Source organism: Onychomys torridus, chromosome 9 (genome assembly GCF_903995425.1).
Source record: "Onychomys torridus chromosome 9, mOncTor1.1, whole genome shotgun sequence".
In the NCBI taxonomy this organism is placed as follows: domain Eukaryota; kingdom Metazoa; phylum Chordata; class Mammalia; order Rodentia; family Cricetidae; genus Onychomys; species Onychomys torridus.
Window position 1 is genome coordinate 76,226,580 of NC_050451.1, and position 72,089 is coordinate 76,298,668.

The 72,089-nt window shown below is 35.2% G+C and overlaps 1 protein-coding gene and 1 pseudogene across 1 annotated transcript; both read right to left on the bottom strand.

The window, feature by feature from the left end:
* Positions 1–22,269: 22,269 nt before the first annotated feature.
* LOC118590779 (actin-like) lies at positions 22,270–23,856 on the bottom strand. Its single transcript, XM_036198532.1, is given in 4 exon segments — positions 22,270–22,430; positions 22,752–22,829; positions 22,832–23,080; positions 23,844–23,856. Coding segments are annotated over 4 exon segments (501 nt in total).
* Positions 23,857–29,024: 5,168 nt separating this feature from the next.
* LOC118590854 lies at positions 29,025–29,357 on the bottom strand (annotated as a pseudogene).
* Positions 29,358–72,089: the final 42,732 nt, after the last annotated feature.

The following is a 72,089-nucleotide window of genomic DNA, read 5'->3' on the forward strand; positions in this document are numbered from 1 at the left end:
AATCAGTGAATTCATGATTGGGTCTCCTGTATTCACTACTGCAGAGCAAACTCTCAGGAAATAGTTGAAAGACAAAGTAAAAGAAGATTTCTTTAATATAACTTGTGCTACATATAAATATAAGCCACAACACAGAAGACATTTTTATACTTTAAATTTAAAATAAATATGGGATTCATTATACTTTAATTTGTTTCAGTGGTGATGTTCACAAAAAATATGAACTCTAACAATATTTTAGATATACATATCCTGTTCTTGTATGCTAATTATACAATTAATTTTGAAATCAATTGAATTTGAATTTTTATTATACTTTTTATGTACACTTGGTAATAATGTAGGTGTCACTTTGTACTTTTCATTGTGTTTGAATTGAAAGGTAAACTTAGTTCATACTCTGGTGCATTTGAAGTTGAATTTTGCAGTCATGAAACAAGTCATTGTGGAGAAGATTGTTGTTTCCCTTCTTTCCCTACTGTTGCTAGAATTTTCCCTTGGCTGCATTCTTTCTGAACTGACACTTTTGTTCTTGTTCAGAAATCAGAAATAACATGGGACCATTACATCATACATAAATTTTCCATCAAAACAATCTGAAATCACTTGGATTCATTTACTGAATTTTATTTCTCCATATCCTTCAGAGTCAACAGTGACTATTCTTATGCTGACTGTCAAAGGACATGCACTATGTTCTTATTTAAAAATCTATTCCTGGTACATTTCAATATTCAGTAGATGCTTCTTGAACATGGAGCATCAGTCTATTGAAAATATATTTCCTACAAGTAGGCTATTGGGTATAAATAATTGTTAAGCTAGTATAAAGAAGACTGATGATATGATTGCACACTATTTACGAGCTTCCTCGTCTGATTCTCTTCTAATAATTGCCATAGCCCACCTGCTTAATTCTTGTACTTTTTTATTGTGCATTCTTTTCTTAAGATTCTGTGTGATCAATGTTTTTAATGAAGGTTGCTAATTTGTATTGAAACTACTGGCATTGTTTTTCATCTTTTCAAAGCAATTTGTTTAGATACTGTCTGAAAAAAATAAAATCCCTAAATTCCTGAAATTAGAAGTTTCAATGTGCTGGTTTCTGAAACTAGTGTCTGGGTGTTTTGATTATTATTGTTCATAAAGTTTTGTTGTAACTAGTGGGAATTGTCTTACCAAAACTTCAGAAAAAGGAAGCATCTTGTCTAAAATAAAATAGTACTAATACAGAGAAACGATTTTGAAGAAAATTGAATTTTAACCATTATTTTAAAGTCATACATGGACAAATACTTGAATATTTAAAGATCTTCAAAAAGAGTATATTAAAATATTTTTGGTAGAAGACAAGGATGGAGGATTATAAGAACTGAAATAATCTATGTAACAGAAAAAGTGATTGGAAAAGCCTTTGTAGACCTGTCTTGGAAATCTGGCACCTACTTTGCATAGAATAAAATAATATTATGTGATATAGAACAGAGGAAAACTTCATTTGTTTTATGTGTATCAGGGTCTTTTGGATGCTTTCATTGGCAGAGTTCTAAAGATGTTCCTTAAGATACCTTTCCCATTGTTATTCAGTTGTTCAGGAATATAGGTATATCTGTGCAAGTAATTTGCAAAGATAATTAAGGTCATGGGTATTGGGAAAGTAAGATCATCATGAATTATCTGGCAGAACCATATAATGATTTGAGTCCTTAAAAGCAGACAAATACTTCCATTATGTTCATATGGATAAAACTGAATAGAGATAAAGCAGAGAGAAATTGACAAAATGATACCTTACACCATTTCTCTATATAAAAGAGCAAATAAGGAGAATGTGAAGGATAGCTATAAATAGAGAACCATATACTCAACTAAAGGACAGCACGAACCCTTGGAATTGCTCACATATACTGCTATGTTTGAATGGCGTTGGTGATCACACAAGACTAATTTTCCTTTGAATCTTCAGAAAAGCACTAAGGTCTGTTGGCCTCTACTTTTTCACTTAAACAGAGAGTCAACTAAGCCACATTGTGGTTGAACATTTAACTTTTGGAACTATAGGATAGTAAATGCTTGTTTTGAGTCACTAATTTTAGCTGAAATAATACATGAGTAAAGTTACTGTTTGGAGGGAGAAGTATAGGGAATTATGGTGCTTGATTATAATGGTCAGTTTTAGCAGATGGAGAACTCTTTAGAGAATAGAGGAGAGTACCAAGGCATGTATCTGTGAGGGTTTCTCCAGTGAGGGTTCATATGGAGCAAAATGCATCAGGGGAAAATATTTGTGATGTGTGTGGGTAATAACATCTGATAAGCTGGTAAAGCAAGGATAGAGTAAATGAAACAGTGGACACAGGTAGGGAATACAATTCCCTCTTAATCCAGTGTATCTATTGCTACTGGTGGCACCTAAGATATAAAACTACATCTTTTTTTTTTAAGTTTTTCAAGGTACACTCACTGTAACTCCACAGACATTCCAGGCCTTGGAGTGGGGTGCATTGCTGGCTTCCCTTGTTCTGAAGCCTCCAGTCCTTTGGACTGAGCAGATACAGAATTGTCTGCAGATTGCCACTGCTGGCCTGCCCATGTTCAATTCCTATAAACCAATTGAATCATTCTCCAAGCAAACATATCACCTTGGTTCTGTTCATTTAGAGAATCCCAGTCAGAAACAGAAAGCAAAAAACAAAACAAAACAAAACAAAACAAAAAACAAACAAACAAAAACAAAAAACAATAAACAACAAAAACAAACAAACAAAAAACACCAAAACCCAAAACAAACAAACAAATAAACAAAAAAAAAACTCCAGCTGGTAGAGACATCAAGAAACACTTTGAAAGCTATTCATTAACTCAGACAATAGAAAATAGAGGTCTCAAAGAAGGTAGCCAATTAGTAATGTTTGTGCTGTGGACATGTTAGGGAGGTATGGACAACAGAATGCTAATGGATTAGATGGGAGATATAAAGGAAATAGAACTTAAGATAAGACTAAATGTTCCAGAGCAATGGCAGGGTGGGGTTACCATGACCTACACTAGATAGAGCTGATCATCCTTTGAAGGAAAGATTGGAGTGTTCTTTTTGTACATATTAAGTTTATGATTTGGTTAACCATTTAGTTGGTGATATTTTGTACGTAACTAAAATCAGGAATGGAAGGGACATCTAAGGTTTTGGCCAGTAACTAAGTGATGTTACAACTTATGGCAGTAGCTAGAAGATGGCTCAGGCAGTAAAGTGCTTCCAACATAAGCCTGGAGTCTTGAATTTGAATCCCAAACATCCATGTAAAAAGGTACATTTGGTGGTATACATCTGTAGTATCCATGCTTCTTCTGTTAGTAAAGTGCTGGCTATGCAATCATGAGGAGCCACAGTCATACCCTCAGTATCCACAGAAAAAGCTGGGCACAGCCAGAAATCCTTTTATATACAATGATGCACTGCCTGCAAGACACACTAAGGCAATTGTGGCATGAAGCTTATGGAAGTAACCAACCAATAACTTATTTGACTTAAATCCTACACCATGACATTGAAGTCATTCTTAACACTGACTGGGTGACCAAGAACGTGAGACCTAGGTAAAAACCAAATAATACTGGTCTGAAAAAGAAAAAAAATGTAGTAATAAAATGACTTCTAATGATATTCTGCTATACTAATAGTACCTAGTTCAGCTATTATTGGAGAAGCTTCCTCCTGCAGCAGATGGTAAGAAATACAGAGACCCACTGCCAAGCACTATGCAGAGAAAAATCTTGTGGCATTCAACTCTAAATGGGATGTCTCCATCAAATCCCTCCACTCAGAGCTCAGGAAACACCTCAGAAAGGGAGTCTGAGAGCCAGGTTGGATGGAGGACACCAGGAGAAAAAGTCTCTAAATCAGCATGATAAAAGCTCATATGAACTCAAAGAGACTGAAGCAGCATGCACAGGGCCTGCACAGGTCTGCACCATGTTCTCTGTGTATATATTATTGCTTCCAGTTTATTGTTTTTAAGGGTCACCTGAGTTTGTAAATGAGTGGGTCTTTGATTCTTATGTCTTTTCTCGGGCTCTATTCCTTCTATTGGCTTGAGTTTTTGCTTTAACTTACTATATTTTGTTTTATTTTAGTACAATGAATGAATGACTGAAACAGCCACTAGGGTAAAGGTTAACTGTTGTATTTTAAAAAATGAATGAATGAATGAATGAATGAATGACTGCAAATCTAGCCACTAAAGTAAAGGCTAACAACTGAACTGTCATTTTTACTTGCTGGGAGAGGGAAAATCAGATTTGCCAATAGAGTGACTCTTGATATGTCAACCACTCCAGGATAGGCCGCATGTTCCAGAGGTGACCAATATAGACTCCATATTTTTGTGTGTAATTTTACTTGTTTATAGTTTCCTGGGATTTTTTTTTGTGTGGGGGGGGCATCGTTTTCTTTTCTTTTCTTATTTTTTTTCAGGTCATGTTCTTGTATTGGCTTTTTGATTTTTTAAGAAAGAACAACGTTGGGGGAGTAGGAATGGGAGAGGGTCTGGAATGCCTTGGGGAGGGAAAGAATAAAATAAAAACATACATAAATTTAAAATCGTTTAAGTAGTGAACAAATAATAAGAGAGAACAAAAAAGAAAGGAACGGGAAAGATGAATCAACTTTAGTTCTGTTTCACTGTGGTTCTTTTTTCTTTTATTATTTTACTTAAAGAACTTTCTTTTCATTTATTTTATATACTGACCACAGTTTGCCCTCCCTCTTTTCTTCCCAGTTGTCACCGTCTCTCCAGGCCCCTTCTACTTCTCCTATGTCTCCATTCAGAGAAGCGAAGACCTGTCATGGGCTTGAGCAAAGCATGGCACATCAAGTTGAGGCAGGACCAAGCTCCTCTCCTTTTGTCAAGGCTGAACAGCATGGGGGAAAGCTAGGTAAGCTCCAGGGACAGGTCCTGATCTCACTGCTAGGAGCCTTACGAAGAGACCAAGCCACACAACTATCACACACATGTACCGGGCCTAGGTCAGTTCCATGGAGGCTCCCCAACTGTCGGTCCAGAGTCCATGAGCTCCCATGAGCCTAGGTCAACTGCCCCTGTGGGTTTCCCTGTTATAACCCACTGACTTGTACAATCTCTTCTCCCTTTCCTCAGCAAAACTCCCAGAACTCAGCCCAGTATTTGGCTGTGGATCTCTGTATCCTTTCATTCTTTCTTAACTAGTCTGTAAATCAGTGTTTCTCAACCCTGGGTCATGATACTTTGGCAAACATTTATCCCCCAAATATTTGCATTACAATTCATAACAGTTGCAAAAGTACAGTTAGGAAGTAGTAACAAAAGTAATTTTATTGTTGGGAGTCACCACAATATGAGGAACTGTATTAAAGAGAGGTATCATCAGAAAAGTTGAGAACCGCTGTTCTAAACCAATATGTTTACAGCAATAAATAAAGGACAACTAAAATAATTTTGCATAATCTTTCTATTACTCTTGTAAGAATGAAATGCATGTATGAGATAAAAATAAAAAAGCTGAGCATGGTAGTATGCATATGTAATCTCTATATAGGGAAGACAGAGTCAGACTTATGTTGGGAGCTTGCTAATTAACCAGTCTATCTGATTGATGAGCTCCATGTACAGTGAGAAACTAAACAACAACAAAAATAAGGTTGTTAAGAATTGAGGAAGACACTTTGGCCGTGCTCATATGAAAACACCTATACAAATAAAGGCATCCACATAGCCACCCATATGCACACTCCATATATGCACACACAACCTACACTTACCTGATAAGTAAATAAATAACTGTGGGATAACTAAGCAACCAATAATTTTTAATACAGTGCAGCAGGTGGTGCTAGCAAATGGTAGATTAAGCAGGTGGTAAGGTGGTATAATTTGTATAAATACAGAGGAAGAAAGGTCTAAGTCTTTGTGTTTGAAATTCTCTGTAACTTAGAGATCAGGGTGATGTAGTGGGATTCAAAGACATCACCTATGTTGACAAGAAACAAAATATAGCTCCTAAAGGCAGATTTTCATCATTACAAAAATTCTACAATTTATTCTTATTTCTTATATAGAGTTTCAAAGCAATAAATTAAATAATAGCCACCGGAGTCATCTATACTTACAAGCAATTTATCATAAGTTTTAAAACTTGAGAAAAATATTCATGTAATCATTCACAGTCATTTGAACCTATGAACATTTGAAGTAATGTTTCAATCACTAAAATAAAACAAACAAAACCAAGAGTTTCAAAGTCTAATAATCTCTCAAAGCAATCATCTAATTCATTTCATTTTCTCTAAAATAACCCAGTATGCTAACTCCCATTTGTCTCTGTTAGTGGGAATCCTATAATCCTGTCAGATTAGAACAAAGGTGTAAGAGGCTAGCAAGGGAAGCGGTCAGATTTAAGGCAAATGCCAAGGTTCTCTCTTTTCCTTATCAGTTTTCTGTATGTTATTTTTACCATGTCAAACACGACTCATTTAATTTATGTATATTTGTCTTTGTTGATATAGGCCATGTGGATATATGCTTTGTACGTACATGAGTGTGTGAGAAGCAGAAGAGGGCATTGGGAGTTACAGATGGTTGTTAGATGCCCAATGTGGGTTCTTGGAACACCACCCTGGTTCTCTGTACGTGTTCTTGGTAAGTGCTCCTCTTAAGCCCTGAGCCACCTTCCCAGTCCCAACAATTGTTTCATTGATGAGACAATATTTCATCTACAAATTGTATAGGACCCTGAAGAGGAAGCATTTAACAATGCACCAGCTGACCCTTTGTATTGTCACTGCCCTTAAGACCCTGACGTTGGAATTCTTAGCTCTGTCTTCCAGGGAGATTATCAAATGACAGGTATCAATAATAAAGGTGAAAACATGGTTCATCATAACTGCCTCATTGTCTCTTGAGTGTATAAACACAAAATTCCCTAATTGTCTAACAATTTGACAATAGTGTTGTTATAACACATTTATCCTGAAATTTTATATGTCTAACTTGTAATATATTCAGTTATTATAAACAAAAATGTTCAATATAATATGCTTTATCTCCACACACTCTTCTAGTCAGTAGTATGCATTCCTAGACTGGGGAAATGGCTCATCAAATAAAGGCACTACTTGTAAGTCTGGCAATCTGAATTTAATTAATTAAATTAACCCCCAGAGACCACATAAACAATTAGATGTGTTGGTGTTCATCTGCAACCCACCACTCCTTTGGAGAGACAAGAGGTAGAGAAAGGAAAACTACTTGTAAACTCCAGCCTAGGTAGCATGAAGTTTTTGACAATGATGTTTTCTCTTAGGACAATTTGCAAAAGAAGCCTTTGAATCACAACCATACCCTTTGAGGCTAGCAGTTCATAAGACTGATCTATTGAAAACACAGTTCTGTATTTAATGGCTGATGCTCAGTCACACTGAAAATAGCAGCAATAATATGTCCACGGGCATGTACTTTAGGTTGCCTAGAAAAACAAACAAACAAGTAGACACAAAGCTGATAAACCAGGGCCTAGTTTATCCACAGGATACTAGTTACAGTCACGGTCCAGTGGTCATTGTTTTCACCCATTCTTATATTGGAAGAACCTGACAAACAAGAATGTGCACACACACACACACACACACACACACACACACACACACACACACACACACCACACCACACACACACACACACACACACACACACACACACACACACACGAGTGAGGGGGTAGGCAGAGGAAGACAGAAAGAGAAGAGAGAGAAACTTATGCCAACACATGCGTATTCCATTTGTTCATTCCCACAGGAATCTCTTTTTCCTCATAGGACATGTCCTGCTTCATTCCCACATTATACTGGCCAAATTTTAAAAAGGGGGAAAAATAAAAAAAAATTCCAAGAAGACTTTGCCTCTACCTATAAGGGTAAGTGTGAGGAGCATTTTTTTTTTTTTCTTTTCTTGAGTTGAGTCAAACTACATCCCTAGCTAAGGGGATTGCCATGGTCACCCTTTCCACAAATCTTCTTTTTCCCAGCCCATGTGACTCAGCATCTCCTGAGTCCTCAACAAAGTCTATTTATGACTTTTAGTTTTGGCGTTTGTAGAATTAATTTGTGAGTGTTGGGAGACATGGATTATTGTCAGTCTAATGTTACCAAATACATGTTCATTCAAGTGGTCAAATTAACCAAATATAGAACCACCTTTTGCTTAGACTAATATAATATCTAACGGTCAAAGATCCATTCATTTTCTCTCAATTCATGCCCCACACCTATATTCAACACATCTGGTGATTCCTGATCTACATAATTAGATTTTAAAGGTTGTTTATGTAAATATTTCAAGATTTTTAGAAGTCTTGGGAAATAAGAGAAATATATTACCTCATAGAAATTTTATGAAAACAATTTGCAATAAGAAATCTTCCTTTTGGCTGTTAGATAGCTGAGTGCTCCTTTGTAAATCAAGCTAGGATAAAGCCTATTTAATTTTGGAATGATTGGAAGTTAACAATATTAATTTATAAATGTCACTCATCCTTTTGTTAATACATGTTGCTGACAGGCTTTGAAAAGAAGGTAGAGACATTTCATCACTGGGTCACCTGTCAGCCATACTCAGAACTTAATTGGAAGGATGGATCTCCATGAAGAGGTACTAAAGGAGAGAAGTATCTTTCCTTTCATGATATTCTCAACTGATTTATCGTAGCTATGCCATTCCAGGAAGTCATGATTTGTCTTTTAGTTACACTAAGTTGCCATTCAGTATAGAAAGTGATAGCAATCAAGATATTTACTGCAATCAAAGTAAAGGACAGCTCCATTTTGGGATAGGCATCCTTATTTGGTGAAAAGGAATGGAGGTAATTACTGTGTTAAGACACAAGACAGGAGAGAAATTACTATTCATAGAAAAGCCCATTGCAAAAGTTGTGGATGGCTTAACTTGTCTGAGGCCTGGATAATTTTAGAGTCTACACACAAACCTTTGATAAAATTTATTGGTGGATATAGAATTGATTCGACTACTGACTTTTCTAATCATGATTCATTTTGCTGGTTTATTTGGTTGACAATGAAGTGTGCCAGGAAAGAATCTATATAGGTCATAGTGTGTTTGCAAAATATTCATTGCATTAATCAAAATAACTACATATCTCTTAGGCATTTATAAAAAGAATTATAGAAGTACTTAAAGCTTCAACGTAGATGGCTTGATTTAATTACTCATTTGAAAATATTTATTTTTATTTTATGTATATTTTTCTTGCATATGTTTGCTGTGGATATCCTCTGTATAAATAAAATGCTGTTTGGCCAGTGGCCAGGCAGGAAGTATAGGTGGGACAAGAGAGAAGAGAATTCTGGGAAGTAAAGGCTGGGGCAGAGAGATAGTGCCAGCCAGCTGCCATGACAAGGAGGATGTAAGGTACTGGTAAGCCACAAGCCACATGGCAAAGTATAGATTAATAGAAATGGGTTAATTTAAGATTAAAAGAAGTAGATAACAAGAAGCCTGCCATGGCCATACAGTTTCTAAACAATGTAAGTTTCTGTGGGTTTACATGGTTGGTTCTGAGTGTCTATGGGCCTGGCAGGTGAGAGAGATTTGTCCTGACTGTGGGCCAGGCAGGACAACTCTAACTACATATATGTATGTGTTTGGTGCCTACAGATCCAGAGAAAGGCATCAAATACTATGGAACTACTGTTACAAATTGTTGTGAACCACTATGTGGTGCTGAAACTTGAACTATTCCTCTAACTCCTCAAAGATATGTATCAAATACCTACTCTGTGCTGTTGTTCTAGGGAAAAGGGCTATATTAGTCACAAACCCGTTACCTCCTAAAGCATATCTCCATTCCATCCTGTAATGAAAGAGAAGCAATTAGAAGGAATAAGGAAATGAGTAGATTGTGTGGTAGATACAAATACTATGGAGAAAAAAAAATAAAGAGGGAGTGGAGATTCTTGGAGGATATATTTTTAACAAAACAGTTGGGGATTGTTTCACTGAGAAAAAAAAAACACTGTAAAGAACACAGTGACCAAAGTACAGAACCTCCATCTGACTCGTCATCATGGTCTGAGCAACCCTGGGAATTCTGAGCAGAGTGGGCAGAAACTGTGTAGGACACAAATTTGGAAGTGTACAAACAATCAAACAAACAAACAAAAAACCTGATTCCATGTGAAAGGATTGCCAGGTTTCACACAAGGTAAAGAAGGGAGCTATTTCACAGCCTTTAAGGAACACAAGAGTTATGACAGTTCTCATAACTCAGTAGAGATTCAAGGTGCGATATTCACAACAAATGCAAATTTGCCTGAATAAATGCAGGGGGTGCTGCCCAGCTCCTGTCTGTTCATTCACTTCTTCCCACAACTGATGCTTATCCTACATTGTACCAAAGTATATGGATGAGCAGGATTTCTGTGGAGAGAAAGGTGTCTTCTCCAGCTCATAGGATAGAGTGTTACTTGGATTTCATGAGCAAGCCAAGTCTCAGAAATGATGTCCTTATTGCAGCAGATTCAGGAATCTCTTTCTATATTTCCTGTTACATTCAGGTCTGGAGAGTTGGGTTGATTGTATTTATTGGTGAGAAAATGAAAGCAAACAACAACAACAAAAAGCAAACAAGCACCCAAACAAAAGCAGTTTGTAGAGTGGTTATTGTCTTTGAAAAGGAACATTACTGAAATTATTTATTGTATACCACATTTTTGATGTCATTACATTGATGTTTATTTTTGTTTTTGTTTTGGAGTAATGTCTTTCAGCATATAACCTAGGGTGACCTCAAATTTAAACCTTCCTGCCTCTGCCTCTTGTGTGTGGTATCACAGACATGTGTCCACCCTCTCTCTTATTTTATGTAATAAATACATATCTGATGGAAATATTAGTAATTTTTTCTTTAGAATTTTGAAAGTATGAGTCGTGATACTTAGTACCTGATCCCAAAAGATAGGTGGTGTTTGGGCTCGGAGTGCTCAGCGTGAATATTCTGCATATGTTGCCAGAACACACTCCAATGATACTCAGACAACTTACAAAACCTGTTATTAATCTTAACACTTAATCTACTTTCTGAAGCATAAAGGAATATATTTGTTTGGATTTATTTGTCTTTGAAAGATTTTAGGATTGCTTATGCTGTGTTCAAAGACTCTGTTTTCATTCTCTAGTAAAATGAACCTTTGATTTGTGGAAAGAAACTAACATGAAACATTACTTACTTCAGTTAATTAAAAGATGATAATTGTTATGTGTGACTTTTGTTAAAAAATGGGAGTCTCTGAATTTTTAACAATTATTCAACTCAATTTTAGCAGGCAACACCACCCTACATCTAAATGCTGTTGTATGAAGTCATAAACAGTGCCCAGTACACCACTAAGAACAATATGTCAAAATCCCAAAGGTATAATGGGCTTTGTAAACAGATATTTTCCACAAACATAATTTATTATGATTATATCATGATTGGTTCTATTTTTAATCCAAGTCATTTAGATATTTGCTTATGGAATACTTGACTTATGTTAAAATTAATGAAGCAAAAATGAACAGTAATTAGATAGCATAGTGATAAGGAGAGGAAATTTTAACTTTGTTGATTGAGAAAGTGAATTCTTGATTTCTGATACTTGCACAGTTCACACAAAGCACTGTTGATAAATGATATAAATTATCTGCATTTCTAAAACATTTTCAAAATATGTGAACTCTCCCTATCTCTTGCCCAGTGGCTAATTTTCACTCTCGTCTTTCACAGCCCAGGAAATGACACCATCTTTATTTTATGGCTGAAATAACTAAGGTAGAAATCACCACCTTTAATTATATTTTCTTCCCTCAAATGAATCCTTTAGGAAAGTATTCTATTTACTACCACAAACCTAGGCAATTTCATTGTTCCATTGTCGAGTCTTTCTTTAAGGAACTTTGTTCTCTTTTCTGGAATACATAATGAAAATGTGAGCTGCCACTCTCTCCAGTTGATCTTCGTTATTCCTCTGATCACTGCGGACAGAACAGAGGGAAACAAAACACACCAAAATCAAAACTAAACTAAATACACCCAAACAAACAAATGTGCCCTCACCCTCAACAGCAAATAAATTAATGCCCAAATAATTGTACTCTGCTCTTTAAATTTGCTGTATTTTCATTTGAGTTTTTCAACCTTTATCTTTATAGCTTCTTCCCAATTCTGTAAATATATAAGTTTCTGGGGTCCTCAGTCTTGGATATACAATAAATTCTAATTACAGTTTAGAGTAACAACTTAAACTTAAGGTCCAAACAAAGAAAAACAAACATCAGAAAACATAAAATCCAAAGCTTTGTTCAGTGTGGGTTTAGATGAGAGAAAACTCAAAGAATGTATTGGTATCTATCAAGAAAAAAAATTCATTTCAATATCCAGAAATATAACTATTGCTTTAGTTCTGAGTAATAGTTTATAGTTTACATGACTTTCATGCTGTTGCTTTGGTACAATATTTAACTCTAAAGGCACATTACAAAATTAATTTCTTCAAAAATGTCAGTGTGGGGATGTTGGTTCAAGAAACCCCATTGAGGAAGGAATGCATGCTGAGCAAGAGTTGTTGGGCCTTCCCAGATACACTTTAGAGGGAGTCCTGTGCACTTGGGAGACATAAGTCACTGGGCATGTTTGAGAGCTTAAATTTGCTCAGCAGAGGGAGGAACTGAATGTTACTGAGTTGTAAAGGGAGGCCTTTCTTGCCATAGTTCAGGGTTGAGATTTTATACTGAAGGCTGTCAGGAGGCCCTGGAGGACTTTATTATGTCTACTGTTGATTTTCAAAGTCTGATGGGTTCAATTTTTCGTTGGAGCTTGAAAACATGACTCTCAAAAGACACACTTAAAAATACAAATCAAATCCAGAACCTTTAACTCAGTAGATGAAACCTGCCTTCATACTTGCTAGAACTAAATGAGGAAGTTTGGTCTGAATAACATTTCCTCAAATTGCTTCTCCCACACCTTCAAAGTAATCATGGAATTTCTGGCTGTGGTGAATATGGAGTGAAAATGTTTAGTGATTTTTCAATCCAAAGTTTAGAAAGAAAGATATTCTCAGAAGTAGGAAACTGCACTGTCACTCAAAATCCCTTACCAGCAATACCCTGATTTTAAAATGCAGTATGATGTGAAAAATAAATTTTTTAGCAAACACCTATAAAGACAGTTTGTAAACACTGGCATTAAAGACTTAAATTTTATTTATTTTAAATGTAGGCATTATCTTAAATGTGCAAGAAGTAAAGCCATTTCTTTATTTATTACATTATGTGCATATCTCAAGGGCATCAAGATATAATGAAATAATTCCAAAAATATGCTTAATGAAAAAAGTAAATGTACTTAAAATTTGGACAATAAAAATGAAACATACTCTCCCTTCAAAAGGAAACTACAAGCTTTTTCCTTAAAATGTAAGAAAATTTGGGGGGTTGGGGATTTAGCTCAGTGGTAGAACACTTGCATAGCAAGCTCAAGGCCCTGGGTTCGATCCTCAGCTCCAAAACAAAAGCAAAAACAAAACAAAAAAATGTAAGAAAATTGAAAAAAAAATGTGTACATCATCTAAAAATGCTCTGAAGTCATCATTTGCAAAATGCTCCTGAATCTTTTACCACCTTGAAAAACTTTATTACAGAAAAAAGAAAAAAATTGGCTTGAACATTTGAAATGATTCTATTAAACTTTGGAGTCATTTAAGACTAGGTGAGGTTTAATTTTTTTCTTAATCCCTTTGCATCATCACCTTTCTCCAGATGGCATATACTCTAGCCTAGATCTCCTCTGATTTGCTTGTGTGTGTGTCAGTTTCACCTAGAAAAGAGATTGCATAGCTAATAGTCAAATGCAAGAGAAAACACAGCTGCAAAATGCATTCTCATGGATGTGGAGCCAAGATGAAGTCTGGGGTGTATACATACATACACAGACACACACACACACACACACACACACACACACACACACACACGGTGGGGGGGAGAGAGAGAGAAAGAGACAGAAACAGAGACAGACAGAGAGAGAAAGCCACACACAAGAGGGAGAGAAGAAGGAAGAAGAAGGAGGAGGAGGAGAAGGAGAAGAAGGAGGAGGAGGAGGAGGAGGAGGAGGAGGAGGAGGAGCAGAGACTGTATTTTAACTACCAAAAAAACCCTGCTGAACAGTTTCCAGATACACACTTGTGGTAAATGTGGGAAAACGAGAGCAGCACTCTGTTCTAAAGACCAATATAATGTAACGTCAAGAGAAGCTTATTTGATGTGATACACAACAGGCCAAGATACAGAAAAAAAGGACTGCAGAACACTCAGCCTTAAATGGAAGATATGCATGACAATTTTTCTTCCCAGTCTTCAGAGACCATTGCAGAATAGGGGGGGAAATGTTTGTAAAACATAGGTACAGGGTGACTACAATTTCCTCTGGACACAGCATGGCAGCTAGCTACACACATGAAGTTACAGCAGTGTGACAGCATGTAGAAGATGTGTGCAAGCCCACGCCATACCAATCTCAGCATGGAGATGGAGTGTTTGTCATAAAGGCCCAACCCTTGGCCATGAAGTTATTAGCAATTATTAGCTACTGGGAAAGGACCAGTTTTTTCTAAGACTGTAGCCCCCTGGTGAGTGGACCAGACTATAGCAGAGGGCCTATATCCAGAACTATTTGAATAAAATTAATTTGTTTTGATGGACAAAAATCCAGATACAGTGTTGGTTAGAAGAGAAAGGGGATGTCAACCTGGGAAGAACAGAGGAGAGAATGCTAAAAATACATTATACTAAACTCAATGGTTTTTTTTAAAGGAAAAGTATATTTTAAAATTTATTATAAATAAAAATAAGTCAATTATTGAGCACTTTGGATTCATAATTAATATCTGGGAAGATTTTCATAACTTTGGAACTTTGCAAACCTAGTCAATATAGTATACTGAAAGAAAAGAGACAGATCTTGATTTAAATCATTATTTAACTCTCTAGTTTTATGTTTGATAGTTGCTTAATTTTGTGTTTGTTGCTTCCTATGTGTATTTGTAAACTTGGGTATTAATGCTTCTCTTGTGGTTGTAATGATTAAGCAACATTACATGTTTTAATGACAACATTGTGGCAATAAACTAAAATTTACGTTTTTATACTTACATTGTCTTTGTAAGAGTATATGAATTTGAAGCTTAGTATTTATGTATATAGCCAATTCCACCACTTAACAACATTAAAATACTGAATTTTTCATGTTATTAGAACATCTTGGAAACAGTTTGGTAGATCAGGGGAATGTGTAACATTCCAATTAACAGTTTTTCATTAAATTTATAAATTCATTTTAACCAAAGAAATACTGATCTAAGTTATTCTTAAGGGCACAAGTTTCCTAAAAATTGAGTGGAATAAAGAAAACAACAATGATATGCATTAAATGATAATTTTAGTTAATGTTCAGAAAACTAAGTTTTCAATGATCCATCATTTGATTGTATCTTAATAATTTTATACAGTTTACCTGAACCTGGGAGTTTGTGTGTCTACACTATGGGAATGACTGAGATAAGGGATGTTCACTATGTATTTAGGCCATATATATTATTCACCTTTCTATAACTGATTTCTATTAAATCTGCAATTGGAGTTGAAAACCCTTGATTTAGAGTATGTAATTCTATTGTTAAAGTAATTTGGCTTTCAGAATTAATATCTGCCCAAATTTCTGTACCTATTTGGAATTAAACAAAGCAAATGTTAAAAGTATAAGAAATTCTTATAAAGCCAGTTAAAAAGCCTTGCCTATAATATAGATACAAATACATTAACATCAAGTTAAATATTGTAACATTTAGTTATATGGCATATTTTAAAGAGTTAGTAAAAATATTACCTCTCCTAGAAACACTTTTAGCCTATAGGTCATGAATGCCAATTTATGCTCATTTACGATCTCAAGGAATGTGGATGAAGTGCTCTATTCCAGAACTAGAGAAACTAAGTTATTAAGGTTGTATAATTTCTTTAGAAAAAATTGATCCATAGAACCTTCATCCTGTGACTGAGGGAAACAGATGCAGAGATCTATGGTCAGGTCCCTGACAGAACTCCTGGAGTCCAATTGATGAGATAGAGGAGGGATTCTATGAGCAAGGGTTATGGAGACCATGACTGGAAAAATACAGAGACAACTAGCCAAACTAGTGGACCAATTGCTGAGGAGTCCCCATGGTACTGGACTAGGCCCTCTGGATAAACAAGACAGTTGCTTAGCTTGAACTGTATAGTGGGCTCCCAGGCAGTGGAATTGGGACCTGTCCCTAGTGCATGGGCTGGCATTTTGGAACCTAGTGCCTATGGTGAGACACTTTATGCAGCCTTGGTGCAGGAAGGAGGGGCTTGGACCTGCCTCAACTGAATGTACCAGGCTCTGCTGACTCCCCATGGGAAACATTGCCTTGAAGGAGGGGGGGATGGGAGGTACATTGGGAGGGGAAGCTGGGGGACGGGAGGAGGGAGGGCAGGGGAATCTGCGGTTGGTATGTAAAATGAATAGAAAAATCTCTTAATAAAAAATTATTTAAGAAAAAGGAACAAAAATGATCATGACCCTAGGCTTCAGCTGAATGGCCCATGTGAACAATTGATGTGCAGGCTATTCATATAATTAAGTTTTTAAATGTTGGGTTTTAGATTTATCTGTTTATTATTTAATATGTATGCTTGTATGAATGTGTATCATGTGTGTGTGTGGTGCCTGAGGAGGTCAGAAGATGGTGTCAGAGTCCCTGGAACTATCCTACCAGAGGGTTGTGAGCCACAATGTGGGTGATGCAATCTGAACCTGTATCCTTTGCAAGAACAAAAAGAGCTCTGAATCATCTCTCCAGCCCTATCCTGTTACTCCGATTGGTTAAAAAATAAAGTGCTGATTGGCCAGTAGCCAGGCAGGAAGTGTAGGCAGGACAAAGAGGGAGGATAATTCTGGGAAGTGGAAGGCTGAGGCAGCCGCTGTGATGAGGAACAGGATGTAAAGTACCGGTAAACCACAAGCCATGTGGCCAGAAACAGATTAATAGAAATGGGTTAATTTAAGATATAAGAACTAGATAGCAAGAATCCTGAGCCATTATGCCAAATAGTTTAAATAATATAAGGGTCTGTGTGTTTGAGTCTGAGTGGCTGCCGGTCCTGGTGGGACTGGAGATAACTCCAGCTATACTATCCCTATAATATAAAGAAGCTTAAGTTAAATCACGTGAATGAGTTTAAAGAATATAAATAATAGGCATTTTATTTTTTTATAAAATTTGGGCTACAGAGAAAAATAAATTTATCAGTAGATACAAATCTCTTGACAAGTTATTCTGTTTCCCATTTCCAGTTGTGACATTCATTATGTCCATCAGAGAGGTAGAGTTAACAATGTGTGGTCTGCTGATGTGCACGTGAAAGGAAGTAATATATTTAAAAGTAACTGCCATGATGTCTGGTCCTTGAGAGTTAAGTGATGATTAATAAGTGATGATATTTTACTCTACTATATGTCAAAATACTTATAGCATAATTAGTTCTGATATGTCTCATGACAGGAAGTACAAATACTGTATTTATTTTCAATTAGATTTTTGATGACAAAATATATAATAAATTATTCAAAAGATATAATTAAAAGAAAAAGAAACAGCCATGTAGGGAAAAAAGTCATTTTTAAATATAAAAAAAAAAACTGGAATAGCCAATAAATATGGATAATGATCTTCATTTTCTCAACTGAATGAATGAAAAAATAAATTAAAATAAATATTTTATAATAATTATATTAAAATTTATAATTTGGGAAAATAAGCTACTCAAAATTGAGAGAAAATATGTGTTCTAATGTTCACTCATTAACGTATTTATCCATTCATTCAAGGATGCTTTTGATTAAATTGAGGTTGTCCTCCATGCTAAACAATTGTTCTATAACTAACCCAGTATCTGCTGCCTCATACTCCTTAGAATTATTTTGAATCAGATGTTTTACTGTCTTCTTGTCCAGTAGACTTGGTGTACACTCTAGTTCAGAAATTCCACTAGTGGCAACATACATAGAGGTTCTAAAATAAGTATCTAAATTAAAGCTCATATTGTGAAGTAAAAAAGATATTCTGAGGAGACTCCCATTCTATACAGTAAATGGATGGCTAAATTAGCTTTAAACTGTTTTATACATTTTTTATTGAAAATTAATAAAAGCATTTAGCTCTACATAAAATGCTTTAGAAGTATCATGTTATGTTTAAAGGCTAATTTACAAAACTCTATATGAAGTTTGATATTTTTGGTTATCAAAGCAACTCCATGTATTTAAATTGATTGCAATCATATGGTAAAAAACAATTTAAACTAATCTGAAAATCATGTTACTTCTGTGAATGGAAGGCAGAGAAACAATATGGTGTAGTTTACACACACACACACACACACACACACACACACACACAAAACAAACCACAAACACATTTTTACATATACAATATAATGCTCAACTCTCAATCTATTGTGCAGTATTACCATAATTAGTATTATTTCTAACTCTTAAAAATCACAGAAATCTCTGAACAAATATTTTGACTTCTTTGGCTTTGAATTCCAGGCTATATCAGTTGTTATTATTCTTTATCATCATCATTTATTATTATTATTATTATTATTATTATTATTAATGAGTAAACAAGTTCATGAAGGTACACATTGTGGATGTTCTAAATTTGAGAAGCACTAGTTTATGATTACAAGATTCAGACAGATTTTTAGTCATATTTTTCATATGTGCTTCTTAGAGTATTTACATGAATAAAATTTCTCTTCTGATTAGTCATCTCCATCTGAATGTGTCAGCATTTTCAGTAGGAATATTAGCTATTAGTTACACGCTGTAGAACACTCTTGGGTTAATACTCCATAATTTGAGTTATATTTCATAAAATTTGGAACACTTTCCAATTTTCCATTATGAATTTGGCTTGACAATAATGCTAACACCATAAGATTCTGTAAAGGGCAATGACATGAAAAGGCATAACTAACTGTATTACTGTAGCAACTTCATCAGCACTGCCATAAACAATTTAGAAGTAGTTACTTTCTGGTTATTAGACTTTAATCCAGTACTTCTCATCATGGCTTTGAAGTGTACACTGATGACACTGTACATTATGCATGTTGGGCTGATCTCACCACACTGTATCTTGTAAAGTTGCTAGTCCCTTCTTTGACCCCACCCCCACTCCTGAGCTTTCTTTCTCTGTGTCTTCTTTGCATTTGTCTATTCTAATCCTACGCACCTATGCACCTTGTCAAACTAGACTTGGATTTCTGAAGTTTTCCTGAATAGAGTTAAAGCCTTACAACATGTATTTGTAGTGTCACTTCAGACAATTGAATGGCTGGTTATTTCTGATCTTGCATTCTTCATTTGAGTTTCGTATTCACATCTTCACCACAAAATAAACTCATTGGAGCTCAGTACTTCCTCTGATTTCATTCACCATTCAAACTGAGTTTTGCAGAAGCACATGTGCACAGCAGACACTTGATACATTTTAATTGTAATAAAGATAATCCACTGTATTTTCCTAAAATCCAAATGCTGTCCTCAATTATCCATTCAAGTGAAGCCTGTTACAAGTCACGGCTTGAGGGAAATTTTATTTTACTAAATTAAACTCATCTTGAATTTGGTTTGCCTTTTGTTCTAAGCAGACTATCTCAATGATACTGTTAAGAATCTGACGTGTCATTACACTCATATTTTAGATTTTGCTTAATAATTTTGGTGACATAATTCTATGTGCTCAAGTAGAATAATATAACCATGGTGATTTTTAGGCTGTGGAAATGTGGGAGAAACAGCAAAATAGAGCTGTTTTTATGGGCCTTTTTTTTTCTCCTAGTTTGGGTGAGTCTTTATTTCCCTGAGGCATACCTAAGACTCTGATAAGAAAAAAAAAAAAAAAAGAAAACCAGAAAGTGTCCCAGACAATAGCAGCCGAGTCCCAAATCAAAAGAAAGGGCTCTTCCCATTGTAGTGCTGAAATTACAAAGAATTATTGGTGAACTCAGCAGCCTGCAAGGCAATCTCAGGAGCACTACAGATTTTTCTGGTCAAGGCTCCCAACATTTGTAGGATGAGAATTTTAGAGTAAAAAATTCCCATCAGATTATAATTTATAACTCTCTTAAAATATGAATTCTAACAGCTATTTTAAGTTTAAAACATGTTTTAATAATGACCCTTCTGAATTCGAGGAGGTATTGAGCAACACTAAAACTTTTGTTCTCTTTTAGGTTTTAGAGAATCATAGTTGAGTTATAAAAAATTAAATATTCTCTTTATCAATGCCCGGTCATGAAACGATAATTCTAAAAATACATTTAATTTATAATAGATATATTTTAGACATTTCTCATCTTTTTTAAACATGCAAATATTTTTAGCCTTTCCTATGCTTCATCAGCAATTTCTACAAACTTTTTTAGGAAGGTGATTTAGAACAACCATAGTATTTTGTTTCATAACTCTACCTGACCATAAACTGAGTTTTAAATTTAAATAGTATTTATGTTTAAAAATAATAGATTATAGAATAGAGGCAAATGACAAGAAAACCTATTAAGATATTTGTAATATGCTGTGCCCCAAATCCAGTTAATAGGAATCCATCTTTTAATTAATAATCATACCAATTAATAATTTTTATTTTATAAATTCCTTTGAGGCATAACTTTTAAGATCAAGGTTTTGATAATAACACAATAACAGGGATAAGAAGAGAAAAGAGCAATGGAAGACGTAGTTAGGATTACTGTTATGCCAGGCATCGTGGCACATACATTTAATTTTAGCATTTAGATGTAGAGACAGGCCGATCTCTGAGTTTGAGGCCATGCTGGCATACAAAATGAGTTCCAAAATAGCGAGGGTTACACAGAGAAACCCTGTCTTGAAAAACTTAATCTTCTGGAATGGAAAATTTTAAATCCTGGCTATTTCTATGGTGGTTTCTTCCTTGTCCTTGGAATTGTAACTAAACACTAGAAGCCTACCCATGAAGACCTAAAAGTCAACGTGTGTTGGTGCTGGAAGAGATCTGTTGGCTGACTGTATTCACTGTAATATGTGAACTGCCCATGGTTCCCAACTGTAGGACAAAGGCATTGGCCAGCCATTACTTCTGTAATGTTGTTCACTTCCTGGGCACCTGTCAGAGCAGTCTAAATTGAGACACATTAGTTCTCACACATGATATCTCTAATATGTCTATATATTTCCAACCAGTAATCAAGATTCAGGTGGCTTCACAGTCTGTTGAATTCTCTATTTTCATCATTTTAAATTTGTATTCATCATGGTTTTTCTTCTGGAATAAATCCTCTTTCCCAATGATTTCCTTTCCTTTTTATTTATTTATTTATTTATTTATTTATTTACTTTTATTTTTCTTTACACAATGACGTGTTGCTGGGGCCTAATGTTCTCACTGAGGAGTAGAAAGCCAAAATTAGTAATTTATTGACGAATTGAGTACAAAAAACCTTACATAATTTAAAAGGGATGAATACAGTTACAGGTGTCAATGCAAACGTTCAAGGCAAGTAACAACCCAGGGCAGCCAGGAGTGAAAATACCAGAACGCAAACTGGGTCCTAAGGCCCAGACTTTCCCACCATTAGATTAGCAAGACAGAAGTGGTAACTGGTTCAGGAACTCTTGCCAGTCTGGAGAAATCCCTGAAGTCAGCTGTTGGTTTTAAAATTCTGCACACTGCTTCACACAGATCCATCAGGCTGGGGATTTCTCTTCCACAGCTATGCTCTCCCCAGCCACCAAGTGACCGAGCCATATGACTAAGGACTAAATCAAGATATGCACAGAGTATTAAACATGTACCAAGGGAACAGTTAACTTGAATACAAGGTCAAAAATCAGAAACAATTTCTACAATCCAATGCTGATATTCGATACAAGCTTCAAGGACAAATTTCTTTTCAAAGGCTTATTCCAGTTTCATGAGGCTAGCATGAGATGTGTACGTTTGCCAGGGCAAATTGATACTTCAGAATTAGCTCATGCAGCATATGCCTGGCACCTGCTCAGTCCATCTAGAAGCATTTACGGTGGACGATGGAGGTGCACGACTCATCATACTCCAGATTCCGTGACAATGCCAGTGGTGCGCCCAGATGTATACAAGGACAGCACCGTCTGAATGGCCATGTACATGACAGGGGTATTGAAGGTTTCAAACATTATCTGCGTCATCTTCTCTCTGTTTGCTTTGGGGTTCAGGGGGGTATTGGTGAAATTATTAAGGCCACTCCACGCAGTTAAAAGGGAGGTTTGTTTTGTGGGGTAACTTACAAATGAAGGGATAGGTTGTAGGGTCTGGCAAAGGTATGGCGCAGTCTGGTGGTGTTCTCTGGAGAACTCTGCTTGGTCTACCTCCAGCGTCCAGGGTCCCAGAACCAAGAGAGATCTCTCTCCTCTGGATCCTGGGTCTTCAGTTTCCTCCTTCAGCCCCGCCTTGTGGGCGTGGCCATTACAAAAGCCTCAGTGGGGGTTGGAACTTCCCTTACTGTACTTGTTGCATTCCCAACTAATGGGGGGAGGGGGAGGCATGGTCAGAAGCACCGGGTGCTCCTCTGGGGCCACTCGCAGTTCATTGTAGAAAGTGTGATGCCAGATCTCCATGTCATCCCAGCACCCACATACGAGTCTTCGGGCCCGTGTCCACCATGACGCCCGAGGATTGAAGGAAACACAGGAAACACGGCCCTGGGAACGGCTTCGCCAGCAAAGCCAGCTTTGCACATGTCGGAGCCATTGCCAATGACAAGTGCCGCAATTCTTCTTCCATTGCGATGAGCGAAGGACAGGAAAATGGAGCAGCGAAAAGACACCCAGTGCAAATCAGCGGCGGAGTGTGAGCCCCAATAATTTTCATTCCTTCTTTCTTTTTACTTAAAAAAAATTAGACAGGTATCAGTACTTTTGTGTTTGTAAGTTTTTATGCTCATTGCTGCATGGATATCTTGTGTGATTCTGGATTAGTTTAGGTGCTGTAATGCTAAAATGTAACTTTTGTTATTGATGCTACTTGAAAATAAGGCCACATGTAGGTGAATCAAAGTCAACTTACAAGGATGATGGGGCTATTTACCTTAGCTCTTGTAGACGAATCTTGTCTCTGCCTACTAGTTTTATGTAAAAGTTTCTTAGGGTACTTAACATCTTAATTCTTGCATATTTGGAAAAAAATGATATAATTCATGGAAAAGACTTACTCAACATCTGGCAACTAGGAAAGGGATGGAAAAATTCAAAATTCAGAAGGTCAACTCTCCACACGTTTTACAAATAAGTATAGTAAACTTTCGAATGCAATAACCCTTTGGTTTTGTTCCTTATAATTGGTTGCCATTTTATTTTCCTTTTAAGTTTCATATAATGTATGATGCTGATTAGAGATACCAAAGATAGGGCCTAAATGATGGTTGTTTGTTTTCCTTCAAAACTATTTTTACACATCTCTATTCCTATTCTCTACACAAATTTCTGCTTGGCTTATTTCCATTCTAATATCACTTGAGGTAGATAAATTTAGAATAATAAGCACTGCACAAGCAGAAATCTTTATATGTTAATTATATTCAATTACATTCACATATACTTCTGAAAAGCAACAGCATAGATGATCTACAGCACACAAAACGTACTTCTCTGTGCCATAATTCTGTAACAGAAATATATTTGAAGTCATTTGTATCAGAGAAATATGCACAGACATAATATGATAAAGTCATATCTATCTCTTGGTCATTAAAATCTAAGACACGGTTATTGTCTTGTATCAATGGAATTCACAATAAGGATGTATTGCGTTTTTCTTCTCGTTGACCATCTGTGATTTCAGATGGCCCAGAGAAAGCCTGTGCAGCTTGTCTTATTCAACCTTCACAATAATCTTATGAGGTATCTGTCTATTCCATGAACGGCCTGGAAAATATCTGGAGGACAGTGACTTGGTAAAGGTTAAAGGGCATCTCTCAATCAGACTCAGAATCCAGGAATAAGAATTTGGCCTGTTGCATTCCCCAGATCAAATTTCTAGTTAACCTTATAGTATTTCCCCTACTTTTCAATGTTGATCTCATTTTATATATACATAAGTGGAAACGCAGGTAAGAATGATGGTACTGCTTGGCATCACTGTAGCAACTGGAATCTCCATGCAAACCTTTGTTCTGTGTGGATTTCAGATCAGTGACTGCCTAGAAAATTCCACAGCCTGTAGTGAATAAATTAGTAATATACTTAATAAATGCACCTTTATATAGAGCTTTCAAAGGCTAGGGTAACAGAGGATTTAAGAGACTATTCATATGAATTGTGCCTTTGGAAGACAGGGATAGGCAACGCAGTATCAATGGGGTTCAAGTGAACTGGAGTAGAGAAACAAGACCATGTAATTACTTCAATTAACTGCATCACTATTTTAGTCAATAAGATCACCATGGGTGTCTAACTTTGGAATTAAACAAAACAGTGAAATAGTCTCTAACTTTCAGTATATTCTAAATTAAAGGTTTGCTTTTTTGTTTGTTTGCTTTCTTTGGAAAAGCTTTCATATATCCCATTCAGGCCTTGAAATAGCCACAAAGCTGAGCATGATGTTGAATTCTTTTATCTTCCTGTTTCTCTTCATAGATTGCTGGGATTATAGACATGCACTGCCATGGGAATCAAACAAAGGAGTTCTTGTATGCCAGGAAAGTATTCCACCCACTGAGCTATGTCTACAGTCATTAGCTTTGATATCTTTTAAATCATTCTTTCCATCAATGTGCAGAGGAGACATGAATCCATTGCCCTTTGGATTACATTTCATTCATCTTTGCCAATAACTCGGTGACTACTAAACTTTCTTCTTTTAATGATTGTCTAACCCAACAAGGATTGAAGATAATTCAGTTAGAAAAATTAATTCATAAACTGATATCATGGTTTTTTTTTACTTCTCAAATAAAAAAGATGTTCTTCAAGTGGTTTATGTACTTAGAAATGGGATTATCTATGCTAAATTGTACAAAAAAAAGAAGAGAAAAATTTTAAAAGAAGCAAACAAATAAAACAAAACAAAAACAAAAAACCAAACAAGCAAAAAATAAACATGGCAGCATTAAATTTTATACATTAAGTTGTGTTACCCATGCATTTTCTATGAATCTGAATGATTTTCAAATGTGATAGCTACTTTGTGTTCTCTACTCCTTCTCAGAAAATAAATAATAGAATATGCTTTTTCCTCTATTTCTTAATACTTCCATACAAGAGCCACTTCAGAATACTCTTCAATCATTTCATGTCTTTAATTGGAATGTATTATTTTTTTCATTTCTTCAGAATCACAATTTTCTTTAAAATATACAAAATGACTGAGTTTGTTCAGTACTAAACTTTTTAGTCAGAGAACAAGACCCAGTTTATTAGTAAGATCACACTTGAGAAATATTTTGCATTTATGTTGTTGATATAAATGTCCTTATAGAATCTTCAAAAATCAGCTGAAGTCTAGGTGTGTTAATCACCCCTAAAACAATATTGTGTAGGGGGTTGTTTGAATTTGCTGCCTGTAAAATAGTTAGGTTGTTGAAGTATAAAAATGGAAATGATCTTATGTTCTTTCATAGGATGCTAGGCTTCAGTGAAAATGTATCAGACAGATAGACCATGAAAAGGAGACTGAGCTTTTGTGTTAGATGTGAATCTTCAGGTAAAAATTATTTTGGCCTATATGTCATAAAGTGCAGGCACCAACTCAAAGTGGGAAATCTAGGTCATTTTAGTCACCTACGCGAGGGAGAGGATTATGTAGGCGAGATGGTTACTAAGAGGATTGCTGGGACACTTTGATCTCAACTGAAAATATCCTTTAATATGACAGGATATATTGACGTCAGCTTTGAAGAAGCAAAAACTTTAGAACAGGGCAATTGTCTACCTATTCCATTAGATTTTGTGTCATCTTGCACAACATTACAATTCTCAGGGACATGCTTTTGAAACTGTGAATCAAAATAAAGAAGTGTGTGAAGGTTTAAGAGATGAATATGATTCTATTTATATAAAAAGAATACCTTACAATACACTTTGACATCTACAAAATTATATGCAAATATAAACACATTAGTAATAGTTTGTGTCTTATGAGAACAACTTTTCTTCCTTGATGATTTCTTTGGATATGTGCTTATAGTGTGAAAAAACTTATATGAAACTACATATTAAGCGTTTGGTTAATCCATACATATTTGGTACATGAGCTAGCTTTGAGATTTCTGAAAATAAAACTCGCTATATATATATATATTTTTTTTTACCATCTTTTCCTTTATGTTTTAACTCCCAAGTGATGATATTTGAGTTGGGGCCTTTGCAAAGTAATTAAATGGTTTCTGAGATTTCGAACATGTGCCTTCTTGATCAAGTTGGTGTCTTAAGGAAGGGTGAGGGGCCCAAGCTCACTCTATCATGTGAGAACACACATAAGGACAACATTTGCAACCTTCTGAAGGGCCCGGCTTGTTGTCACCTGTACTAAGGCTCACATCTCTAGAATTGCAATGCAATTCTTTCCTGTCATGTAAGTCATCTGTCTCTGGTGTTTTGTAACAGTTGCTCCACTTGAATAGCACGCTTATGTAGTTTGATTAGCAGGGGTGGCTGAATTTTAGTGTGTAAGATGAATTGCTAAACGGTCTTCATAATAATAATAATAATAATAATAATAATAATAATAATAATAATAATAATAAACCCTGGAGCCAGATGTTGGGGTGAAAAACTGAGAGATCAGAGGAATAGGATAAGCCGCAGCCAACCTCACCTCACTAGTTCTTCAGCTTTCAAAGAGACCTACTTCCCTTATACCCACGCCTACATGCCTTTCTGTCCCTGCCAGCTCAGTTCCTCTCTGCTCCCAGCTCTATCACTTCCTCTTTCTGCCCAGCTCTGTCACTTCTTGTCTGTCTGTACAGACCTCCAGACCTTTATAGTTAACTAGTATTGCAATTAAAGTCATGTGCCACCATGCCTGGCTCAGTTCTCAGTGTGGCCTTGAACCCAAAAAGATCTGGATGGATCTCTGCCTCCCAAATGCTAGGATTAAAGGCATGTGCTACCATTGCCTTTACTTCTATGTTTACTGTAGTGGCTGGCTTTTTCCTCTGATCTTCAGATACACTTTATAGGGGTACACAGACAAAATATCACTACATTAGTGCTCTCAAAATGTAGAAATAAATGTATGGCTATATTAATCACAAGACAATATATTTGAAATTCAAACATAATAAAAGAGGTAAACCTTACAGAATGTCAAATATACTTTCAAGCATGATATTTTATCACTTTTGCTACAGAATATAAAATTCCCATATGTAATTTTGAGATAGGATTTTTTTCTGTCAAGTGATACATTTGAGAAAAATGCAGTATTTATTTTGGTAGAACATTATCCCTAGAACAAAATGTATACAGAATGAATGAGAAATAAGACATAAACACTACCCAAAATAGTTTTGCTGAGTGACTAGGACTACAGATACTTGTTTCAATTTTATACTTTCTTCTCTTAGCTCAGGCAGTGTACCTGTTTGAGATGAGTTTCAGTACATGATGACAGAAGGCCAGGAATATCCTCCTCTGTGAGTTATTTGAAATTACTTAATGCAATAAATGATTCATGTGTCATAGTACATAATTATACACATACTGGAATGCCTGCTTTTGATCAGTTATTTTCTATATATAATCTCATTTATTTATCACAGAAATGGTGAAAGAATCCAAAGTGAATTCATGTTTTTATTCAGATTTATGTGTATTTCTTGTTCTCAAAATGACATTTAGCTGTGGTTATGTATTATTATGAACTAACATTTTATGAACAATTCTACCTTATACTCATTAATTATTTTAATGAGGGCAACTAATGTTTTATTGAAGATAGGTGAGTAGATACTAATAAAAAAATTAGTTTAATTTTAAAAGTAAATAAGATGAACTTTGTTTTTTACTGGTTGTTTTGACAGTCTAACTTGTACCTAGCGTTTTATTAGTGAATGCATTTCATAAATATATAAATACATTTACAAATATAAGTATAAATATACATGTATTTGAAACTTAATATATGTTTTAAAGTACACTTGGTATATTGTTTGTAATAACAAAATGCACAGAATTGCTACTTAGAAAGCTTGAAATTTTATAGGGGAAAGATACAACAAAATTTTAGAACAATGTTTAAAGTGGAACACTACTGTAAGTGTAAAGATTACTCATTTTGGCATAAAGCTAATTTTTGAGTCTCAGGATTGACATTATCTGTAGGATATGACTTTAGTTCCTATTTAAGTGAAATAAAGTTTATGATCATTTCCTAAAAAGATAACCATATAAATCTGAAGTTACTTTTTGACAATTTAGACTACTAGGTAGTCTAAATAGAATGTGATATTCCTTGTGTATATGGAAGTTGTGAAGTCTGTGTAAACAAATACAAAGCAATTTTATTATTTATTTATGTATTTATTTATGTATTTATTTATTTATTATTTATTTATTTGGTTTTTCAATACAGGGTTTCTCTGTGTAGCTGTGTGCCTTTCCTGGAACTGGCTTTGTAGCCCAGGCTGTGCGCCACCACTGCCCGGTCAATTTTATATCAATGTAAAATATTAGGCATATGTTCATCTAAATGATAGAACAGTGTATATAAGGGGAAATAAATTACATAAACATAATTGAATCCTTCATATTTAGTAGTGTAATAAGAAATACCATTTTTTTTTTTTTGCAAGAACACAAATCCACTTTTATTTACTTTCAATAGTTTAAATCCTGGAAGGGTACAGCATCACATGGATTCTGTGTCCAATGGCCTTTGCAGGAAGATTGCTTCAGAATTCGGCACAAACCATGCCACTGTTTCCATGGGCCCGAGGTGCTTTTTCCCAGATCACTCTGGTCTTGTTTGGCTTGCTTCCAGGTGTCACTGTGTTGTTTTTTGCTTTATATACATAAGCACATCTCTTGCCCAAGTAGAATTCAGTTTCATCTTGAGCATAAACACCTTCAATTTTAAGAAGAGCTGTGTGCTCTCTCTGGTTCCGGAGACCTCACTTATAGCCTGCAAAAATGGCCTTGCACCAAAGCCTTCCAGACATATTTGCCTTTTAGAGAAATACCATATTTTAAATACAATATTTTAGATGAAACTTACTACTTGGGTGAAACTCAACTGAAGCTGAAATATTTTCTTTAGTTTTCACTGTTAATCATTTTCAGTTTAGGTTGTACTTTCCCCTAATCCTCTCTAACGCTGGCCTTATTGTGAAAATTGGAGACAGTCATATTTTTAGTTACCAAGCTTCAGTTGCAGATTGATTTCTAGAGCAGTTGCCTTAAAATAGTAAATTAATCTGCAACTGAAGCTTGGTAATGATTAACAATGAAAACTAAAGAGAATATTTCTGTTTCAGTTAAGTTTCACCCAAGTAGTAAGTTCACAAAAAGCTGATGCACAGAAAACCAACACTAAAAGATCTATTATAAAGGCAAGTCCAGAGGCTTTCAAAAGAAGGATAGAAATGGAAGAGACATGAAATAGACATTAGAGTAAATGTGGCCCTTTAGAAAAATTGGGCAATGTTCCTCTGCTTCTATTTTTTAGACTAATTTGATGAGCAAATTCTACAGTAGTCTGGTGGAATTCTGCACTAAAGCAACCTGGTCATGATGGGTTGTTTATTGTTCTTTTTTTTTTTTTTTTGCCTGAGAGGCAGAGACAGGCAGATCTCTGTGAGTTCGAGGCCAGCCTGGGCTATAGAGTGACTTCCAGGAAAAGCTCCAAAGCTACACAGAGAAGCCCTGTCTCAAAAAAACAACCAACCAACCAAACAAACAAACAAACAAACAAAAAAACAGGGATTTTCAATAAAACAAAGAAATGGAAAAGAAGTGAGGTCTCTGTGAAGTGAACCTCAGCTCAGATTGGAGACAAGACTGTCTTCGTCTCTCCTGATAGGGAGAAGCATTGGAGAGCAAGTACACACAGTATATAGCTACACTAATCTGACCTTTATGACTAGTTTAATGTGGGATGTGAAAAGAAAAGAATAGAACATCTATGACGTCTTTATTTGTGAAAGTGGGTGCATGATAATTTCAACTATGAGGAAAATATAGAAGAATGTCAGCTATAAATGGTAAAAATGATTTTAGACATTTTGAGATTGAAACATCTTTTAGAAATAGAAGGAATGACTCATTTGCCATGTGAAATTCATAATGTACAGTTCCTTAAATAAATAAATACATCATAAATCATTTCTCCTCCTTCTAGCTTTTTAATGTTTTTCAAAATTAGAATATCTCCTATTTTTTGTGGGGTATTTGATCACACTGTGTCAAGATGTGTCTCTGTCCTTCCTTGCCTGCCTAAGACAACTTCTATTGGTTTACTGAAAACCAAAAGAAATGGACAGCCAATTGCTAGGCAGGAGAGGATAGATGGGACTTGTAGACAGAGAAAGTAATTCAGGGGAAGAATCTGAGGTAGTAGATTCACCAGTGAGATGTAGAAGAAGTTGGATATACACTATGGAGGAGAAGTAACAAGCAACATGGCAGAATGTAGATTAATATAAATGGATTAATTTAAGTTTTAAGAGCTAGTTGGAAACAAGCCTAAGCTAAGGTCAAGCTTTCGTACTTAATAAGAAGTCTCTGCATCATTATTTCTGAGCCAATGGTCCAAGGAAAGTCTGACTATACCTATTGATAGTGTCATCATTGCCATATACAATATGTTCTTGTCATTTTTCAAGGTTCTTTTCCTTTAACCCATTATGAGTTCTTGGTTAAGCAAAGTAAAGATTGAACAGATGTGAAATAGAGAATTTAAGAATAGAAGCAAGAAAATTTTTATATGTGATTATCTCACACTTCTCTTTAGAAGTGGTAGTGGTGAATACTTTTATATTTTAGATCATTATTAAGAAAATCAAAATAAAATACTGGTGGATTAGTTTCCTCATTTATTGTAGGAACCAAGGCTTTGATAAAATAATTTTAGCTCCTATTTATAAACAAACTACATAATGGTCCATAGAAGAGAAATGTTATTATAAGTAATATAGAATCTTTATGACTTTAATGAAGGTACACAGTGGTCACTGATTAATGAAAGAATTATATAATTTACTTCCATACTATATTATATGTTCTGACATTTTATTGACATTCCCCATAAATAAACATAAGTGTCTAAGAGTTTCATGCCATCATTGTTCATTCTTTTTAATTGTTCCAATTTTAGAATATTAGCGCAATATAATAAAAGTATTATGGCTTTTAAGACACTAAGAATTAAATTTAAATGTTTAAATGATCAGAAACATATTTTAGTGGACAATGGATTCCAGAGAACATTAGTAAATAATTGAAAGATACTGCTTGTTTCATTTAGAGTATATTTTTTGAACTTCCTGAAGCAGAGATTAAAGCATACATGACTTCATGAGCTCCAATGGAGATGTTATGCAATGCTGACTGAGACATTTTGCATTAAAATAAACATAGTGGAGGTAGCCTCTTCACTCCACTTAACTTCCTTCATAGGTATGGGGCATAGCTAGGGAAATTCTATTTTTCTTTTCGATTGTTCTTATCTCCTTTGTAAAGAACACTAAAGGATAAAAAGTAAAATGATATTTTCAGGGTCATGCTAAGACAAACAGTGTAATTCACTGAGGTAGAATCTCAAGTTTATAAAATGCAGCTTTATCAAAGAGAGAAGATGCTGTTGTTGCTTGGCTTGTCCACAGAAATAGAAAAATGTGTAGGAGAAAGTGAAACATTTCTACAGAACTCTGGAGCAAATTAGGATTGATATAAAATGTAGGAAGTTTCAAAATGGAAAATGGGATTTTCTCAAGTAGACACATACACCTGACTTTTAGGTGGGGGAGGTCCAGAGGAGGAAAAGCATATGTAGACTTCGAGAAATACTTTGTATCTTGTGTTTTCCCTCCACTCACTTTAGCATTGCAGTGAATAATTTCATGGAAAACATAAGGGATTAAATTAATGTCCCTTGCTGAGTATAAAGGAAAGATGATGTCACAGCAGTCGCATGCTTCAAGTTCTTGTTCTGGCAAGACGTACTTCATCCATTTCAAACATCTTTGTGCAATCATAATTTTGTTAAGCTCAAGTATTATCTATGCCAGTGGAATTTGGCTTTGGATAGATGGTATTATGCCAGACTCAAGATTCCTGAAATTCGGGTCACTTGGCCAAATTATTTGTTTTTTGAACTTAATAAACAGAAAAAAAAAACATTAACAAGATTACTAACATGACTGTGTGCTTTACTTTCTAAAAGTATGTTGCATAATTAATTTGCCAAACTACTTAATTCAACAACAAAAATTCTAATGTTAAATATTAAGCTAGCAAAGATACTTACACTATTTTTATAACTTATCATTTGCATATAATTCATTAAATTAATTACTTTAAGTAATTCACATATCTGTAGCAGAAAAAATATTTTTGGATTGAAGAGTTTGAAAATCTGTTATATTTGCTTGGGAAGATCCTGAAGTTTGATGGCTCTGCTATTATTTGGCTAATATAGTTATCAAGTGCTTCTCAGTGGGTGCCCAGTTGATCAAGTACCTACCAATGTGAATTAGCCACCAGCTACCACTTAGTCCACTCTGAGCTCTGTTCTTAGTTTGCTGGAGGTGAGCTACCATTTTAGTATTTATTTACCAAATAGTCCAGGTCCTTAGCTTGTGTTAGTTAGCACTCTCTTTCCTTCCCCAAAATATGAGCAGATAAATAAATCTAACTTTGGAAAATATTTCTATATGTCTGAACACAAAGTGATCAAGACACCAAGACACAGAATGTTTTTCTTCCTGCCACCTGTGAGAATCACTTCTTCAAGAGCATTAGTCATTTGTGGTTTTGCCTCTGCTTGCAAAAGACTGAAAATTGTTCCATCACCTACATCTGCATCTTCTCCCTAAGGGACAATATTCAAAATATTTAGATGATGGCTAATTTTCCATACACGTTAGCTTGGGACCACCAAGTAACAGAAGAGAAATGAGGGGTCATCTGATCTCATGAGTGATGTCATGTTATCCATTCCCATCTAAACCTGTTCTGAGGATAGATCCATGTTTCCATTTGAATTGCAAATAAGCAGCAGATGTAACTGATTGAACATAATTATGTCCTGGGCATTATTTAAAACATACTTTTGTTCAAACCTTTAATGAAAATATTCATCTGAAACTCAAATTTAACAGGGTGTCCTTTGTTTAACATAGACATACTAATATCTCCAGTATGCTAAGTACACAACTTCAATAGCTTATTCATCAGTTTCTTAAAGGGAAAACAAAGGGTTGAGTTAGTGGTGACTTTATGATGTATACTTAGTTAATTTTGACCCAATAGTGATTCTGCTAAGATAGATTACTACATTGAAATAATTTTTAATTTCCCACAGTAGCATTTCCATTAAAATGGACAGTTTAAAGTACAAAAGCTCTGTTTTATTTTAAAGAATTCTGTTACTTTTTATTGCTTACAAAAGGGCCCTTAATTTGACAGACAAAGTCCTTAATAATCTGTGAATTCTCAGCCTGACCTGTCAGAACACAAATTCTAACCTTATGAAATTGTTTAAAATTTCTTATATCCTACATTCATGGAGTGCTTTGACATTTTCCTTTCTGCTTTATGTGTCCATATCTATCACTCCTTAGTGCATAATCACTTCATTCTTTATGGCATTTTTGTATCTGCTAACATTGTTGTCTATACTCTCTGTTATAGTCATTCTATTTCACAGCTTTGCATTCTTATTCTCCACATTGTGAACCACTCACGCTTAGGCACTGTATATGTGTATGTGTATATTATATAGTATATACATGTGTGCACACATACATTATATAATATATAATATATTATCATGTAGTAATTATGTTATATATTGTGTAATTTATCGTGCAAATGTACACACAGGTTATAAATATGCACACACACACATATATATGTATGGATACACACACATATATATATATATGTTGTGTGTGTGTATACATATATACACATATTTGTTGAATAAATGAAGGGACAAGGGAGAATGGAAGTGCTTCTTCTAATCTTACTGAAAAAAAACTGTCAGGAATTGAATAACATGCCCCCAGACTCTTATGTCTTCCTATCATGTAACAAGTCATGTTAATTATTCCATAACATGAAAGAAGATAAGCCAGATTCCCAGTACTCACATAAAATGTTTGTCACAGGGCATACCTTTAATCCTAGAATTGGAAAGGAGGGACAGGAAGATTCTGCGAGCTTTTTGGCCAGCTACCCTAGCCTAATCAATGAACTCCAGGATCAATGATAGATCTTGTCTTAAAAACTCAGATTGAGACCAATTGAGGAAGATACTCATTGTTGAAATTTGGCTTCCATATGTACATGCAAGCACACACACACACACACACACACACACACACGCACACACACACACTCACAACATTTACACAAATACATGCTTGTAGACTATTCATTTCTTTATTTTCTCACAGGCATTTTAGGCATTGCTGTGTACATCTCATACAGTGTAATAATACACATTTTCTTTATTAAGGCAACAACTTAAGGAACATTTGTACAGGACTTGAAATCAGAGAAAAATCACAATACTTTTCTCATTTTTCTTATTTTCCAGTATTTGTTATTTGAAGCATTGTTTAACAAAGAGCTTTAGTATAGGAAGAAAACAGATTGGAATATAGCTTAACTAATCGCAAACTTACTGCATTCATTTAAGTATCTAATGAACATTTTAAAACATACTTATTTTTTCATTTTTAATTATTATCCTTAAAAAGACCTTCTTTAAAAAGGACAAAGAAATTATAGCTGTGGTGATCATACAACCTATATATTCTTAGCTATTTTATACTTGTTTTAATCAGAGAACCAGCGATTTATTTGGGGGACAAAACATTTTGTTTAGTTTTAGTTAATTAACTTTTAGGGCATTATTGAATTACAATTGATACATGAAATTCTTTGAATACTTCATGTTTATAGTTTGATAAATTTGAACTTATCCTGATTCTTATTTACTTTCTTCAAAATCAAGTTAGATGTGAATATAATTTTGGCATGTTGTAACAAATTCTTTTAAACAAATATTACATGTAGCTGAATAACACTTTTTTTATTAAAGACAGTTTTAAATCTTTGGCCAAAAATCATTCTTTAAAAATATTTAAATACCAATGCTTATTTTGTAATGGAAAAGAAATATTAAAGTTATTTTCACAGCCTAATGAACTTCATGAAGCCGTCTGGTGTAGTGGAAAATATGTGGGCCCCATTGTCAGGAACATCCAAGTTCTCATTCCACACTGATTACATGTGCAATCTGGAAAAATTACTGAAGACTATTAATCTTCACTTTTTTCTAAAGTTAAGACTATTTTGCAAAAGTGTTGAGGTGAGATATTTTAAAAACTGTTTTAGTTGTTAGATGGTAAACCAAAGCTACTTTTATTCATGAGTTCATATTTAATAAAATTATGAAAATATTCAAAGATGTCTTTTAAGGGCACCCTTGCTGTAGGTCACTATCTCTTTGCAGATCTGTGGCTTAGGATAGAGGTGGCAACAAAGGAATTCCTTCACAGCTTACTTCTCAGTCTCCATTAATTTAAAGTGTTGTGCTGTTGACACACTTTTCTTTTCTCTAGGGCTGCTAAGGTCCGCCTATGAAGGGAATGGTGTTTAAGATCATTAGGTAACTACCTGTACATTCTCTAGCTGATCCGTTCTTTCTTTCTTTCTGTGTGTGTGTGTGTGTGTGTGTGTGTGTGTGTGTGCGCTCTCGCGCGCTGTGCATGCTTTCTCTTTTCTAACTATATTAGAAATGTTTCTACTTGACAATGATTTATGCATCTCATTTTTTTCTAGAATTTCTTCCTATAGGCAACTGTACATCCCAAAGGCAGTTCCACAGCCATTCCTACAGCCTTGAGAAATTAAATTTGATGAGAGATGTATGTTTGTAAATGGAGACAGTTCCAAGCTGAAGAAAGTATTTTAATTTTCTTCTAAATAGAGTCAAGTACTGTACTTACATTTTCTGCAGTAAAAAGTAGAGAGAACACAAAAGATGTTTCTAAAAAAAAAACACTTCTCTTGGTAGAGGTTTCCTTGCAATAGCTTCAGTACAGACTCTCCTTAGTATGTATAAAATGAAATCTAGATGTGTTTACATCAAGCATGTGATATACATGCTTCTATTAGCACTGTCTTTTAATGCTTTAATGAACATTCTTATAAATATTTACTTTCTGTGTATATGTGTTGCCAGAGTGTATGCCTGTATTTACCACATATGTTAAGGAGCCTACAGAAGTCAGAGGAGTTATTGGATTCCCTGGAACTGGAGTTACAGATGGTTGTGAGCCATCTGTGGGTGCTGGCAACTGAATCCATGTTCTCTGCAAGAGCAGCCAAGTACCCTTAACTTTTGAGCTATCTCTTCTGCCTTTCAATAATGGAGCTGTTTGATACATAATAACACACTTTAATTATTTTGACTTACTCCTCTTCTTTCTGTCCTGTTGTTTAAATTGCCATCACCATTTCCCATTCTTCATTGTTGTAAAGAATTCTGTGTCACAAACACTGTGATGTTTTTGGTATCTAAAATTCTTTCATAATGAGACACTACAGTAAAAATTAAAATCTGATTTTGTGCATATATACACCCAAATTCTATAGTGTGTTTTATTCTACAGACATTTAAATTATACTAACTTTAACATATTATAATTTTATTAGAAATACACTTATGTTAAGATCATTTAATAATATAGTAAGTGTATTTTTACTTAAAAGGAGACATAACTAGAGGTAAAACTAAGCTACTTAATGAGCATTGCCTAACAATTTGGTTGAATGTTCTAGAGTACAGAAGGAGAAACCATAAAGCACTTGTTAAGTGACCGGATATGAAAAGTACATACACGGATCTCCTGGGTTTCACTTGAATGACAGAAGTGTTTATGTGTCTTGCAGTGTTGCAGGTTTGCTGTGTTGGATGATTCAATTTTTAGGTGAACATGTTGCATCAGGTACTTTCATTTCACCACCTATCCTAATGCTTGCTTAACAGATTGAGAAAAGTAGGTGTATTATGAGGAGACCGTGTGCATGATTCAGCAATACAGACTTCTTTACTGAGCTGGTTTACCTGTAATAGCTAAGACCTACCAACTGCAAACAAAGAGGTAAATCTTTGCCTTCATTACCCCGTCATATATTGGATGATCCAACTGCCTGATGGTTTTGATGGATGCATTGTTCCCTTAAACAACAAAAGTAGCAGAAATTAATCTTTCTGGAAAGACACATTGTAGCATGAATTTTAAAGGTACTTATCAATAAAATCTAAACCTGAGGCCAGTTATTGGGGTGAATGCTGAAAGATCAGAGACACAGAACAAGCCACAGCTTCCTCACCTTACCAGTTCCTCAGCTGATCCGGTTTTCCTCATACTGGAAGCCTCTGTGTCCTCATCTTAATGGGTCTCAGTTGAACTGTTGCTAAAAGCCTAAAAGCTTAACCAGCCCAAAGCTTCTAGTTTATGGTCTTTACACCTTATATAAATCTTTCTGGTTTCTGCCATCACTCCCTGGGATTAAAGGCTCACTTCTTGGGATTAAAGGCTTGTGTTAGCTTGCCTGACTTTTTCCAATGTGCCCTTGAACTCACAGAGATCCAGAGGGATTTCTGCCTCTGGAATGTTAGGATAAAAGGTGTGAGTGCCACCATTTTCTAGCCTCTGTATCTAGTGGCTGTTCTATTCTTTGACACCAGATAAGTTTATTAGGGTGCACAATATTTTGGGGGAACACAATATCACCACAACACATTGCTCTTTATTTTTATCCTTGTATTTTCTGTCTACCATACTACTACTGGAATTACTACAGTGAGACTTAATGAACCTAGTAGTTACTGAAACTGATTCCCTAACCAAGTTCCTTTCACTAAGGAAATTTTTTTTTTTATAGTGAAAAGCATAGAAGGCAATTTGTTCTAACTATGTGTCTTGACAGGCATGAGTAGATGAACTGCCACAAAAGGGCACATCCTTCTCAAACCTTTGTTATTGTGACACCTGGGAAAAATCTGTTGTCTGACTCCCAAAATGATGATTTTTATCTATTTTTTTAATACTTTTCTCATTATTTTGAGGCAATACTGAAAAATTCATGATATTTTTCTCCATTCTTTAATCAAGTGTTTTACTACCATCAAGTTCTATTTTATCACTTAATTAATTTTATTAATTACACTTCCCACTTTCAATTTACTAGTAATGACTTTCAAATTTTTGTACTTGTGTTCATGAATGAGAATTGCCTGCCATTTCCATTTTAATTTTTGTGCAATTTTATTAACCTTGGAAATTAAGGTAATGTGGCTGGAGATATGGCTGTCTTAAATGCATTTTCTGTTCTTCCAGAGGACCTGAGTGATTCTCTGCATCCGCATGGGGAGGATCACAACTGCCAATAACCCCAGATCCAGATCCAGGAGTTCTACTATCCTCTCCTCACCTCTTCAGGTACATGCAAATATGTGGCACACAAACACACACACACACACACACACACACACACACACACACACACACACACACACAAACACACACATGCATACACACACAAAACACAAATTTATATATAGTTTTTTAAATTGTAAGAAAAAGTGACACAGTATTCCTTAATTTTCTATTTTCTGAAGAGTTTGTGAATCTATTTTTTTTCCTTTTTGAGTGGTTTGGAGGGCATAATGCAGCATGAAAATACTGCTTAATTCAAAAGTTCTGTTGATAAAATTAAATTGAGGTAAACCTAAGAGAAAAACTGACATTTGTCCCAAGTTCTTGTTCCACCTTCTATGGTATCTATAATTCTCCTTGATGTGATGACAGCAAGAGATGAAGAATTTACAGAAGTAATTGCAAGTTTTCAGTCTATCCTGTTGATAATGTGGCAAAGCAAAGCAGCTCATACAATGACAGTCAAAAGAGATGGGGTAGCAAGTAGTAAATTCAGAGGAGAGAGGGAGAGAGTTAGATGGAGAGAAAGAGAGGAGAGACAGAGAGACAGAGGCCGAGTGACAGAGACAGAGAGACAAAGACAAAGAGAATTTGAGTTTTGTGGACTCCAAGGTTTTCTATGTCGATTCTCTCTCTGAGAGAACTAGCCTGTGGGATGCAGCCACCCACATTTAGAAAAGGTCTCCTCTCCTGGTTGGTCCTTTGGGAATTACCCTTGCAAGTTCTCTATCCAATCAAGTTGATGTTCAAGGTTAACCATCACTCCTTTCTTTATAATAGAATATGCTGAGGTCTACACATGTTGTCTGTGGAAGCTCTGTTTCTTAGCATGGTTAGCATGGGTTGCAGATAAAGTAGATATGTGACTAGACTGCACAGTTTCAAGTTCTTTTCTTCCAAAAGTCCCTTACCATTAAAATTTTGTGTTTATCTCCCATGTTCTGAAAGGTAGTAATATATATATATATATATATATATATATATATATATATATATATATATATATATATATTATAGCTTTTTCCCTTATACAATACATCCTGGCCAGTTTCCCCTCTCTGCACTCCTCTCAGCTCCCCCTCCCCCTCAACTGTGCCCCAGATTCACTCTCCCTCTCTTTCCCTTCAGAAAAGAGCAGGCCTCTAAGGGACAACAACCAAACATGACAAAACAGGACAGAATAAAATAAGGGAAAGCCCGATATCGAGGCTGGATAACATGTTTAAACACAGACAAAACCTGGTTAATATTAAAAGATTCTATGACGATGTTTTGAAACGCTTTCCATGCAGAATTTTACACACGAGAGAAAAATGAAAGCTTGTTTAAGCACTATTACATTGGCCTTAGAAGAGCCGGTCCAATGGCTGTATACTCTAAGAATGTGTGGTCAAATACTAAGGCTTCCAACTTCGGAGTTTAGAAGCTTGAGATGGGCATTCACCTGTAGAGACCTTTAGACAGTAGTGGGCTGGAGGAAGCAAGAGATGGTTCCAATTGTCCTACATAAGGGCACCAATCAGCTGCAATAGCCTCGCTGAGGAGCTCAACAAAATGCTAAACTCTTGGGCCAACTTCCTAAGTGTATTCTTTAATAACACTCCTGGATGAGTTTTGGTTCTTTTAGGATAAATTAATAATTGCTGTTTAATTATCTTCCTATTCATGGGAAGAAGGACCATGTATTGTTCTTCAGTGTATGTATGTCATTGACTGAAAATTTCATTCAATAAATAGATTTAAAATATCTCAAGGGAAATGTAATTCCCCAGACAGCTGGTTATTTGTTGATACTTACCACTATTATAGTATTTTGCCAGTAGTAACATTCACCCTGTTTTATTATATGTCTTCAAAATCTATTTGGCATGTATCAATCATCTTATTGATATTTATGTTGAAAGGATTTTGTTCTTTTCTTCCTTGTGTATTTTTTTTTTTACATTATAAATATCATGTGTCTGCACAGAGCTACTAGGTTGCCTTCTTTAAGAAGATAAGCCATAATCATTTGAGTATGTACACTGCCTTTACATTTGTTTCATTCTTTGTTTGTTTTTTTAGCTTATTTCTACAAGGTAACTTTGTTCATTTTATTCATATTCTAATTCACGTTTTTCCTTTTTTTGTTTTATAGTTTCTTTTTATTTTCACTGTTTGTATCTTAGATTGATAATCAAAACTCCACGCTGGTCATTCTAGTATTATTTTAGCTATTTTTTAAAATGTACAATTATTTAGACAAAATAAAATTTTGATAAGTATATTTGCCATCTTTTTAAAGAAAAATCATTAAAACAATGAATGTCAAGGTCATCTACTTAACATAGAGTATTTAAGGAACACTCAATTTTTTTTTTTTTTAATTAGTTTGTCTTAAGGTCCTACTTTGACTGAGGGCTTGGCCTCTGAAGCTATTCATGTAAGTGGACCTCTAAAACCTGCTCAGCTATAAATTTTAATATTTTTAAACAGGAGGCTTTTGTGATAGCTGGCTCCCAAAACAGCTTGAAATTAAATCTTCTCAATTGAAATTTTATTGAGGACTACATACAACAAAGATACATGTGAGAAAGACTATTTCTCTCACTTCAGTGTTCCATAGTTGGCTTTAGTTCCTTCTATAGGCTTGAGACCTTATAGCATTCTACTCCTCATCCATGTTAACATGTCTATTGTTATTGTCCCTTTTCAGCTGAGTTTAGGCAATTGTGTTTAGCCCTGAGAATATACATATATATAATATTATACAGACTGAACAGGATGTATTCATGTATTTAGGAATATATACATATATATTCTCTCTCTCTCTCTCTCTCTGTGTGTGTCTGTGTGTGTGTGTGTGTGTGTGTGTGTGTGTGTGTGTAAAATGTAAGACTAATAAGTGAAAAAACAGAGGCCATGAATTTGAAAGAGAGCAAGAGAGCAAGGAAGGTTATATGGGAGAGTTTGGCAGGAGTGAAGTGGAGGGAGATATCATGTAATTATTTTACAAACTCAAGACAAAGAAATAATTAAAGAAATTCTTATAATAGTTTAATGAATGCAGCTTAAATACTATTAAATTTTGAAATACAAATAACTCAGTGAAAACCTCAAAGGATATCATTTACAGTTATTAACCATTAAAACAATTTGATATATTAAACGGCAAGCACTGTAGAAAAATATAATAGTTTAGAATGTTAATGACTTAACTATATAATTGAAGATTGTTCTATGTGTCTCGCATAATATTTTCCATTAAAAAAAAAAGATAACAAATGTAAGAACTGCATGAAGGGAGCAGTAGAAATTCATTATAGATATTTGCTTAATCAGAGCAAATCTGATCTGTTCCCTTGAAGGATTATGTAACCACCTGTTGTTAAGGACATTTTCTGCTTATACAATTAATTCCATTTCTATACTATTACCACTGGTTCTGAATCATTACTATTTTTTAATTCATAAATATGTAAAATATTTCATTATTAATATTTTGTATCTTTTGCTTTGTTAACAATTGGGACTGATTGACAAGATGAATCAGGAAAGCATAATTTTTTCTTTAAATATAGAAGATTAATAGGATTTTCTTTCAACTCAACAGATATTCAAGAAAGTCCACTTAAATGGGTAAATTTTATTCTTTGAATAACATGATGTATGGACAAACTGATTTCTATCACTAATGTTCCTGGCAGCATAAAAGCATATCAATTTTAAAAAGTGAAGAAATGTAAGAAAAACATGAGTCTAAGCTTTCACAGAGCCAAGTGCTACTGAACTACTGAGCTCAGCAAGTCATGAGCCAATTTGTTAGAAGAAAGAATGATGGTATAAGGGATATGTAAATAATTAGGCAATGAACCTGCTAGAGGAAAAAATAATACCTACCACAATATCAGTAGTAGATATATGTTTGAAGTAAAATGGAAAAGTATTTCTTGTTTTATTTATTTCTTATTGTTGATTATTATAATTTGAATTTATAAGGAGAGAATATCTTAGTATATGAGCTAGAGTACATATTATATAGATTGTAAAATTGATGCTCTCAATCAGATAAAAGAAACTCCATGGAATTATAGGATTGTGGAGGAACTGGTTTTGGATCTGTAATAGAAGGCACTTTCAACAGACTTAGTAGAGTAGATTGTATTAAAACCTCTGTTATAAATTACCTATTTGTGTTTAGAAGTTAGTTCAAAAGGATTTTATATATTATTCAGTAATGGTAGACCATTTTCTGTAGACATAAAATTAGATAGGATGAAAATAATGATGATGCAATTCAGAAAACAAAATTCTGAAAATGAGACTAAAACAGGTCTGTGAAAGTGTAGCTGGAAACAGACTAGATAAGGAAGAAACTAGCTAAAATGGCTGAAAAGGAGGAATATGATGCTATAGATAGAAATATGTTGATAGGAGAGGAGGGAGGGTCTGGTACTGTCAGCATTCTGTGATAAAATTTTAGGTCATTTGTAGAGTCATAAGATGTGGTCTGAATAGAAATATTAAGAACTTTGGATTTTAGCATTCTGAATAATATTTTGAGCATTTGTATTGGTTTATTATGTAAATAAACTATGATATTATACATTTTCAATTTCAGTAACATAATCTGCCTTTTATGTAAGTGGCCAAAAGCATAAACAGCTTGTCATTTGACCAAATTGATTCTGGTTGCTCTGTGCAGGCCAACAGGGGCGTATCAGCCAACAGTCACCATCAAAGCAGTTTTTAGCTTTGAAGAAAGCTTCCCCCATGGTTTGCTGCTTTCTACTTTTGAGCTTTGGGCATAAGGACAGAACAGGGATAAATAGCCCAATATTGTACTTAAGCATTCATTTTAGTTCCAACTAGAATGAAGAGTAAAGATGACTGAGGTGGAAGGATCATGTTACAGACACTGGCCAGCTTTCACAGGGGGATCTACTTATGTGAAGTTAATCCCAGTTACTTAAGTAGTGATGTTAACTAATTAGCTCTAATATTCACACTCTTAACTGATGTTCTAACAGTTTTGGAGAATACACTTGTCTAAGAATTTTCATAACAAAAAATTTTAAAAAGGTAGTTTAATATTTTAAATGACACAATGTTTGTACTCATCAAGAAAGACAATATGATGTTTTGATTTGCATATACGTTGGGTAGTAATCAATTCAGAGTGATTAGTAGATCTATTCTCTTAGGCTTTTACTGTTTAAATAAAATGAGTACAGTTTTTTAGACAAATGAAAACAGTATATTTTTAGAGATAGAAGAGTGTGATAGCTAACTGAGTGCTTTCAAATTTTAAAGACTTATAAGCATTATTTTAAGTATTCATATGTGTATGATTGTGTGTCCAAATATGATAGCATGAGTGTAGGTGCCTGAAGAGCCCAGAGGTGTTGGTTTCCCAGAAATACACTTACCAGTGATGTTAAGCTGCCCATCATGGGTGTTCAGAATGGGGTCTTCTGCATGAGTAGTATATGCCTTTATCCACTGAATCATCTCTGCAGATACATCTTCAGTTTTATAAAAGATAACTGTACTTTTCAAAATTCTACATATTAAATCTAAATGGAGTTAAACTGTATCTCAGTAACAATATATATATATAGTCACAATTAATCATAATTCAATTGTACAGGTCATTGTAATATATAATTCCCAGAATTCTATGGGATTAGAGGGACACAATCTGTGATAATGCTGAAAGAGATAAATTGGAAGAGCTGTGTTTGACATACTAGATAAAATACCAGGGTTATTTTCATAGTCCAAAAAGAGGAGGGTGGTGAAATGAGAATTGACAGTTGGCAGCAGCACTGAAAAACATGAAAATAAGAGAGGAAGAAATAGAACAGACTTAGTTACAAGTCAATATGACCTAATGGTAGAAATATTTGGCATAAGAAAGGCTAAACTTTGCTTCTAGAAGATTGACTTTAGTCACTTCAGCATTTTTGGCTGATTTTTTTAATCATTTGAATATTATCAGAAATAATATTTCTCCTAAATTTTCCCAAGGACAGACGTTAAGATCATGTACAGTAGAAAGTAGTTGATGCATGTGTGTGGCCTTAAGACTTACCTAGGATGCCTTCTCACATCTAGCAGCATTCATCAGCATATGTATAGAGATAAAGAATATTTGACTTGTATAAAAATAGCAATCTCACCGACTCAAAACTCTGTTCTTCAGATAACTCTTATAGGATACATAATCAATTTGAAATTCATTATTTAAATGTTTTAATTGGGGTGGGATAGTATTACTTTCCCCATCTTCATTTTCCCTCCATCTCCTCCCAGCTACCTTTCTTTGAAACCCTTCCACGTGTCTTATCCCTCTCAAGTTTATATCTCCTTTATTATTGATACATTTGTTTGTGTGTATGTGTGCCCATATGTGATCTTCATCAAAACTAACATTTATAACCTCTTATGACTCCATAGTATATGAGTTATGAAACAAAGCTAGGTTTCAGTGACATAAAATCAATAAATAAATCTGGCAAAGTAAATTTCCTTTCCATGTTCATGATAGTTCCACATTCTTTTACCACCTAACTAATGTCTGAATTTTCATTTTCCCTTCATATGAATACTACTTAATATTTGCTGGATTCTCTCACAGCCATTGATAGAACACATATGCCCAATAGTTCTTTTGTTAAAATCTATATTCTGATCCTTATTAGGTAGGATAATACATCCTTGTTTCTTATTATTTTGTAGAATTTCTGATAAGTTGGAAAACTGATCTAGACAAAATTTCTAGAATACACTGTAGTACTAATATCAAGAAATCTAACAGAATTATCAATCCTTACATAAATCATTACATATATAATTAGTCATCAAATGTAAAACTAGCACTGTAATTGAAGTCTTCATAAAAGTAGTTTCCACATATTTTCATTTTTTTACATATTAAAATAGAAAAATGTCACAATTGATATTTTCATATCATTTTCAATCATTACTCATAATGTATTTGTATACTATATATCTGAACATGTATGTCCTTCATCAGAATGTATGTTGCTATATATGATATATTCCTACCTAGGCATGTAGCTGTATGTATATGCACACACAAAACACAAACATATGTCAAAATGTTCTTTGTGTAGGGTAGAGGCCTTGTGGACTTTGTCCCAGACATGTTTATTTTTGCTTTCCTTGTTTAACTTATGCTTAGGTAATGATGGAGGTGATAATTCACACGTGTAGCTTCTAACTCAACTTCCCTGACCCTATTGCTTTCATAATCTTTCCACCTCTTCTGATATTCTACCTGATCCTTAGTTGTGAGGGTTGTGTTGCAGATGTATCCATTAGAGATGGGTTCCACAACTCTGGATTTTGATTGATTATGGTTTTCTTGCAGAGATGCTTCTTTGGTTAAGGGTGCAGATTGTGGATACAAGGACACATACTTAGAATGTAGCTGGGGATTATCCTGGTTTCGTAAAGTGGTGATCATAGGTTTTCCTTCACTAGACCTCCAAGTTTGGCTAGGATTCAAGTACCATGATTTTCTTCTTGTGGTACAGGTCTTAAGCAGCCTCAACCCTACAAAAAGAACTACACACAATCAACAGGTTTCTTTTTTTTTTTAATTTTATTTATTTAAAAGTTTTTTTTTATTTTACATATCAAGCCCAGTTCTCTCTCTTTTCCCTTCTCCAGCCCCCCCACACCTCCCCCAGTTCCACCCCCCTATCCACCCTTCAAAGAAGGTAAGGCCTCCCTTGGGGAGTCAACAAAGTCTGGCATAGAAAGTTGAGGCAGAGCCAATCCCCTCACCACTGTGTCAAGGCTGAGAGAGGTTTCCTACCCTAGGGAATGTGTTCCAAAAATCTATTTCATGCATCTGGGCTGAGTCCTGGTCCCCCTGCCAGGGACTCCTCAAACAAGTCTAGTCCCATAACTGTCACCCACATTCAAAAAGCCTAGTTTGGTCCCATGCATTTTCCCCAACTTACAGGCCAGAATTCATGAGCTCCCACCAGTTTGGGTCAGCTGTCTTTGTGGTTGTCCCATCATGATCTTGAACCTACATCAAGACCTAGTAATACCACTATTGGGCATATACCCAAAAGATGTTCAATCATACCACAAAGTCACTTGCTCAACCATATTTATATCAGCATTGTTTGTAATAGCCAGAACCTGAAAACAACCTAGATGCCCCTCAACTGAAGAATAGATAAGGAAAATGTGGTACATATACAATATACAATGGAGCTAGGTGAAAAGGATGACCCAGAGAGGGACACCCATGGAGGGCCCCAGGAAGGGAAAATAGTTAAGATCTCCTGGGTAAAATGGGAAAGAGAAGTAGAAAGGAAGGGATGGAAGATGGGAACAGGAGGGACTGAAAAGGCTGAGTGGAAGTGGGGACAGAGAGGGAAAGCAATGAAATAGATGTCTTGGTAGAGGAAACTATTACAAGGTTAGGGAGAAACCTGGTGCTAGGGAAATACCCAGGAATCCACAAGGATGACATCAACTAAGACTTCTAGTAATAATGAAGAGGATGCCTCAACTTACCTTCTCCTATAATCAATTAGTGACTACCTTAACTGTCATCATAGAATCTACATCCAGTAACTGATGGGAGCAGATGCAGTGGTCCACAACCAAGCATTGGGCTGAACTCCTAGACTTTAGTTTAAAAGAGGGAGGAGGGATCACACGAGCAAGTGAGATCAAGATCATGATGGGAAAAACCACAGAGGCAGCTGACCCAAGCTGGTGGGAGCTCAAGGGTTTTTGAGAATGAGAGAAACAGTCTTCCCAAGGGAAGAACACATTAATTTTTATACAGTTCACTTGGTTATTCAATACCAAATGGTCAGCCTGGAATATACATGTCATATAATACAGACTGAGCAGGCTGTATTTATGAATATATATATACACATACATGTATGCATGTAACAACCATTAATAAAAAAAATAGGCCATGAATTTGAAAGAGAACAAGGATGCTCATATGGGAGGGTCTATGTCCAAGGAAAGTGGGCCCTACTGACATACAGCTAAGAAGGGCAAAGGGACTCATGGGGATTTTCCATGTGCTGCTAACATTTTAGCAACCAACAGACTCTTAGAAAGTGGTATTATCCAGTTGTATACCTCTTTGTGCTTCCAATGGGCTCTGGTGATTAGTTCCAAACTGAGGCTCACATAGACGGACCTAATGAAACTCTCTGGGAAAATAAACAGAATAATAACTAGTGAATGGGACAAGTGATTTGTAGGGAGTGTAGGAATAGTAAGGGTGGGAGGAAAACAGAGTGTAGAAAAAATACAAAGTATAAATTATAAAAGAAACAAAATTTACTAATAGGAAGAAAATATCATGGAATATTTTTAACTAAGACAGCATTTAATTGTACTTGAAGGATCTGTGTATAATGAAAGTTGGCTGTAATCAGTTTTCAACAATTCCAGCTGTCTTGGCAGCTCCTCTGCTTGTTGTGAATGTCTCTGCATGGCCAAGCAGCTAGGTGGCTCATTTGTCACAGAACATAAAGGAAACAATTCACCACTTCTGAAGTAGGAAATCCAAACCTACCAGCCCATCAGTAATTCTTGCTATAATCCCATCTTTGCATAATCAGGGGGATTAACTGCCAGTCCTCTGCTCCTACGCAAATGGACAGGAACATCTTGGAGTCAGTATTCCATGCGTTCCATAAATTTTTATGAGTGGAGTTTGTTCTGATCAGCTAAACACACATCAAGAAAAAAATAAATAAAACACCCCTTTCACAAAACAAGCAGCAGACTTTGCCTCTTATTGAAAACACTTGATAACAAGGGACTATTATTTTGAAGAAAAATTTTGGGTGAACTGTTTTGTTCCAATCTGAAGCCATGATCTAGTGATCTGGATTCTGAAAAAGTAAACTCTGGCAGATTGGCTCTAATGTGCCAATAAATCCCTTCAGCTTCACTTTCAACAAAATCCAAAAATTATATATGAAAGCAGAGATTAAACACTTGGTGTGTCTTGAATGTATGTGCTGTGAACAAGCTTCTCTTTGAAAATTCCAGTGCAGATAAAACAAAATGACAAAGCATATTTTAAGGCAAACCACTTTCTGTGATTTTTTTTTAGTTCGACAATGAATACAAAATTATGTAAAGTCTTCAGAGAAATCTGAACCAAATGACAGCATGATGTCACTAATTTCTTAGAAATAATATACAACCTACCATTTCTTTTTTAATCTCAGCTAAATATGCCATAGATAGCCTGCCAACAGTAATGGAGAACACAGAAAGTTGTTATTTCAGTAGAATGAAAAAGAAGTGTGCTACTTTTATTCTATTCAGTAGAACAACAGTGATGAGTTTTAAAATTGTAAATTTTAAATAATCCAGCTTTTACTAAGAATAGTTGCAATATAGGCATACTTTTTACTTTTGACACCTATAATTAACATGTTAGCTGCATATATTTGAGAGTGCATTGTGATAACTCACATATTTTAAGTAAGTAAGTAGCAATGATCATATCCCAGTAATTAGTATTTCTAGTTCTTCAAACATTTATTATTTATTTGTAAACCTTCAAATTTGACTGAAATAATTACTTTGAAATATACAATACATACTAGCCCTGAAACTTAATGCTTTTGAGTAAAACTGAATTGTTCATAGTACATAATTCTACTTCTGAGGTAAGCAGCTTCTGTGCCAAAACAGAGTTTAATCACTTGATCACTGACTTGCACATCACCGTTTGTCCTGAACATTCCTTACCACTTGCTAGAGACATCCAATTGATAGGACCATAAAGTGAAATGATGTGCACAAGAGCAGTCTATCAAAAATGATGTGATCTGTAAGAAATCATGCTCAAGTATGCCCTAAAAGATGAATGATAACAATATATGCTTCTGATACTCATGCATCTCAGTCCCAAACCTTCATGTGGACTTTCCTGTAAGCATTCGACTAAGGAGAAGAATGAGGTCGGTTAAAGATTCTTTATGATCATGACAGAAGTATATGAAAATAAGTGAGTGGAAAATCAGGCTCTTAGGACTGTGGAGATGGCTCTTTTGTTCAAGTGTTTGTAACTTTTGATTATTTTAATTCTAATAAGAAGCCTGACATAGGAACCTGTATTTGTAGTCCAAGTGCTGGGGACAGGCATAGAGACAGTTTCCCAGTGGTTTGTTGGCCAGCCATTCTAGTTAAATGAGAGAGTTCTAAATTCAGTGAGAGACATTGTCTCAAAAAGAAAGGTGGAGAAGCATTAGGCAGTACCCACTATACTTATCTTCCACATGTACACACATATGAGAATACATAAACAGGTATGAACATGTACTGGCAAGAAAGAAAAAGAACATATACAGCTGCTTGAAGAAATTGGAAAAGCGACTTCTCTCACTTTGAAGAACATTTGTCAGCTCTGAGAGGAAAAGTCCCTGTGACCTCCACAAATCTCCACTTGTCAAAATATCAGAGTGTATAAAAACGAAAGAAATTGTGACCATATAAATGGCTGCTTATATCACTGTCTTTACCAGTGATAGGATAATAGATGTACTTTAAACTCTTGATGATTAGCAGTTGCATACTTAATTCTATTAAATTGGTAGTGAAAAAATATTTTATATTGTCAAATCTAAAATTAGTTGTGAGGAAGCACATAGTACAGAAGATTTTTGGACCCTCTCTCTCCTTTATTTGAAAGGAACGTGGTGCTGGGCTGTTTATAGTCAGTGTGACTCTGATGGGCTTAGAGGTTGGGAACTGTAGATATGAAATGAGTGTCAGCACAAGCCTTACAGTTTTTATATTGTTAAACACTTGTAACTTCCGCTCAAATGCAAGGTCAGGTAAACAGAAAAACTCACAGCTTTGAAATCGCCTAGCTATTTATCAAGGAAAAGCTGTTGGGGTTTAATTTGTCTGTTGAAATAGTAGAACAGGCCACTTAGAGCTAGCACTATGGCAACCCTGGTCTTATTTAGACTCTTCCATTCTTACTCTTTTAAAAACTCTGTAGATCTTCTTACCACCAAAAAGATAATTCTGAATTTAAGCACAGAAAATAAATTGTGCTAAGATGAAGGAGGATATTTTATTCAAATATCTTTCAGTCTGCCTTCTAAATCCAGGTGACCACTAATATGAAATTGGGATTTGAATGAAAAAATACACTACAGATATTATCCAGACTGCTATGCAGCAAAACCCAGTAATCTCTGATGTTTTATAAGCTATTCATTTATTAACTCATCCATTCATTTAGTCAACACATATTCATTGATTACCTACTGTGAACAAGACACTCTTCTATTTGCTGAGAATTTAACACTGAGGATCACAAGCAAGCTCCCAACAGGACAGAATTTACAATCTTATGACTGTACATGGAAACAAGCAAAGAAACAAGAAAATACTAACAGACTAGTGTTAAAAGCTATCAAGTATATAAAGAGGGTGATAAATTAAGAGTGATTGAAGTAACATGTACAAAGATGCTTGAAGTGTGTGTACTTATTGCCTTATGAACAGGGAAATTTATGCAGAAGTCTTAGCTAGAAAAAGAAAAGCATTTTAAATGTGACTCAATTGTCACAACCTAACATTTTGAGAAATTAGGTAGCAAAGTGTTTTGCTGTGATGTTGCTTGAAGTCATTATGCTTATTTTTCTAAATGGTTTAATTATAATAGTATATTTATTTGTAATGATTGGCTAGGGCTGCTAAAAATTATATATAGTTTTTATTGATTGCAGACTTCAAGACAAGGAAATAATTTTATTTTGCAGTTCAGTTTACTCTGGATCTACGTATTGGATAAGACACATTCTAGAACCCAATTTATCTTTTATTAATCAAATTATATACCATATGACACTTAGGTCTCTCAAATACAAGAAAGTGTGATTAAAACCAACTCTAAAGGTAAGAAAACCTATTAGCACATATAGAACTATACAAGAGGACCTAGGAAGAGGCTGGTCAGGGCTCCATCGCCATTTCTCTGCTTATCCTCTTGATTCTGGTCACTGTACATCACTCTGAATTCTGATGTGGTCATAAAATGGTGACTAGTTATCATGGGAATAATTTGCTTCTATGATCATTCCTGATAAATGAAAAGAGAAAATAAATCCCCTGAAACATAAAAGAAAACTATTGTCCTCTTTTCTTATTTTGTTAGCTATAGATGAATAATAGTACAATATCTATGATGCTGAGATGCTTAAAATAATTATATGAAATTTTATAATTATAATGTAATAATTCTTTGATGTTGAAATGCCTAAAATAATTTTAGGAAATTATAGTATTTTAATGATCAGTTTATCTTTTTTTCCAAGAATTCCTCCATTGTAGCCATGTAACATTTGTTTGAATGGCATCCTGTTTCATTTTATATTGTTATAACAAAAATCATTGGCACTGGATAATGTGTCAAGAAAAGAGATTCATTTGGCCCATGATTCTGGTAGATGACAGTACAGAGAGCATGGTAACAACATCTTAGTAAGGGTTCTTTGGCTGAATAATTCTACAGCAGAGAACTAACAAAAGAATTGTCTGCTTTGTAAGTGTTAGGATGCAGAGAAGTTTTGCTTTAAACAACCTGTTTTCCCAGGAGATCTGACCCCACTCTTTTGAAATAGTATTAAAATAATTGTAAAAATGGAGTTCTTAAGACCTAATTACATTCTGTTAAGCCTTACTTTTCAAAGGTTCCACCACTATACTAATGAAACCTAGAGAAATGAAATCTTTGGCACATGAATCCGTGGATAATAGATGTATCAGCAAAACCATAAAATGTAAGGGAAGTGAATGCTATCCACTTCTGCTTACCCATCCACCCTATGTCCCAAATTATCTATAAACTAAAGGAAGTAGAAGGGAAGATGGCCATTGGTTGGACAACAAAAACTGGTCATGTGTTAGTTATAAGGGGACATCTTAAAGATATATATACAAATTTAAAGTACCTATATTATATTATAATCCTAAGCATATACAAAGAATGGTATAGACTAAGCAGATTATAAATGCAATTCAAAGTCTATAAGACACATGCAATTTTAAAGTTGTGGAAATTGATACGAGCATATCCTCTCATTGGATCATTCTGCACAACAGCTAAAAATATGAGTTTATTTTAATCTCAAATATCACACACACACACACACACACACACACACACACACACACACACAAAACCACCACTACCACCATCACTATGTTTTCCCATTTATTTTTCTGCAAATATAAATATGGCCTTGGGGGCTTTACTATTTTTTTCTTCATTAATGACTATAGAATTTTAAGTTGGAAATAAGAACTTTCAAGTCAAATGCAATAGATTTGGGATTATCATCAATTTCTAGAGCCTTTCATGATTTTCCATCATCCCTAATTACTAGGTTTTAGCTTCCAGTAACATATGCTTATCAACTAAACAAATATAGCATAAATAATGTGTTATAGTAATTTGGGGCTATGCTATTTTAACTTTGGGATATTAGAGCTTCACACATTGTGGGATGTTTCTCACAGTACCTGATTCTGAAACAACTGAGTTTTAGAATTGCAGATATACCATTAATATGTAATTTTTGAAGGCATGACTGTTTCAGAATGCATTGTCTCATGTATATATATTCTGATTGTCCCAGTTAATACATTAAATTTGTGCTTGATTCTATAACAATCTGCTGAATACATTAAATTACGTGCTTGATTCTATAATAATCTGCTGGGGCCTGCATGACCTAGATAAGTTTGATTTCTAGAAGCAGATGAATCAATAGTCTACAATTTATTTTAGGAAGGTTGTTGTCACCTCTGTTGAGTATCTCTGGGTTTTCTGTTGTTAATGCTATCTATCCATTACAGCTGTTTTTATGCTTTCTCTTGCTCTCTCATTGTGCTTTGTTAACATTTTTGATGAGACTTAATTGTGTTGTTAATTACACATTAAAGCCTCCGGCTCTTATGACAGTAACCAGGTTTCTGGTGTTAATAATAAGCAGCTTAAAGTACTTAATGTGAAACTTTTAAGACAGCACATTAAAAAAGAACATTGTTCAATCGCTTTTATTAATACTGGAATGCTAACAGTTTTTACATTTTCTAGAGTCTTTGTGAAATTTTGATTCATTAAAAGCAACCCCACTGAGTCAGCAAAGCAGTATGCATCAAGAATATTTTGAAATTCTTTATTACAGAATTTATTATTTTGTTTGTTTCTAAAAGCCATCCTCATGCCTTATTTGTTTTCAGATGCTGGTGAGTGATAACAATCTGGGAGTTATTATAGGGAATACCAGTGTTTATTTTCTTTTACATACTATATTGATTAAGACAACATGTTGTAAAGATGGAAAGCTCTTCTGTATTATCTCTGCCTCCAGGAAGGCAAGGTGCCTTCAGTGTATCATATAGAGCTGCCATTGTGAACTGTAATGATGAGTAGGGAGCTTGCAAAGCTCCCACCTGTGGCATAAGACCTAATTTACTGAGGATAGATTACCTTTGCCTTGCTTTTATAGTAACTCATTCAGCAATTGTGTTGATTATTCTGAAACTTGGATCCACTATTTTATTTATTCATTCACTCAGGAAACATTTGTGTGTTCTTGATTTATAAAGCAGTGATATGGATCTTATGTTCTACTGGAGAAAGTTTAATGGTGGCAAAATACAGAGAAATACCTTTCTGTGAATTTCCATAGTGCAGCAACTGGCCTGATTCTTTTGTTGAAAGAGTAATGATTGAGTTAATGGAGACATAATGATCAACTTAACATGGAAGGGGACAGCCTCCTGGTAAGAAGATATGGCTTATACATAAATGGCTCAGATCCAAGGCAGCATGGAGCATTGAAGACATTTAATGAAGCAGGAATGGAAAGTATGTACATAAGAAGCATAGATAGATATGGTATAAGTTCAGTGAAGCTGGGAATGAGCTCAGCCATTCTTTATAAAGCATTGTTTATCTACTAAAGAGTGACCAGCCATGACAGAAATAAAAATGGAGGGAATATAACTGGTTTCACACTTTGAAAAAAACAATTCTAGCTTTTTATGAACTAAATTAATCAAAATATAATCTCTCATACAATCACTAGTCTTACACAGATTTTATTATATTTCACTTTTTTCTATTATTCTGTTTCCAGAAATGTAAACATGTATGTTTCCTTCTAAGTTCTTCCTGTTTTAAAGAAATTGTCTTGATTTGCCACTTGATTGAAGCTTCCTCTTCGAGAAATAACTGGCACATATTTTCATATTCAGACCAAGAATCTCGATTCAAGCACAAAGAACTGCATGTACTTTCCTGAGGCTGGAACTGGCTTCACACGATGCTTCTTTGACATTTGATTAGCCGCCGCTTCTTCTCCCTCTTGGCTGTTACTAATATTTGAAACATTTTGCAGATTTTTCTCTTTGTAATAACATCCTGTCCTTCAACTAGTTTTGGTGCTGAGATATGTGTCTGTGACTCCCACTGAAGACAGTGTCAGTTCTGGGAACCACTCCAAGAACAGCCATAACAGAGTATGTTGTGAGCTGTAAAGGCAACTCACGTAGTCTTTGAATTTGGTAGAATTAGAATATTCTTGAAGTTTACTGACTGAAAATTTATCAATATGCCCAAAACTCTACTGAAAACAATACTGTACTTTTCTATTCTTAACACCAATAAGGTGTTAAGTAGATCAAGTTATGATCTTAAGCTCTTTCTTCATATTACATATTTCTCCAAAAAAGTTTTTATTTACATGCATATCTTAAGGTAAATCAGTAAATGCTTTACTTATTTTGTTTAAGATTTATTTCCTTGCTGAGGCCTAAGCACCTGTTGAAATCCATGTACACTATACCTTCAGACTCTGAGGATGACTGAAGAATTCTTCATGTTCTACATTCTATACCTTCATTTTATCAATAATTATATAGAACCAAACACTGTTTGACTGATAAGACTGTGACTTTTTGAGATATATTTCTTTTATTTTAAAAGAATTGTATTTTCCTCATTCAAGTCCACAGTAATCAATACATCTTAATTTCTCAATACACTTTCATGCCCTAAGGGGTGTTTGCTGAGTGGCATGAAGTTTATGAGGACAATAATAGGAAAATATAAAATTATATTTGTTGGAATTAGTGTTTGCATTAAAAAGTGAAGGCACTATTAATAGACATTATTTATTATTAGATAATACGTATAGTGGACATATCTTTAGTTAGATGAATACTTTTTTGTCTTTATTTATTTGTTTATTTATTTTTTATTATTAAGAAATTTTGTAGACAAAATTCTAAACTGTCTTATTAAATAAGAAACACAGAGCCTCCAGGCGGTGGTGGCACATGCCTTTAATCTCAGCACCTGGGAGGAAGAGCCAGGCAGATCTCTGTGAGTTCAAGGCCAGCCTGGTCTACAGAGATCCAGGACAGGCTACAAAACCACACAAAGAAACCCTGTCTCGAAAAACAAACAAACAAACAAAACAAAACAAAAAAGGAACACAGGGCCAAATACAGAGTTAAAAACCCCAGAGATCAGAGCACTAGTGAAGAGCTAAGACTACCTTTAGCTTACCACTCGCTGCTGTCCTTCCCCTGAGAGAGCGACCTTCTTTCTGTGTGACTTGTCTTTTTATTGCTTTCCTGTTGTGCCTTCTCATTGGCTCTAAGCCCAGCCACATGACTTTCTTGTCACTCCCTGTCTATGTAGACCTCCTGGTCTCTATGGTTGGTACTGGGTTTAAAGGTTGGGGTCACCATGCTTGGCTGTGTCCTTGACCACACAGAGACTCTGCCTGCCATGTGAACAGGATTAAGGGCGTGTGCTACCACCGCTGCTGGACTTCTGCTTAATGGCTCACTTTTACCTCTGATCTACAGGCAAATTTATTTATTAGCATACAAATAAAATCACATTTCAGCATGAATAAAATATCACCATAAAATTTTCTATTCATTTTGCATACCAACCACGGATTCCCCTTCCCTCCTTCCTTCCATCCCTCATCCTTCCCCCACCAACCCACCCTCCATTCCCACCTCCTGCAAGGCAAAATCTCCCATGGTGAGTCAACAGAGCCTGATACATTCAATTGAGGAAGATCCAAGCACTTCCTCCTGCATCAAGGCTGTGTAAGATGTCCTACCATAGGCATTGGACTCCAAAAAGCCCACTCATGCATCAGGAATGGATCCTGATCCCACTGTCAGGAGGCCCCAGATCAAACTATAGAACTGTCTTGCCTGTTCAGAGGGCTTAGATCAGTCTCTTGGAGGCTCCACAGCTATTGTTCCAGAGTTCATGAGTTCCCACTAGTTTGGTTTGGTTGTCACTGTATGTTTCCCCATCGTGATCTTGATGCCCCTTACTCATAGAATCCCTCTTCACTCTCTTCCAATGGACTCAGGGAGCTCGACCTGGTGCTTGGCTGTGGATCTCTGCATCTGCTTCCATCAGTTACTAGATGAAGGCTCTATGATGACAGTTAGGGTATTCACCAATCTGATTACTAGGGTAGGCCAGTTCAGGCACTCTCTCCACTATTGCTAGTAGTCTAACATGGAGTTATCCTTAGAGAAATGCTTTTCCATGTTAAAATTATTGAAACTTTTCCTCTTTCCAGATTATAGGATGATAAGCTAAATATCAGAAAGTAATTTCTTTAAAATATCCTTAGAGATGGCTCAGAGGTTAAGAGCACTGACTGCTCTTCCAGAGGTCCCGAGTTCAATTCCCAGCACCCACATGGTGGGTCACAACCATCTGTAATGAGATGGGGTTGGGGATTTAGCTCAGTGGTAGAGCGCTTGCCTAGCAAGCACAAGGCCCTGGGTTCAGTCCTCAGTTCTGAAAAGAAAAAAAATAAAAAAAGGAAAATCTGAGGACTGGCTTTTAAAGAAAGTAATTTTACTTTATACCACAGTACAAATTTCTAGTACCACACTTGGCACTTTGATTTGAGTTAATTTAGCTGGAATCCAGGCACTGACAAAGCAGAAGGAATGGAAACAGTCCCATAGGCAAGAGGCATGTCTTTAACTTGAGTAATTTTTCAAAGCATCTGGCACCTTATTTAAAGTAAGGATGGGTCCAAATGTATTGCATCATTGTTTACTAGTATTGGAAAATGGAGGAATGCTATGTTGAAGCTAAGCAGAAAAAATTGAGGAAAGAAGTAAAAAGAAACACTATATTCTCTTTATATATACATATATATATATATATGTATATATATATATATTTGTGATAGTTGTTTTTTTGTTATTTATTATATTTGTGCTTTAATTTAACACATCAGCCATGGGTTCCCCTGTCCTCCCCTCTCCTGTCCCTGCCCCCACCTTCCCCCCAGCCCCTCCCCTCCATTCCCATCTCCTCCAGGGCAAAGACTCCCCTGGGAATTCAGCTTAACCTGATAGATTCAGTACAGGCAGGTCCAGTCCCCACCTTCCAGGCTGAACAAAGTGACCCTGTGTAAGCCCAAGGTTCCAAACAGGCAGGTCATGCAATAAGGACAGGTCCCGGTCCCACAGCCTGGGTGCCTCCCAAACAGTTCAAGCTATTCAATTGTCTCACTTATCCAGAGGGCCTGATCCAGCTGGGGGCTCCACAGCCTTTGGTTCATAATTCATGTGCTTCCATTCATTTGGCTATTTGTCCCTGTGCTTTTCCAATTGGGAGATCCCAGCTGGATCAAGAACAGAAAGGGAGAACAAGGAATAACAGACCATGATAAATGATGACCACATGAGAACAGGAATAGGCAGAGTTCTAGAGAGGTCCCCTTAAATCCACAATGATACATCCTCTGTAGACTGCTGGCAGTGGTCGAGGGAGGGCCTGATCTGACCTAGTCTGGTGATCATATGGCCCAACACCCTAACGGTCATGCTGGAACTCTCATCCAATAACTAACCCAGGTGGAGCTCCAGGTGTCCAATTGTCGAGAAAGAGGAGAGACTGTAAGAGCGTGAATTGTTAAGATAAGTTAGGTTTTTAATGGATTTTAAACCCTGCAGGCAAAGACTATTTGGATAAAACCTCCTAATCTATAAAATTGGTAACAATGGTGTAGTCTCTATCATTATAGCTGAGATGAATTAACCAGTCTGTTAGATTATTTTGACAGTGAGCACAAGAAAGTCAAAAGCATATTTCTTACTATCATCTAATTCTGACACATATACAAGCACACACACACACATACACACACACGCTCATGTCACACACACATTTGAACAAACATAAATACACAAATGCACATGAGCACATGCTCACACACATGCACACACAAATTAATAAACTCTTTCAAAATTGTAGAGGTTCTCATATCATGTTATATTTTAAAACAACTTTTTCATATATTTCATAACAAAATGTCTATAAAAGTTATGTCAAGTACCAATAATGTATTATGTTACACAGATAAAATAATGTAATAGGAGGCATAGAGAAATGTGTTGTTTTGTAATAAAATGATCTTATTTTTAAAAATTAAATATTGAATTATTTTGGGCTAAATGCATTTGATGCCTGCATTTCTCAAGTGATTTACAATACACATTCACACACACACACACACACACACACACACACACACACACATCCTCACACATACATACATAAATTTATATATAAAGATGTGTGAATGAGTTGAGAAATGAAACAGCATAGTAAAAATAACCACTAAGATTACACTATTGTAACTGGTTGAAATGTAGCATGGTCTTTAATATTATTCATTAATTTATTTATGACACACTATATAAATTATGTAAAAATACAAAAAATGGAAATGTACTTCTGTGTAGTTTATATTGCAAAGCAGAAATTATATTAGAAATGTCAAAATTACCTTAAATAAGTAAAAGCAGAAACAGTATTTATGTAATGTAGTTTGAGATGAGCACATGGAAGTCATTTAGCTTTAATGCTTATTTTTCTATGTATTTGCTTTTTATTGAATTTTTCAATGTTACAACAAAATATGCCTTATCCACCCATAATACTCTAGATTAGACTTCAATGCTCCAGTATCTTCTTAGTCCTTAAAAGAGACTTGTGTAAGCCCCCCGCTCCTGCCCCCAGTTTCTTTCCTTCTAAGATATGCTGGCGATGTTCTACCTTCCCAAGGGAACACAGGAAAACACAGGAAATGTGGGCAGCAGAGCTGAATGTTTCAGTGTTCTTTAAATTTTTATGTGTATGAGTATTGATCTGCATCAATGTACATACAGGACATGCATGCCTGATACCTGTGGCAGCCCTTAAATGACCTTAGTTTGGCTGGTTCTGGAAATACAGACAGCTATAAACACCCATACGGATGCAGAGAACTGATCCAGGACCCCCTGGAAGAATAGTAGAACAATATTCTTTTTCGAGCACTGAGGCGTCTTTTTAGCCCAGGTATTGAATTTTGAAAGATGCAATTAAAAGAATGAAGCAGAAATTAATGAGATAAACCAAAAATAGTAGAACTAAAAAAGTTAAAAGCTAGTTCCTTGAAAGTCAAATATAGAAACCTTTGTAAAATTCACTTGTTAAAGGAGAGAAAGAAGCCAGATCCCACACATCCTTTTCCAGAGTCTATCTTGGGAAATAGAATAACAAATGTCACATGTTCCCTCTCATCTGAGGCTCCTAGCTCTCAATATTCACAAGTAACTTTAGTCCTCACCCTTCATCAAGGGAATTTCTCTTTACAACCTGTATTAGTCAGTGTTCTCTAGAAGAACAGAGTGATAGCTTGAATTGATGATATATATATATGACTTACTGGTTTTGTTATAGCTAGAACAAAAATGGCTGTCTCTTGAGAGAAAGGCAACAAAGATGCATATCTCAGCTGGCCTTCAACCTACATTGGAATCTGGAAAAAATGGGTCCTATTACCACTGAAGGATTGTCCCAGCAGCAGGATATATAACCTTTTTCTTGGGTGCTTTTCCTTCTGTTTGTTTGTTTGTATTGCCCTATTCCAATCTGTTTGTTTTGTTTTACATTATTATATTTTATCTTATTATTATCCCTTAGATGCATGTTTGTTTTCTCCTGAGAGATAGGGGATGGAAGTGAGAGGGAGAGGCAGTAATTTGGATGAGAGAGAGGTAGAGAAGAACTGTGAGAAGTAGAGGGAGGGCCAACCATTATCAGGAAATATTTCATGAAAATACATTTTTAATAAAAAAAACAGTATTTCTTACTCTTTCTTTTTAAAGTAGATATAATACACAAGAAAATTAAGGCTCAAAATTACATGGTTAGTTACACTCTGGAGCAACAATTGAAGTTCTTCCTGGTATTATTTCAATGTTGCTGACTTCCCAAGATGAATCTTTACTATGCTCTTAGTACAGGTATATTGTCTCATATAAAATTTCAGATCATTGTCACTGACATCTCACAAATATTTGACTGCTATTTCATATATCTTTTTACAATATTTTTAAAGGAACTTTCAAAATATCTCAGAATAAACAGAGGTTACAAAGCTTAAGGGGAACATGGTGATAGTTGCTCTTAGAATGAAAGAGACTTAATTAGCTTAAATTGTGATAAACAGTAGTATGGCAAAAATCTGATTAAATTCCAGCAATGCTTATTTAAAGAGACATGGAAAACAGTAAGTTTCAGTAAAAGAACACTATTACAAAATTGTAGTATTCTTTAGAGTGTCACAAAATGATATTCCCATGTTTAATACTGATTAAGAGTTTCAGACAATTAATAAGGTCTGTGAAGAGTAAATTTTGTTTGAAAGGTGCACAATATGGCTGATGGCAGCATTGCTCAAAAGGATGGAATGAAAGGTTAAGATGATGTGTATAAAGTATTGCTATTAAAATGCCAAAAGGTATCTGTGTATAATCATGTGCTAATACTGTTTGAGACACCAGTTTTTATGAGATATGTCCTATCTAGGGGCAGATACAGCCCCAGGAGGTAAAGTGCTTACCTTATAATTGTGAAGACCTGAATTGCATTCCTATGACCCACATACAAAATCAGGCAGATTGCCTTGCATTTGTCACCCTAGTGCTGGTGAAAGATACTGGCAATTCAGAGGGGTTCATGGCCAGCTTTCTTCCCGTGCTACGTGAGCTCATTGAGAGACACTGTCTCAAAAACAAGATAGATGTCTTGTATGTTGAATAGCTCTTGAGTTTGTATTCTGATCTACACACACACACACACACACACACACACTGGGAGATTGGGGAATCAACTAAATACAGTATTTTCAGTACATATATTCAATATTTGAACACAAAACTGAATAATAAAGATAGATCTTTATGATTTGTGTAAATTGGAGGTCAAGTTAGACTACTGGTGCCACTAATTCCTTGGGAGATGCTTAAAACACTAGTCACATTCCCTCTGTGTTTTGTGAGATCTGTGGACAATGAAACAAGTCTGTCCATTCAGCAGTGAGTGGTTAAAGTTCATTGGCTCACAGTGACATGGAACGATTTCCTCAGAAATTCATCAGGAAGTAGATGGGGTGGGTCTGGTTTTAATTCTTTTTATTTTATTTTTATTTTTTGAAAAACATTGAACTAAACATTTTTTAAAAAGTGTTTCCATAATTTCTAATTAATGGCTATTTCACTACATTTGAGAAAATATAGTATTGGTTTTAGTAAGTATTGTGAATACTGATATATTGAGAAACAGGAGAAGAAATCCATTGGGTGAGAAATCAAATGGCTGCTAATGCCATCCAGCTGTATCTGTAAAGCAGCATCTTGTTCTACCCACATCAGAGAAGGTTTTTCTTGCAGGATTGGGAATTAACGGAGACACACCACTAGACAATGCAGAGGGAGTGAGATACTGTAGAGCACTCACCCTAAATGGGGTGTTTTCATAATTCAGGAATCTGTGCAAAAGAGGAGGCAGCAAGATTCTTAGGAGCTGGAGGTGATGGACGATGTCATCCAAACACAACTTAACTGATGCATTATGAACTCACAGAGACTGTTGCAGCAAGCATAAGACCTGCCCAGGTTCAAACCAGACAGGGTCCCAGCACTGAGAGAAGGAAGTGGACATGGGCTTTCCACCGCTACCCAAAAACATATAAGTAACTGATATCCACTGGCAAAAGGAAAATTAGTTTTCTCCAATAAGGTCTTATTGGGTATCAACCACACTATGGGGCAGGACATTTGCCCAGAAGTAGTTGGCCAGTATAAAATGAATTCACTAGTATTTTGTGGACTTTTGATTTCATTTTGCTTTGTTTTGGTATTCCTGTCTCTTTGTCTTATGCTTGTTTGAGTTTTTTGTGCTTTTGTGGACAGTTTTGTGTTTCCTGTTCTTTTTGCTTTTGTCTCTGTTTTCATTTTTTTTTTGAGAGAGAAAATGAAGAGACAGAAACAGAGGGAGAGCATACAGTTAGGGGGATGAGAGCTGGAGAGGTGGGGAGCATCTGGGTAGAATTGGAAAAATTGTCAAATTATGTTTTTTTGATAAGAAATATCAAAAACAAAACAAAAGACCCTGGCTGCACTCCCGATCTTTTTAAGCAAGCCAAGAGCATGTGAGGGATGTCACTTCTTCCTGATACCATCTGGCCAAACTGTTCAAAGCTGTGTGTCCCTTGAAACCCGAGTTTACATTTATTAAATTAAAGTAGAATTTACACATTATTCAGGCATTGCATTTAGATTGATATACCCAAATAAACTGAAAGAAGGAACTCAGACATTTTTACAGTAGTTAAAAAGTAGATATAACCCCAGTGTTCATTGAGAAATGGAGTAAGATGCATTGTCAGCTTTCTGTTGCTGTAACAAATGTTGGAGATAAATCAGTTTTTTTAAAAGAAAGTTTTGTTTTGCTGGTAATTTTAGAGGTTTCATTCCATGTTTGCTTGGTCTCTTTGCTTATGGACCTGTGAAGGCTTATATCATGGTGGGAGTTTATGATCAGGAATGTATTCATCTAATGACGGCTAGGAAGCACAGAGAGAAAAACAGAAGAGGAGAGTCCAGGCTTCAGCTCTTTCCTTCAAAAATTCTTTATAAATGACCTAACTTCCTTTCTTTCGACTTGCAAAACATTTCACAACATGCAATGACTAGGAATCCAATTCTTCAGCACATTTACTTTTGTAGAAGATTCAAGATCTAAAGAATGCTAATGCACTAGTATCAGTTTTTTTTTTTCTATAACTAATATTTCTTAAATTATTCCTGTGGCCAAGATAGTTTCCTTCCCTCATTCCATGATAATCATTCTATTTTCATGAAACATGTCTTTTACATATAGTGAGTACTTAACTACTTAACACTGTTGTAGCACATTGTTCATAACTATAGAAACTCCAGGGGCATCAGACTAAAGTAAACTTTAAAGTAATGAAGTAAAAAAAAAAAAAAAAAAAAGATCCTTTTATTCAAGACAAAATCATGATGCTCCATTACCAAACATTTCTTCAAAATAGTGGAGCATGATTTTACATGTAACATATCTGTGCCCACTGATGGGCCATTTCTTTCTTTTTATTATTATTAGCTCTTTTTTATTTAAATTTTCCCTTTTACATATAAACTCCTATTCCCCTTCTTCCTCTGCACCCCCCACCTCCCCCATCACCTCCTTATAAGGCAGTAAGGTCTGCTTTAGGTAATCAACACAGGCTACTATACCAAATTTAGGTATAAACAAGCCCCTCCCCCTGCATTATGGCTGAGTAAGGCATTGTACCATAAAGAAGGGGCTCTAAAAAGCCAGTTCCTGTACCTGGGATGAGTCCTGGTCTCATTGCCAGGGGACCCACAAACACATTAAGCCACACAACTGTCAACCGCATTCAAAGGGCCTAGTTTGGTCCCAGCAGTCAGTCTAGAGTCCATGAGCTCTCAATAACTTGATCAACTACTGATTGATGGGCCAGAATGGGTGGTGACAGTAATTTTACTCTGAGACTTCATTTTTTTTATCTTTTGATTAATATCACATCGGAAGATAAAGCACCTTTAAGCCAAAAAAAATGAATATAAAAGTACTACTGATAGTTTTCATTTTAACAACTTCAAACTCTGCATAACTTAGCACATTGTTGATCTGTCAGCCAAAGAACAGTAAATTAAATGTTGTATGTTTGTAGATTGTTTATTTTATTTTATGCACTTTTTTTTTGTTTGAATGTATATACAGCACTTATGACTGCCTGGTGCTTATGGAAGACAGAAAGGGGTGTCTGATCTCCTGGAACAGGCATTATAGATGCCTATATGCCACCATGTGTATTCTAGAAAAGTAGCAAATGTTCATAACCAGTGAACAATCTCTCCAACACCAGAGTATTAAAGACGCAAAGAATGTACTGGGAAACACCAATCTACATAGTAGCACACTATATATTTTTCTTTTCCTTAATAACATTAAATATAAACAAAAATAATTTTTCAATATATTAATTCTCTTAGGACTTTCTTGTGAGTATCAAGATGAAGGTGAAAACTTCGTATTATTTCTTAAAGAGAATGCAAATACATCAAAGAAAAATTAACAATTCAAATTTCTGGAATGTTTATTTATATTCATGAAGAATTTTATTAATATCTGACAGTAGGTATGTTTTAAATCTACATTTTCTTTTCCATTTGTATTCTCCATGCTTAATCTCAAGTCTACTGGTAAATGTCAATTATTTGTAAATAATTTTATGTCTCTTTCTTAATTCTGAAAAAAAACATATATTAGATTAAAACTAGCATCAATAATATTTTATACAGTCCAGCACAATGTTCTGGCAAATAAAAATGATTAGTACTAAGCCTGATAACCTGAGCTTGATCATATGGTATATGAGTCAACAGACTTCTACAAGTTATCCTCTACCCACCACATGTACATCACAATCACATACACACATGCACATATGCATACAAAATAAATCAATATAATAAAAGAGATTCTATTATAGGTTCTATTCTATAATGTAGAAGAAAATGTAAGGAAAACTATTTAAGAACTTTTTGAAATCTTCATATTGATGAATAATTACCTAAAAGTTGGTAGATGTGTTTTAAAATATGTGCAGGGACAATTTAAAAAGAAAATATGGATACCTTTTGTGCCACACAATCTCTCTCCACTTCCAAGACTCTTTTTTTGTGCTATTATGCTCCTTTTCGCTCTCTCCCACCCTTACTCCATTGATTAGTTACAGCGCAGTATGGGCCACAGTGTATTTACATCTGTTCTTTCTCTGCATGAGATACTCTTTCCTGACTTCCAGGGTGACTTTGCCATTATATTTCTATGTTTTCAGTCTTTGATTCTTAGGCATTTCTTCCCTAAGTACTTCACCAAAAATAACTCCTGTTTTCTACACCTTACATTATTTTCTATTTTATTAGCTTCCTATGTTTTTATATTTTGGGTACTGACAAAAGTAATTTTACTCTCACACACATACACATACAAACAAAATACACACAGTATCTATTATCTCTTTCAAATAGAAAATAAACTGTTAGAATATTTTTTCTCTAGAACATATTATTTAGTCCTGGAATAAACATGTATTTCATGAACCAGAATAATATGGAAGGGTTGGGGGAACAGATGGAAAGGAAGAAATTGGACTTGCTTTTCTTCAAGTGTATACTCTACTTTGAAAACAGACTTTATTTAAACTTTTAATTCAATGATAGGGACTTTCTAGACATCTGAAGCTGTTCAACTTTACAAAGCTATGATCATGTTGCAGGATGTTATCATGTTACAGCATCATTTCTCAGATATCAACCTTGGTTTCTTTATACCATGTTTTGTTTATTTTTCTCTGGAAAGTCTGCCCTCCAAGAAAGCTTAAATCATGTAAGCCTGTGTTTATTGCTCCTCCTGGATCTAATGAAAGCCTGGGAAGCCTCTGGATTGCTCCAACCCTCAACCATCACCTCCTCATCTTTTCTTTACAGTTCACACACACACACACACACACACACACACACACACACACACACTACTTTTTTCCATGGCTACTGCATGACATGCTGTTCTTAATGGTTTGTTGTTATTTCCTATAAGTTGTGCTTAGTTCCCTGAATACTTCCAGAGGAAGAGTTGGACAGAAATCCAACCTTTCATTAAGTTCATATGGGAAACATAGCAGAACAGATAAAAAAGATTACGTGTTTTATTATTACATTCAAAGTGAACATATCTGACACTTCTCTTAATGCACAACATTTTCAACATCCTTCCTTTCACTGAACATTGCGTTATATCCTTAATTAGTTCTACCTCATTTAGTCTGTTAGTCTCTTCCTGCAAATTTCCAGTTGGTTTTCTTATGATTACACTTCTGTGATTTTTATTTGATTTACCCATATTCTCTATTAAGCTGCTACCCCATTCTCTTCCAAATTTTTTATTCTTTAACTGAGAGTAGTTTAAATGATTTCACATTTAGACTTTCCACTGCTGTTTGTAATTATTAGACATGTGTTTAAACAATCTCTTCTTTGGGAGCTTTATGATTATCTTCCTTATGACACTTATCTCTTCTATGTGTTTATTTATTAATTATGGTGTGGAAATCTTCATATGCATTATTCTGATCACTGCTGTCACCACAGTGTGAACAAAATGAGATGCTTCAAATATTGAATGGAGACTAAATATAGCCAAGGCTCCCATAGGATGCTAAGAATAATGAATTCTTATATACCGTTGGGAATGTAATTTAGAATAGTTGAAATGGAAAACAGTATGGGGGCACTCCAGTGCCTTTCATTTGCACTGCATTCTCAGGCTCAGATTTTTGAAGGGGAAGAAATCTAGACAGTAGGGTGGTTTTGGAGAAAATCAGTTTCACTTGAGTAAGTTGGTTGTAGGGTTGGCAGTAGAAGGTCAATAAGTCAGATGAAAACTAAAGGGGGCTTTATGGATTTCTCTTCACATCATGAGCAAATATCAACATACATTTGTTCAACAGAGATATCCATGATTACTGATGGTTAAACTTTTATAACACCTTCATATAATTTTTTTTTCTAGACAGTGTCTCTCTGTATAGTCCAGGATGTTTTCGAACTCTCTTTGTAGAACAGGCTGTCCTTGAACTCAGAGATCTGCCTGCCTCTGCTTCTTTAGTGTTGGGATTAAAAGAGTGTGTTACCAGTGACAGGCTTAATTTTATGTTATATTTTTAATGTTGAGTATATCTGTAAAAAATCAGGGATGGTTATAATTTAGTCTAGTTTATGTTTATCTACTTCATAAATAAATGATGGTACTAATAATAACAATAATAACTTCTGTTTCATTTGAAGGATTAGCTTTTGAAGTCCTATATTCCATTTACAAGGAAATTACCTCATTTTTTGTTGTCTTTTTTTACACTAGGCATGATGAACAAAATCTTGCTAATCCATTACACTGAATAGTGTAATAAAAATATGATTGACAATTATCTTTTGGTAGAAAAGTGCTACTCTTAGCTAAGCTTGATTACCTTTTACATAAGCAATTGCCAAATCCAAGATGTGTTATAATTCTGCTCCATTCTAAATGAACTACTCATGAATTATTAAAATAATGGAAAGCACTTAAAGATAAAAAACAGTCAAACAGTACCATGTACAAAAAAGCACTTCATCCTGAGCTGCCTAAATGAATAGACTTATAAATTCACATTTTAAGATATTCATTTTCTGTTTCCTTTAAGGCAGTGCTTTTTTTTTTTTTATCAGCAAACATCGAATCCAAAAACTTGAACACTTTCTTGAAATTGACGAATATTGGGGTTCATGCAGAGTATTTCTTTTACAAACCCTAGCCTGTGTGTGAGTACTAACTATTCCCATAAACTCCCTACTAACTCTGAACCAGATCTGATACCCATTGATTTAGAACAATGGTTATCAACCTTCCTAATGCTGAGACCCTTTAATACATTTCCTCATTCTGTGGTGACCCTCCACAATTATAAAGTTACTTTCCTTTGCTATTTCATAACTGTAAATTTTGCTACAGCTATGGACCATAATGTAAATATCTTATATGCTGGATATCCGATATGTGACCCCTGTGAAAGGGTCATTCAACCCTCAAAGGGGTAGAGATCCACAGGTTAAGACATGCTGCTCTAGAGCTTCCTTACATTTTTGTTTTGTTTCATTCACCTAACTCTTTGTTGTGTCACATGTCTGTCATAATTCTAAAAGCATTTTCCTTTCATATTTTAATGTATTTATTCATGCCTTGCTTACTCTCATTTGGATTTGAGGAGTTTTGAGAGGTAGAAATCCTATTAACTCCTTATTGGATGTTAAGTGCCTGCCAGTCTCTGGACGGGATCACAACATTAGAGGTTCAAAAGATGTGGGGAGTGGATGTTTATGACAGCTATTTGGTAAAGAGCAGTGTAAGTGCTGAGGCAATCTTTTACACAGCTTCAGGGGAGATAGCTTTACATGGAAAAGTGCTTGGTCTTATTTGTGATGCACTTGATTTCTAACTTATTCCAACTTGTCACACTGAAGTGAGGACAACAGCCTTAAGCTTTATTGTCTGTGAAACATGAAGACTATGTCATTGTTTTGAGTATTTCCTTACTCAGAAAGAGTTAGCAAACATTCTGTTAAATAGTTAGCTTTCCCTCTCAATTAAATGCTATTATTAGAAAACTAATTTCTGAAAGGGATTAGTTGATAAGCTTTAAACGCTCATCTAGTCTCAGAATAAATGCAATATAATTGAAGATCAACAAACTTTAAAGACAGTTTGTGTAAAATCATGAACCTAAACAGAGAAGACTCTCCAGTGCCTCTCACAGGATGTTAACGAAAGCTTACTGCAGATCTTACCCAGGTGGAAAAGGACTCTTGAAGATCAGAACAGTTAAGAAATGATAATGAAAACTCTCTGTGAGTGGTTGATGAGGGGAGCTCAGAACTGTACCTCCACCTCTTTGTTACATATTTTGTTTCTGTGTTGAGGGGAACTAACAACCCACTCCTTACTGCTGTATAAGATATACACAATTCTCAAGACAATAGACGTAAAATAAGAAATAAAATGTGAGTTACAAGAAATCAACATTTCTATTCTGTTCTTTGTTATACTTTCATGTCTTCTGAAAAGTAGTATAAAAAGTGAAAAAAGGAAACTGAAAGCAGTACGAGACAACATTCTTGAGCATGTAGGGAGTATAAATTTTTATTTTTTGAGGTGTGAAAGATAAAATAAAATATAGTTACTAGGTGATGATACCACATACAATATCTTAACAAAAGCAGGTGATCTGCAGGGCTCACCAGGAAGCTCCAGGTTGAACTCAGTAATTTAATTAATAGAAAATAGATGCAGTCAACATGGACACAAAGATGCCATCATTACAATGTACTTTAAGAGGTCTCGAGATTGTTGAGTTCCAGAGATAAATCAGTTCTTTTTGACATTGGTATCAACAGGCATTGTTACCTCCAAAACAAAATAAAACACGTACTTTAAATTCTAGATCAGAACATAGTACATTTGAAGCACCCACAATGATGGTCCCATGAAGAATAGTGGATTCTATACATGAATCAGAATCTCTAGCAGTACAGGCCATTGGGATATTTGAGCAAGTAGAGACGTTTTATACCAACCTGACAGAGTTTAATTCCTGGAAGCCACACTGTAGAAACAAAGAACTGGGTACCACACGTTTTTCTCTAACCTCCACATGTATACACTGGTGCGCGCGCACGTGCGCACACACACACACACACACACACACACATACACACACACACACACACACACACACACACACACACACACACACACTATTAAATAAAATGCAACAAAAGAAGTCTCTCTAGCAGCAGAGCTTGGCAAACTGCATTTCAGCAACTCCTACTGTTCTATACATATATGTTGAAAGTTATTCTACTATGTTTGGGTACCAAATAAGATTTTAGAACAGTAACTAGGAGGTCTGGATTGTTGTTGTATCCAGGTCTAATTTGTCCCATAAATAATTGTCTTGTGAAGCAAATTCTGTCACAATTGTCTTTGTTACTTTCAGTCATTATCTGCAAATAGTATTTAGTGATGTTACTGAGATTAAGTTAATCAACATTTGCCAAATTGATTACTACTTAACTGTTTTTTTTTTTTATTTTTTAATTAAATGCTTGCCATGCATCTTTTAGTTATAACACATCATGGGACTGGGTTTTTCCACACAGAAATCATGATTGATCTTCAGTAATAGCAGGAGCAGTCTCTTGACTCTGATGTTGCTACAGCCCCTAAACTAATGTAGGCAATTTTGAGAAACATTAATTTTTTTTCAACGTATTCTTTGGTGCTCAAGGAATTGAGGGTAGATCCCTTAGACTCACAATTGCAAAGTCCAAGAATAAGGACAGATGGTTTAAAGGAGATCCAATAGGTGGTGGGACTTACCTATGCCTCCAAATTGTAGTGAGAGACAGAATGCTTGGGGATTGTTTTAGCTTCTAGTTGAGTAGATAACCTGAAAGTTCAGAATGATGGAGAAATAACTGTGACTTAGAAGTTAAAACAAATCAGCCTGCAAATTCCAAACAAGCCAGGAGCAACTGAATTAAACCACCTTAATTTCTTGCATCAGGTTAAATTTACCTGTTCCTTATCATCTATTTGATATGGAAGTTTGGATGTAGGGTAGGTATGGAAGAAGAAGGCGATCATATTGCTCATTCTCTCAGGTGATGCTCTAAAACAGGTTGTGCCACAGAAGGAAAGATTTTCCTAATGAAGTTAGAAATTTTGAATATTATGTGGAAGTGGAGGTTTTAGTCACAACATTTGATTGCTTTAGGGATTAGTAAGACTAGAGAATTGATTATATATTTTAAACTACTTTAAAAAAAGTGTAGCATTTCTGAGTGAATTAAATAGTGATGAAAAACAATCAAGATTGCTTTTAAAGGACTACTGCTTTGCAGTCTGAATTTGTGCATTGCATTATAATAGCTTGTAAACATATGTTGCATATTAACACATGATGATAGTTCGGGGGCTCATGAGTTATAAATTGTATGCATCATTTTCTTCTATCTCAGGGAGGTTCTTCTCTGTATCTTTACTGTGAAGTGTTGTTATTAATTATATTTCAACACTAAATCATAGAACTGATACAAAAGTTATTAATTTTAACTGAAAATGCTTGCCGAGCT